Source organism: Dasypus novemcinctus, chromosome 10 (genome assembly GCF_030445035.2).
Source record: "Dasypus novemcinctus isolate mDasNov1 chromosome 10, mDasNov1.1.hap2, whole genome shotgun sequence".
NCBI lineage: Eukaryota > Metazoa > Chordata > Mammalia > Cingulata > Dasypodidae > Dasypus > Dasypus novemcinctus.
This window is the reverse complement of record NC_080682.1, coordinates 116,980,826-117,052,914: the sequence shown is the minus strand read 5'-3', so window position 1 is coordinate 117,052,914 and position 72,089 is coordinate 116,980,826.

Below are 72,089 nucleotides of genomic sequence, written 5' to 3'. Positions count from 1 at the left end.
CCCATATCCCTATGTTTTATGCAGAAGCCCCCACTACCCACCAGAGGAGTTAAAAAACAGTAAAGAGCTCAAGTTCTAGTCCAGCTCCCCCACTCACTGGCTTAGGCAAGTTCGTTCACTCTCTGAGTCTCAACCTCTTCAGCAATTAAATGAGGCTATATTAGTGCCTATCCATTATTATAACTCTTAGTAATTTTAATTTTGTTATGCTATCATTACTCGCTGATTTTTAAAATCTTTAACTGAAGTTCTGTCATTCATACTGCCACAAGCTAACCAGTGTTACCACCGTGACCTAAAATAAGTCTTGCCAAAAGCCAAGAAAATTTATGCATCAGCTCATCTGAGTGAACTTATGTAGGTAAATGACCAATTTTGGCTGGCTTTTGGGGATCCTGGAAATTCCTTGAGCTCTGCTATCTTCACTGACCCAGAGGACACATCTTCTAGCTTTGATGTTCTGAAATTCCATAGATATCCAGCTTCTAAGGGGTTACCGTGGGCTTCCGTGAGCTCTTTGGGCTGTATAACAAGCCCTCTCTCCAACCAGATGGCTCAAGGTCTTGATAGTGAAAGTGTGTACCCTGCAAGGAGGTGATTCAGTTCCCAGGTTCAAATGCATGGGATCCATCTGCCACTCTGACGCAGCCAGTCCTTTCTCTACTAGAGCTGATCTTTGAAGGGTACGTAAGAATCATCCAAGTAAATGAGTCTAGAAGAGAGGATCTCAGGAATACGGGGTGAGCAAAGTCTCTGTTTGCTAAGCGTCCAATTCAATATCAGGTTTAAAATTTCCCTGATGAATTATAACCTTTCAGAATAACCTTTTAAAATGAAAGTTCACCCATCAACATCTAAATGCCTATATTTCTTTAGGAAGTAACAAGATTTTTCCTTCCCTCGGGACCCAAATGCCAGAATAAAGTACTCTGACATTTGTGGTTTGGTGCTCGTTTTCAGGGTCTTTGTATTTCTTGTTTAAGAAATGTTCTACTGACTATGCTTGACAAGTCTCTTCTTTTTTCCTGTACTTTAAGTTAAACAAGAAACAAGTTGGTAACCTCCATAGCCTCAGTTCTTAACTTCCCATTGCTTTCATCCTAAACTCCATAGATAGGTGCAATCTACAGGGCCTACATCTCTGTGAAAATGCCCATCTCCCTGCCTTGGCCCATGCTGCTCCCCCCACCACCTCCATTTGCACAATTTCTACCAGCTGTGAACACCTGTCAACCACTTTCTTTTCTTTTTATTTAAAAATTTATATTTATTTTTCCTCCTTCCTCTCCTCCCACCCTGCTCTTTTTGCTGTCTGTGTTGTCTTCTCATTTTCTCTCCTCTAGGATTCACCGGGATTCAATCCTGGACACCTCTGATGGAGAAAGAGGTTCCCTGTCAATTCCTGGTCTCTGCTGCGCTTCACCTTGACTCTCCCCTTGTGTCTCTTTTGTTGTGTCATCAGTTGCCAGGCATATAGTAGGGCACTCAAGAGGCATTTGTAAACTGATGGGCCACCTGAAGTGAGTTCCAGTGCTTCCCACCCAGAGCACGACCACTCCAATTGTTCCAGCCCGCCCAGGGCCGTGTCGTAGAACCTTGGAGCTTGCCTCACTCAGTTTCTCCCGTTTCACAGAGGCCCACAGGGGCATGTACCAAGATCACCCATAAAAGAACAAGGAGGTGTTCTGACTGCTGGCCAAGACTCCTGGTGCACAGCCCTCTTTCCTTCACAGAGGTCGGACTTCACATCATGGTCTCATGGCTCTTCTCATCTTTTCTGGCGCCTTCCCCTTATTCCTTAATTTATTTCCCTAAGAAAGTTCCTTGCATGTCTATTGCCATCTTGACATCTGTTTCTCAGAAGACCCAGACTTAACACAGAGAAAAAGGCATGCCCAGCATCCTTCCCTGGTCATAAAGCACATCCCACATACATCCCAACTGCAGGCTCCGTTGAGCTCTCTCTGCAGAGGAAAATGCCCTCCAGAGAAGGTGAAACCATTGGTTCATGGTAGAAAGTAACACAATATGCCAAGCACTGTTCATTTAAGCTTCACAACAATCTGATGAAGTAAGTGCCCTATTATTCTCATTTACAGATGATAACAGGGAGGCACAGAGAGATTAAGTGATGTAGTTCTTCTGTGCTCTTACACACTGCAATCCACTACCCCTCATAGTGCAATATCAGTTTCACGTTGGTGCCAATTGTGTAATTCACCTGTGTAGGTAAATTCAATGAGTGGAAGTGTGTAGGTGTGGATGATTTTGTAACAGGGTTAATCTGATCAAGATGCAAGGTTTTATAGTATAGTTTTATATCACATTATTCTACTCAACAAAGAAAAATTCAGTGAAGACATAAATAAATGTGAATCACTTCTTAAATCTTCATTCTCCTTCTCAAGTAAACTCCCAAATTGGAGGTAGAGGTGGGAGGAGTCTTTCCTTGAAGAACTTCAGAGTCAGAAGCTGGCTAGAGAGAAAACAACACGGCTGCATTGGAAATGGGCTCTACCTCCACCAAGCAAGCAAGGATGCCTGCATGTTTCCCAGGACCAGAGAAAGAACCAGGGAAAAGAACAAGCATTGGTTCATCCGAAAGGGCTTGGACCCTGACCAGAAGACACACCTGGAGGACAGAGACCCCCACATATGGAGTTAGTTTAGGGTGGGCAATAGAAGCTAGTAGCTGAAGGGGAAGTGGTGGGTACCAGCCAAAGAGGCATCAGTTGCATTCGAGAAATGCAAATGATATTCCCAGTGAGGAACCCATGAAAGTGCTCCAAGAAACAACGACTGGACATCCAGCACAGGGCCCCAATACTTGGTTATGATTGCACTGTCCCTGTGAAAATGCCCTTTTCCCCTAAGACCCCCTGCACAAGGGGTCTGACCTGCAAGAAGGGGGGAAAAAGGGAGAGAGAAGAAACCCCCGTTCTTCTTCTTCTCTCTGGCTTCTGGGTTCGGATATAAGTTCTAAACTGAATAAGAGAATAAAGCTTTGAAAATCAGACTGGACTGGGCTTTTTTAAACCTGAGAGTAATGATATTAGTTGCTGAAAAAAATTAAGCCATCTTATTATTTTCCCCTCAGGGAGCCCAGCTTATCAATACCCTGGTTCTATGTTTACCCCTCTTTGTGCGAGGAGAGATCTGGGACCCGTAATAGAATATGGTAGTGTGAGAACAAGCTTCAGAGTCAGACCAAAATAGATACTCTCCCCAACCTAGCCATTGATTACGATGTGAACTTGAAAATACTGCATCTTTCTGCACCTATTTCCTTATCTGCATAGTTAATAATCTTTGCTGCTTAACAATGTTGTCAGAATAAAATCTGATAGTATATAAAAACCAGCTTTCTAAACTGTACTGTCTAAAATTCATAAGAAGATTTATCTATGATGTTCATGGTAACATTATATGAGTAGAAAACTGGAAACAACCAATGTTCAAAATAGGATTAAATCAATTAGAGCATATCTGTACAATCGAGCTGTCAGTTCTTTATATACACTTAGGCATACACACATCCCTTCTGGACGGCCACTGAGGTCGATATACATTGACCCCTGGACTTAATTAATGAACAGGACCTCCAGCCACTGGGGAGTCGTTTGGTTCCCAGCATGGAAAGAAGAAGGAGACTTGCTGAATAAAATCAAAGTACAATTACATTCGGACAGCTCAACTTACCACAGTTATCTAGAAGCCAGGTGAGTCATAAGGACTCACAAATATCCCAAATTCTAACTTTATGCCAACTATTTCTCTTCTTGACACCATCAAACCAAACCCTAGGCTGACACCGACAATATCTGATATTTCATTAGGCCTGTTCCCAAGTGTTTCTAGAAAGCCATATGTCAGCTTAGTCCAGAGGGATTTAAATTCATTTTCTGATCACAACATCAAGAATGTTTTCTGCCTCCTCAATCATCACACCCCAAACTTAAAAGTAAAATTCTATCTTCTTCATCCTCAGAGAGAAAATATTTTTTTAAAAAGGAGATTATTAGGTTCCCTGCTGCAGGGAGAGAGGGAGGCAGCAGAGGCTGAGGGCAGGCCAGGGGCGGCCAGCAAAGCAAAGCAGGATGATGACTTTGGTGATAACTTGCACTCAGCATGTTGTGTCCATTGCATTAAGCTTAATACTTTTTTTTATGTTCCTTCTGAGGACAAAGAAGTTGGAATTTTACTTTTAATTTCAAAAACCAAAATGGGGGACTAACGTGTAGGCAGGGATGGGAGAACAAGTCTTGAATAGAGGCCCTCCAAATGGCCAGCAGATTGGCACAAACTTGCATATACAGCCACTTAAACTTTATTTTTAACTTTTTTTAAAAATTTTTATTGAAGTATATCATTGATAAATGAACACACATAAAACAAGTGTACCACACTAATGAAAGAGGTTGTTAATGTGGGAAGATTTATCTTTGTTTTTAAAGACAACAGAGAAGTTTCATTGAAAATATAGGGGATTCCCATATACCCCTCCCTTCTCCCCTCCCACCCTTTTCCCACATTAACAACATCTTTCATTAGTGTGGTACATTTGCTACACTTGACAAACACATATTGAAGCATTGCTACTAACCATGGACTAAGTTTATTTTAGAGTTTTCACTTTGCACCACACAATTTTATAGGTTTGACAAAATGTATAATGACGCATCTGTCATTGCAATAGCACGTGGAACAATTCCAACGCCCTAAAAATGCCCCATGTGCCGTCTATTCTTCCCTTCCCTTCCCCGCAGAACCTCTGGTAGCCACTATCTTTATATCAATTTACAAGATCTTCTGTTACTACAATAACAACGTGTCTACTTTGGTCCATAGTTGTATTCCCCTCTTATGTTTGTTCATTCCTCAATCTGGAAGATTTGGGGATGGCGATGCCTGCTCTGCTTCAGATCGAGAGGGGGCTTAGCTCTTATGGGGCAGATATGAGGAATTGTTTTGCTTACAGTTTAGATACTCTTTTCTTTTTTAGGGATGGGGTTTGTCCATCATCCTTTTGTTAGCTGTCCTGGGTGAGCCCAGTGAACTGGAGAGGAGGTGTTGGCTGCACCTCTGCTGAGATTCAAGGCTCAACGGCATGTGAACAGAGCAAAGATTTGATGGGTATGGTGCTTATAGGTTCAAATAAAAGGGGTAGAAGAATGATGAAAACAGTATTTTTGAAGAATATTGAATGGCATGGGGGAAATGTTCACGATCTAATAAGCAGCGTACAAATGACATAGACTATTACTGTATACAATCCTGCTTATTTAGAGAGAAAGAGCACGTACTTGAAAAAAAAATTAGCCCTGTGTATCTCTAGGGTGGATGATTCTTTTGCTTTTATTGTTCTTTTTCATATTTTAAAATATTGTTTTAACTAAAAGGTAAAAAAATTTAAGGAAACTTGGCAAAACCTACCCAACGAGCAAGCACTCAAGGGCATCACGGGGCAGACTTGGTGCCCCGAGCTGCCCCCGGCTCCCCGGCGCTCACCAGGGGCCTTCGCCTGGCTCACCCCATCGCGCCCGTCCTCCTGTCGGGTTCCCACTGCCCTGACTCTGCCTATACGGAAGACGTAGAAATGGGGTGGGTGGGATGAACAGCCGCCATGCCAAGGGCAAGGGACAGGAAAGGAGGAAAAGTGAGTGGCCACACTCATATTATGTAGAAAATGACAGCAAGTGTTCCAGGTCACAGCTGCTGCTGTGTGAGGAGGTAACGCATCTGGAGAACTTCACCCGTAAACTCAAGGGCATCTCTGTGCAAGGCTAAATTTAGTTGCTGTGCCTTCACGGGAACCAAAATTGCCCTTATCTTAAAGCCACTTTTAAATGAAGGGCAACCTGTAGGCAACATGATCATCTATTAAAATGACGACTGTGGAAGTTTGCATGAAACAGGGCTGGTGGACGAGAGTCCAGGATCTGGGACTCCAGTCTTTCAGGTTTACAGCCTGATTTTGTCAGTTTACCAGATGGTTACATCTCTCTGGTATGGAGTCATACAAATAAGCTCCTAAGAGATTGACAGGTAAGTGATAATCCAAATTCACCGATTTAAAATTAAAACAATGTTAAGCCTACAGTTACCACATGGCCCAGCTATTCTACTTGTAAGGATACTCTTTAGAGAATTGAAAATGTCTGTCTGCACAAAAACCCGTACATGAATATTCACAGCGCCATTATTAACAATAGCCAAAAAGTGGAAACAACCCAAATGTCTATCAATGTTGAATGGATGAGTAAAATGTGATAAGTCCAAACAGTGGAATAGGATACACCCATAAAAAGGAATGAAGCACTGATGCCTACTATAACATGGATGAACTTTGAAAACATTATGCGATGGGAAAGAAGCCAGCCACAAAAGCCCACATATCCTATGTTTCCATTTTTAGGAATGCCCAGAATAAGCAAATTGTTAACTACAGTAAGTAGAGGGAAGGTTGCCAGGGTCTGGAGGAAGGAGGAAATGGAAGGTGACAATGAATAGGTATAAGCCTCCTTTTTGGGGCGATGGGAATGTTCTGGAATTCAGTAGTGATGACTGTACTGCCTTTGAGTATACTAAAAACCACTTGAATCGAACACCTTAAAATGATGAATTTTAGGTTATGTGAAGTTTTATGTTACATGCATTGTATCTCACTTGTAAAAATAAAATGATGGCTACTTAGAAGACAAGATCATCCCATTGGTTTGACCCTCCAGGCCCCCAGATGGGAACTGAATCATAACCAGGATATTTGACTAGCAGGAATGCTAAGCAGTCGCATGGTTTAAGTGCTTCGTGGTAACTGACCTGCACCCTTGGTGCTGCCCTGACCACCACGCGGCCCTTCTCGGTGGATATAAATGCCCAAGGCTCACCCCAGCCACCCAGACAGCTACCAGCTTGAACTTCAGGACCAGTTACAGACCTTCCTGCTTCGATTAGGCAAGGCTTTTAGTGAACTGCGAGCTGGGCTGGGATTTTCAGGCTTCACCTCGATGGGACCCACAGATAAAGACGTTCTTTGTGTCTGGTCAGGGATGGAGAGAGCAGGACCAACAGAAAGGAGGTGGTGAATTATGGCAATTCTGAGTTCCACCCAGTGGGAAACCTTCTGGCCTGACCTCCCAATTCAATCTTGTGACTGTAGATACCTATGATCTATCTGTAATCATTCTGAATTCTTGGAATCTCAGAATGAACAGCCAAAACGTGTGGGCCATGGGCAGTTCCCTGGAGGGATGGGTGGAAAACAACCATCTTGTTGCTTGGTGCACTCTTTGCACAATTAGCCCCAAGGGACCACTTATTTATTGACCTTGGGCTAGTTGCTAAAGAATGATGGATAGAGAGGGATCAGCTGGAGTGGCTACAGAGGTTGCTTTTTCTCCTAAGTAATGGATCTGCCCTTTCAAAACAGCTGTGATTTCAAGTTTAGGACACTGACCCAAGCAGAGGCATCAGCAGTGAAAAATACATTAAGAAGCTAAACTAAGGTCGGATGGGCATGACTTATTCCCTATTAGATGTTCTTTCTTACTTTGTGAATACCATTTTCCCATTTTTCCTTCCTTTCAAAATTTTAATACTCACAGAAAGGAATCCATCAATTTAGTTTTCTCTTGCAAAGACCTTAGCATTATCTGCCCCCCATCTTGTCCACCTGGTTCCATCTTCTTGACCTCTTCTGTGCTTCTTTCAATGAAGTTTGCCTACAAAATTAACTACATCTGCATAGACTTTGAGGGATTTTTTTAAGTTTTCCTTTTTTCTTATCAATTAACAAAAAAATATTTACAAAAATCCTTCCCCTTTAAGTATTGAGGAAAACTTCCCCAGAAACTTACTTAGGATTGCAACCAAGGCCAATTGCAAGTAGAGCTGGGGAAAAAAGAAAAGTTTTTTATGTAACATTTATATAATCTAAATATCTTTAAAAATGAAAAAAAGTATATAAAAAAATAACTGCAAACTGGCCATATCATTTACAGAACGTGGTCACAGAGTACCTGTGGACTAACTGGCCAAAGCATAGTGTAGCAACTGCAGTAATTTTTTCCTAAACTTTTTTATTATAAAAATATTCATAATCCATAAATTTCCCCAAAAAGTACAATGAATATCTGTATACATATCTCAGTCAACAAAATGTTAACAATTGTTACCATTTTGCCAAACTGCTCTATATATCTATATAGAGATTGTTTTAAGTAGCTGTCGTGTTTAAGCAAAAGAGTCGTCATAGAGAGAACATCTAAAGCAAAGCCTGTACAAGGTCATCCCGTTGCCCACATGAAGGCCTTACAGAGGCTTTCAAGACTTTTGAGGTCTGGATCTTCTTCACTTCTTTTGGGGGATTGTCCCTTGCTGCTCGTCATGCCTTTCTCCAGCCTGAACTGCTTTAAGTTCTGTGGTCTTGACCAGCTTCCCTCTCCTGCTGCTCCTTCTGCTTGGTGCACTCCACCTCACCTCCCTTCACCTGCCTAATTCCTACTTTTCTTCTTAAACAGCTCCTTCTTCAGGAGGTGTTCCTGACACCGGCAGGCTGCTCAGGGGACTCCAGCACATGCTTCCCTCCACCCCAGCAGAGCTCTTGGCCCATGGCATTGTCTGTGCTTCTCTCCATCACTCGTCTCTGAAGACCTTACCTGGGTGATAAGGACCATATTTCATTTGTCCCTGCATCCTTTAGGCTTATCCAGGGCTTCCACATGCCAAGTGCTCAATAAATATTAACTGAAAGGATAAAATGCTGAAGAAGCACCAGCCTAGGTAATCGATGTGCAACCTGAGGAAATGGACATCCGTGGGCAAATGCTCTCTCCTTTCTGGGCCTTAGTTTCCCTATTTGTATTGGACAACCTCTAAGTTTCCTTCCAGTCTTCAAACTCCCTAGTTACCGGGGGCAGAAGAGAGTAGCTTCTAGAGCTGCTAAATGCCAAGCAGTTCCTATGGCTACCACGAGGTCCTGGAGTCTTCTTGGCCCAAATCTGCAGAATTTCAACCTAAACACACCAGACACTAGGAAATCCCAGAGATCCTCCTTCTCCCAGAGGCGACGTGGTGGCAGATTGTATGATCTGTCTTCTCCTTTTCTTAGCCTCCTCCTCTGAGGCTGCCAGAGTGAACAAATGGTTGCTATAGAAACAGCATCCCTCCCAGAAGCCTTTTTCCTCTAAGTGTCAGCTACTCCTGAGCAGGCAGGTTAACTCCTGGTGAACCTGCAACAGGGTCCTAGTGAAAGGCCCAGGGGTAAAACCAGGAAACAATATTAAGCGTAACACATGGCATTTGTACTGAGCTTTCACTTATACCAGCTCATCTGGCTTTCACATAAATCAGGGTAAGTGGTCATTATTATTTTTATTTTATACAAGAGAAAATAAAGCATCTCAGACAATTGAATAGGCTATCCCAGGGCCCCAAAGTTAGAAAGGGAAGCAGCAGTGATTCAAAGCCTGTGTTCTCAACCACGAGCAAAGAAGGCCCCATGGGTTCCAGTAAGACCTTAGTGCCATATGCTTAGAGGAAGTGGGACTCTCAGAATCGACCAGGCATCAGGGCCTTATCAGCAACCCAACCTCCCATATCGAAGCAAGAATTTAGGATGGACCGGACCTCATAGCAATGTCCAACCTGGTGGGTAAGGCACAGTCACAGGAGACAACTTCTAGAGGCAGAATTCAAGGTCACATGGACACCAGTGTCCTGGTTCCCACTTACAAGAATAGATGAATGGGAAGCCAGTGGGGCTCAAGTGTTTGAGTTCCTGCCTACCACATGGGAAGTCCCAGGTTCGGTTCCTGGTGCCTCCTAAAGAAGACATGCAAGACACACAACAAGATGATGCAACAAAAGAGACACAAGGAGAAAAACACAGTGAGAGACACAACAAAGCAGGGAACAGAGGTGGCACAAGCAATAAGGCACCTCCCTCCCACATGTGCGGTCCTGGCTTCAGTTCCTGGTGCCTCCAAAAAGAAGATGAGCACACAGAGAACAGACACAGAAAGCACAAATGAGGGGGAGGATAAAAAAAAAAAAATAGATGAATGGACAGATTCTAGCTTCTGGGGACAGGAGCCAGGCAGAACTTCAGGGCATCAGACAAGGGCACAGGCTTTCAGGGCAAGGGACCTGCATGACAAATCAGGAGCCCAACCTAGCAGCTGAGGCCATTTGGCTAATCTTGGGGCCCTCCTCCAAGGGCCCTGGTTTCAGACAATAAGAACTGAATCACTAGTATCTAAAATTTAGGTAAGTAATTTGCCCAAGCCAGGAAGAGGTAGAGCTGGGACAGCACACTCAGTCTGGCTCTGGAATCGACACCCAAACAGGGCCCCATTTGACCCCTCCTGGATGCACATCCCAGCCTGGAGCTCGTGTTCCCCACCCGCTCTGTCAGGATGGACCAGTGCCCAGAGCTGCTGCCTCTGCAGGGGCAAGGTCTCAGCCCAAGGCTGACCTGTCATTATCTCCAACATCGGCCTCAAAACATTTACTGGACAGCTAACATGTCCCAGGTGCTGTCCAACACATAGTACCCATTGTCTTACCTTTTTTTGTGCCTTTTCCCTGCCACATCTCTCCTGCCTGCAAGATCCAGTCTCTGGAAGCTGGATCACCTAATAAGTTTCATGTGAATATGTACAAAGAAAGTTGGACTCTGGAATCAGATAGACGTGGGTTTAAGTCTCTGCTCTACAGTTTACTTTGCTATGTGCCTTTTGCTATGTTATTAAATTCCTCTTGTGCCTCAGTTTTCCTATCTGCAAGCTTACTTCAAAGGGATGCTGTAAGGATTATATCCGGTGATGTAGGTAGAGCATTTAGCACCTAATAGGTATTCAATAAATGTTTGCTTAATGGGGAAACAGTGTTTTGCAGACAACTTGGCACTCAGTATGTACTCAATGATCTTTGAACCTTAGCTGGAGCATATGCTTTCCCACCATAAGTAACAAGTTTTCTTTTTTTTTTTTAAGGATTTATTTTCTTTATTTATTACCCCCTCCCTTGCCACTTGCACTCGCTGTCTGTTTTCTGTGTCCATTCGCTGTGTGTTCTTCTGTATCTGCTTGCTTTCCTCTTCTCATTTTCTCTTTAGGAGGCACCAGGAACCGATCCTGGGACCTTCTGACATGGGAGAGAGGCACTCAATTACTGGAGCTGCCTTAGCTCCCTGGTTTGTTGTATCTCTCTTTGTCTTTTCCTCTTTGTCTCTTTTTTGGTTGCGTCATCTCACCACGCAGGCCAGCTCACCTTTACCAAGAGGCTATGGAAACTGAACCCGGGACCTTCCATATGGTAGACGGGAGCCCAATCACTTGAGCCACATTCGCTTCCCTGTTTCATTTGAATAGGATCCCTGTAAAGGTCTTTAGCCTAATAGGGGAATGTTCAGCCCCTGAGGATTCCACCTACCCCCACCCCAAAAAATATACAGGTGCAATGGATAGAAGAACCTCTTCACTAGCTAGGTGTGCCAAAAATGCATTCAGAATTCCCTTGTCTACTTCATGCCTCCTACTCGGCCCCATGGTTCTACCTCACCCAAGTCAGCTAGCTCACAAAGGCACACCAGCACCTCTCAGCAACTTCTACTCGGGCCACACCCTCCGAAAGCCTTACCTTCTGTAGTAGTTTGATATTCCTGATGAATTCCAAATAGAAATATTGGATTATGTTTGTAAACTGGTCTTTTCCTCTGGGCATATGAGATTATATTCTTGTGCCAGTAGGGCATCGAGTCCCTACCCTTGGTGGGTGGGGACTCACAGATAAAAGGCATGGCAAAGGACAGAGTGGGAGGGTTTTTGATGTTGGAGTTTTGATGTTGGAGTTTGATGCTGTAGCCTTAAGCTGGAGCCCCAGAAAGTAAGCTCACAGAGGAAAGAAAGGCCAGCCCCAGGAAGAGAGGAGCCCTGAACCCAGAGAGAAGCAAGACCCTGGAAGGGAGGAACCCAGGAAGCCTAACCCTGGCAGACGTCAGCAGCCATCTTGCCCCAACACGTGGCAACAGACTTTGGTGAGGGAAGTAACTCTAGCTTTATGGTCTGGTACCTGTAAGCTTCTACCCCAAATAAATACCCTTTATAAAAACCAACCGATTTCTGGTATTTCGCATCAGCACCCCTTTGGCTGGCTAATGCACCTTCTTACCCTTAGTTCATTCAATTATCATAAAAGACCCTTTAGAGGAAGGGCAGGAGTCACCATGCCCATTTTACAGATGGGGATCTTGAAGCTTGTGATGGGGACTTGCCCAAACCTGAGTAGCATGTAAGCAGTTGAAAGGGGGTTATTCTAGATCTTCTGATTGTAATTCCAATGCCCAAGCACCAAAATTTTCATCATCTCTGGTCGTATAAGGCATGGCAAGCATAGATGCTGATGATCATGGCCACCATTTAGTAAGACCGACACAGCTGAGAGTCTGCAAACTTTCCCAAGTTTAAATATTCTGTCCCATTCCCAACACCCTGTGAAGTAGCGGTCATTCTCCTTAGTTTACAGATTTGGAAACTCAAGTCAAACAGCTGAAGAGACTCACCAAAGATCACATAGCACATAGTAACTGGTAGAATCTGAATTTCCATTCAGATATGTTTGATTCCAATGCTCAAGTGTCATTTTAGCCAATGGTTATAATCTCCTCTGCAAGAAAACCACAAGTTTAAGGAATTAGCAAAACACTAGGTTCTCTCTACTTATCTCTGCTCTGCTCACAGCCTAATAGTTTGTTCAGTTTAGTATGCCCTCTCTTATCAAATCCTAGCCCTCATATCTTGTGGCTGCATGTGACTCCACTCCCCACCTCCCCCCACTTCTCCCACATCAACAACCTCTTTCATCATGTGGCACATTCATTGCATTTGGTGAATACATTTTGGAGCACTGCTACACAGCATGGATTATAGTTTACATTGTATTTTACACTCTCTCCCTGTCCATTCAGTGGGTTATGGCAGGATATATAATGTCCTGCATCTGTTCCTGCAATATCATTCAGGACAAATCCAAGTCCCCAAAATGCCCCCATATCACATCTCTTCTGCGGCGGCTTGCTCGGTCGGTAGAGGTGGGGTCTGGCTGCGGACGAGGGGTTGGTCCAGCTCTGGACGAGGGGTCGGTCCCGCTTGGGACGAGGGGTCGGTCCCACTTGGGACGAGGGGTCGGTCCGGCAGCAGACGAGGGATCGGTCTCACAAGGGGTTGCGTGGTTCGGCTGACGGGGTCGCCCGGCGAAGCCGGCGACGAGGGGGTCACCCGGAGAAGCAGGCGATGAACTGGGGACAAGGGAGGCCAGGCCCTTGTCGGGGGCTCTCAGGACTGGAGGGCGCACGGCAGAAGAACTACCGCAGAGACAAGGTAAACACGCAAGTCCACTTTATTGAGGGAGAGGCAACAGTTTTATAGGGGCTGGGGAAGGCTGATTGGTCGAAGCCATGCCCTGTTCTGATTGGTTGCCGGTGAAAGGTCAGTGGGCGGTACTGGACGGGGGAGGGGTGGTGGTTAGGGATTGGCTGTCGCTGTTGCTGGGGGAAGGGGCAGGGTTTAGGGATTGGTGGCTGCTGTTGCTGGGGTGGAGGGCAGACTTGAGTTTCCCGCCCACGCCTGGCTGTTGCTGCTGTCGGGGGAGGGGAAAAGGGCAGACTGGATTTTTCCGCCCACGCCTGGCTGTTGCTGCTGTCGGGGGAGGGGAAAAGGGCAGACTGGAATTTTCCGCCCTGCGCCTGCGCAGGGAGAAGGAAGAAGGGTGCCACCCCACAGGCATCGTGTGGCGCCATCCAGGAGGAGGGGCGGCTGCGGAAGCATGGCTGCCGAGAATGGGAGACCCGAGGGCACTCTGCGCCCATGCCGAGCTTCCTTCAGGGGTGGCGGTGAGTCCGACCAGCCACCCTATTATGGGGGCAGCGGCTTGGCCTACCGCGGCCGCTCCCCCTCCAGGCCAGCAAACCACACTTCAACCCAAGGGGTGACCGCACTCTTCTTCCCTCTCCCTGCCCTCAGCAACTCCCATGGCCACTGTCTCCACATCAATGATATACTTTCTTCTATTGCTAGAGTCACAAGAATTCTATAGTAGAATACCAGTAAGTCCACTCTAATCCATATTTTATTCCTCCATCCTGAGGACCCTGGGGTAGCAATGTCCATTCCATCTCTAAATTGAGAGGGGGCTTAGATCCCACACAGCTAATGGATGTGATTTTCCTGCTTGCAGTTGTAGACTCTCATGGTTCCCTGATGTAATGGTTGACCATCCTCACCTCCCTGTTAGCTGACCTGGGTAAGTCTAACGAACTGGAGATTAGGTGTTACAACTCTGCTGAGGCTCAGGGTTCAGTTGGCACATGGACAGTCCAGAGAGTCAAGTCTCCTGAGCATACACCAACCCCAGTGCCAACCACAGGTTCAGTAAAAGTGACAGAAGAGGTATGTGTAGAGAGGTCATATCTGAGTCCAACTTCATCACACTCAGGAGCACAAATTCCAAAGTAGGGCCCACTGGCAAGGCACTGAACTCCAGAGCCAACTGCCATGACTGTAGAACCTGTGTGTCTCCATAGCCCTCAGGAGAACCACTACCTGGGATTATATCTATTTTGGGAGTCTCTGAGATCCCGCTGAGATATGCACAAGTACGACACTTCTGATGACCTCCCGACTCATTTTGAAGTCTATTAGCCATATAAACTCATTTGTCTTTACCATTTCCCCCTTTTACTCAAGGTCTTTTTCTAGTTGCATTGCCAACTGGTGCTTGGTAGTAATCCCTTGGCACCAGGGAGCCTCATCCCCGGGAGTCATGTCCCACGCTGGGGGGAAGGTGATGCATTTACATGCTGAGTTTGCCTTAGAGAGTGGCCACGTTTGAGCAACATGGAGGCTCTCAGGAGGTAACTCTTAGGCACCCTGCAGCTCTAGGTCTAGTTGAAATTTCAAGCACACGGGATCATAAGCATAGACATCAGTATCAAAGGCCCATCATTGGACCATCCTTCTTCACTGGCCTTTGCACTTGCACTTGGGGGATTGTTGCTGCTCCATTGGGAAATGCGGCAGAATTCCCTGGAATGGGAACTCAGCACTCCCTCAGTTGTTGTGTGAAACTCTACCCACTATGTCAATAGCCAATGAACATCTGAACATATCTATATGCCCTTATATGCATGCCCTGGAGCACTCCTTCCCACCCATGCACCCCCCATCAATGACACCCCACACCAGTGCTCCTCCACTGTCAAAGTTGAACCCCTCTGTGATCCAAAACTTCTCCAAAGTGAAGTCCAATATATTGCCAAATTCAATTAATAGGAAATTGAAACAGTAATGATAGGTTTAAAGATTAGGAATAGAATACATAATGATTTAGAAAACTAAAATAAATTGGGGTATTAATAATGAAAAATATCAAAAAAAATTTTTTGACATTCTGTCTTTCATCACTGTAATAGGTGTTGCCCTGTACGTACAGCAGCAAGATAAGCTTTTCCATTTTTACCTCAGTGTCTACATCCTTTTTGTTTTATTAGGTCTTCATAAAAGTTTTAGGTAACAGTGAAGTCACAAATAGAATATAGGGGACTCCTGTATACCCAATATCAAACCCTTTCCCCCTTCCTGAACAATGATCTTTTTATGTGTGGATGTTACATTTGCTGCAACTGATGTACGGATATTAAAACATAGCTTCTAACCATGGTTCTATTATGGTTTACATTATGGTTTACATTTTAGACTGTACACTTTTATAATTTTTGGTTATATTATGGTTTACATTTTAGGCTGTACACTTCTATAAATTTTGAATGAAATTTAACATGACCTCTATCTATCTTTGCAGGATCACGCAGAACACTTCCACTGCCCCCCAGTTACCTCCTCTTCTATCTATTCCTTCCCCCTCCCCTTGGGGTCCACAGTGACAACCAAGCTTCACTGCTTGAAGGACAACATAGATACTTGCCACAATGCTGAGGGTTTGACACATTAGTCTGTCCTCCCCCGTTGGGAGCCACCCATGTTCTCGAGAGACAACCTCCCTCTGTTTGAGAACATCAGGCCTCCCCAGGGTGGGGGCATAACACCTTCTCGCTCATGGTATGGGTCTCCACCCACTGATACAACACACTATGACAAGATGAGCACTCACTCACACACTCCCAAGAAGCCTGCCCCAGGTGATCCCTGTGCAGGGTGCCCTCTGTCAAACACCTTAAACCAGTAACCCTTCCTTATTGTATTTTCTAAAGAGTTTTCTCAACATTATAGTTTCAGCCACATACCCGACAATCTCCTGTGTTTCCCTGCTCCCCCCCAGCCCTCCCCACAATTCCTTGGACTGTCTGATTCATCCTCCCAACCCTAGCCCCCCTCAAGCCTGCAAAGCCCCACCCAATAGTATCCCTATGCCCGTCTTATCTCCTCACTGCACAACTACTTACCGCCACTTTATCATAGATTTCACCCATTTAGACATCAGCTCACAACCTTCCTCTCCCCCTCTGTTTTTTGTAAGCCTATTGTCCAGTCTCTAGCTCTCTGAGACAACTTGATTTACTTAATTCATATCAGAGAGGTCATGTAGTATTTGTCCTTCAATGCCTGGCTTGCTTCACTTAACATAAGGTCCTCAAGATTCATCCATGTTATCCCACGTGTTTGTACTGTATTCCTTCTTACAGCTGAGTAGTGTTCCATTGTATGTGTATACCACATTTTGTTGATCCATTTATCTGTTGATGGGCATCCCATGTTACAATTTTTAGCTTTCCTTTTTGTAATTTACATGACCTTACATTTTCCTTTTTAACCACTGCCATACCCATGTAATAGCACTACCCGTTACAAGTATTATGTTTTGCTTTCACTGTGCTTATTCATTTCCAAAATTTAACACACATCTTTTTTACCAATTCTGCACAAGTTAACCCTCAGCTTTCCATTTTCTAACTTCATTCTATTTTCTTGTGACCCATATTCAACTCATTAATTCTATGAGATTACAAAACACATTTAATTCATAATAGTACAATCAAACCTTATTTGTCCTTTGTGTCTGGCTTTCTCCATAATGTCCTCCAGGTTCATCCATGTTGTCATATGCTTCACAACTTCATTTCTTCCTACAATTGCATAATATTTCATTGTGTGTATATGCCAGAGTTTGTTTATACATTCATTGCTTGATAGATGCCTGGGTTGTTTTTATCTTTTGACAATCGTGAGTAACACTGCTATGAATATCAGTGCGCAGGTGTCTCTTCGTGTCACTGCTCTCGGTTCTCTTGGGGGCAAATCTATATTTTACACCTTTAGGAACTGCCAAACAGTCCTCCACAGTGGCTGTACCAGTCTACATTCCCATTAAAAGTGATTGTGTTCCTATCTCTCCACATAGTCTCCAACACTTGTATTTCTCTGTCTTTTTTTTTTTGTCTTTACTTATTTTTTTAATATTATATTCAAAAAATATGAGGTCCCCATATACCCCCCACCCCCCTTACTCCACTCCTCCCCCCATAGCAACAATCTCCTCCATCATCATGAGACATTCATTGCATTTGCTGAATACATCTCTGAGCACCGCTGTACCTCATGGTCAATGGTCCACATCATAGCCCACACTCTCCCATGTTCCATCCAGTGGGCCATGGGAGGACCTACAATGTTCGGTAATTGTCCCTGCAGCACCACCAAGAACAACTCCAAGTCCCGAAAACGCCTCCACATCTCATCTCTTCTCCCATTCCCCACACCCAGCAGCCACCATGGCCACTTTCTCCATACCAATGCCACATTTTCTTCAATTACTAATCACAGTAGTTCATGAATAGAATATCAGTAAGTCCACTCTAATCCATATTCTATTCCTCCATCCTGTGGACCTTAGAATGGTTGTGTCCACTCCACATCTACATCAAGAGGGGGCTTAGATTCCACATGAATGCTGGATGCAGTCCTCCTGCTTTCAGTTGTAGGCACTCTTGGCTCCACGGTGTGGTGGCTGACCTTCTCACCTCCATGTTAGCTGAGTGGGGTAAGTCCAATAAACCAGAGGGTAGGAGCTGAAGTCTGTTGAGGCTCAGGGCTTGGCTATCATATGGTCAGTCCAGAGATTCAGATCCTATGGGTATATATTAAACCCCAGCACCAACTACAGTTCTGGTAAAAGTAACAGGAAAGGCTTGCGAAAAAAGATCACATCTGAGTCCAGCTAGTAACCATTCTGATAGGTATGAAATGATATCTCATTGTAGTTTTGATTTGCATTACCCTAATTGCTAGTGATGTCGAACTTTTTTTCATGGGTTTCTTCACCATTTGTATTTCTTCTTGGACAAATATCTATTCAAGTTTTGAGTACATTTTTTAATCAGATCATTTGCCTTTTTATTGCTGAGTTGTACCATCTCTTTATATAACATGGATATTAAACTCTTATCAGATATGTGATTTCCAAATATTTTCCAATATTTTCTCCCATTAGGTTTACTGCCTTTGACAAAGTCCTATGAGGTGCAAAAGTGTTTAATTTTGAGGAGGTCTCATTTATCTATTTATTCTTTTTTTACTCATACTTTGAGTGTAAGGCTTAAAAAAACACCACCTATCACAAGATTTTAAAGATATTTCCGTACATTTTCTTGTAGTAGTTTTATGTTCCTGGCTTTTATATTTAGGTCTTTGATCCATTTTGACTTGATTCTTGTATAGGGAGTGAGATAGAGTCCTCTATTCATTCTTTGGGTTATGGATATCCAGTTCTCCCAGCACCATTTGTTGAAGAGACTGTTTTGTCCTATTAACATGGTCTTGGTAAATTTGTCAAAAACCACCTGGCCATAGAGGTGTGGGTTTATTTCTGGACTCTGAATTCTATTCCACTGATCAATGTGTCTATCTTTATGCCCATACCATGCTGTTTTGACCACTGTAGCTTTGTAACATGTTTCAAGATCTGGCAGTGAAATTCTTCCCTGTAACAATTTGATATTTTTTATGAATTCCAAAAATAGATATTGGATAATGTTTGTGAACTGGTCTGATCATTTGGGCATATTGGCTTGTATTGGATTCAGAGGTTTCACTTTTACTTGATTGAGTTGTGATTAGGGCTTCGATTGGCCCACATCTATGGGACATCAAATCCCCACCCAGGGCTGGGGACTCACAGAGAAAACTGCATGGCAGAGGAGGGAAGTTTCAGTTTTAATGCTGGAGCCCCAGGAGAGAGACAAGGCCTAGAGAACTCAATAGTCTACAGATGACCTCGTGAGGACAAAAGAGCAGCTGAGCCTGGGAGCATCAAGCCCCAGGAGAGAGACAAGACTTGTCCTAGCCGACTGCTGATATTGGAAGAAGCTGGGCCCAATGGATAGATCATCCGCCTACCACATGGGAGGTCCGTGGTTCAAACCCTGGGCCTCCTTGACCAATGTAGAGCTGGCCCACACGCAGTGCTGATGCGCGCAAGAAGTGCCGTGCCACACAGGGGTGTCCCCACGTAGGGAAGCCCCACCCCGTAAGGAGAGCCGCCCAGCACGAAAGAAAGTGCAGCCTACCCAGGAATGGCGCCCACACACATGGGGAGCTGACACAAGATGACGCAACAAAAAGAAACACAGATTCCCAGAGCCGCTAATAAGGATAGAGGTGGTCCCAGAAGAACACGCAGCGAATGGACGCAGAGAGCAGACAACTGGGGGGAGGTGAAGGGGAGAGAAATAAATAAAAAATAAATCTTAAAAAAAAAAAAAGGAAGAAGCTGGGATCACAGAGCCTTAAGAGGAAGAAGGCTGAGCCCTCCAAGACATCTGCAGCCATCTGGCTCCAACATGTGTCAACAGACCTTGGAGTGGGAACAATCAGGCTTTATGGCTTGGTAACTGCAAGCTTCTATCCCAAATAAATACCCTTTTAAAAACCAACTGATTTCTGGCATTTTACATCAGCACCCCTTTGGCTGACTAATGCACTCCCACACTGCTCTTCTTTTTTCAGAATGTGTTTGGCTATTTGGGTACAATTTCCTTATTAAATAAGTTTGGTAATTGCCTTTTCTATTTCTGTAAAGGAGGTTGTTGGAATTTTTATTGGTACTGCATTGAATCTGTAGATCAGTTTGGGAAGGATTGACATATTCATAATATTTAGTCTTCCAATCAATCAACACAGAATGTCTTTCCATTTGTTTAGGTCTTCATTGATTTCTTTAAGCAGTGTTCCTTGTAGTTTTCTGCATATATGTCCCATACTTCTTTAGTTAAATTGATTCCTAGGTATTTGAGTCTTTTTTGTTGCTGTTGTAAATGGAATTTTCCCCTGATTTCCCTCCTCAGAGTGTTCAATACTAGTGTACAGGAGCATTATTGATTTTTGCATGTTAATTTCATATCCTGCCACTTTGCTGAACTTATTCATTAGCTCAAGTAGCTTTGTCATAGACATTTCAGAATTTTCTAGATATAGGATCATGACATCCATGAATCATGAGAGTTTTACTTCCTCTTTTCCTATTTGGATGGAACTTTTATTATTTTTTTACTTGTCTAACTGCTCTGGATAGAATTTATAGCACAATTTTGAATAACAGTGGTGACAGTGGGCATCCTTGTCTCGTTCCCCATCTTAGAGGGAAAGCTTTCAGCCTTTCCCCACTGAATACAGTGTTGGCTGTGAGTTTTTCATATTTGCCCTTTATCATATTGAGGAATTGTCCTTCTATTCCTATCTCTCAAAGTGTTTTTATCAAGAAAGGATGATGGATTTTGTCAAATGCCTTTTCTGCATCAATTGAAATGGTCATGTGGTTTTTTCCCTTCCATGTGTTGATGTAGTGTATTACATTAATTGATTTTTCTTAAGTTTAACCACCCATGCAGACCAAGAATAAATCCCACTTGGTCATGCTGTATAATTTTTTGATACTATTTGCAAGTATTTGGATTCTATTTACAAGTATATTTTTGACAAATTTTGCTTCTATGTTCATTAGAGAGATTAGTCTGTAATTTTCTTTTCTTATAGTATCTTTATCTGGCTCTTGTCTTCTGGTGATATTGGCTTCATAAAATTTGTTGGGTAATTTTCCTTCCTCTTGAGAATGTAAACTACAATGTAAACTATAATCCATGCTGTGGCGCAGTGCTTCAAAATGTGTTCATCAATTGCAATGAATGTACCACACTAATGAAAGAAGTTGATGTGGGAAAAGTGGGAGGTGTAGGGAGTGGGGCCATATGGGAATCTCCTATATATTTTTTAATATATTTTTTTACTCAAGTATATCATTCATACATGAACATGCATAAACAATAAGTATATAGTGAAAATGGTGAGCTTACAAAATAAATATACATAACACCATACAGGGGTCTCATACATCACCCCTCCACCAATACTTTGCACTGTTTTGAAACATTTGTTACAAACGGTGCAAGAGCATCATCAAAATATTACTACCAACTATAGTCCCTATCTTATATTTGGTATATTTTTACCCCAACCCACACTATTTTTTAAAAAATATGTTTTTATTACAGAGGTTGTGAACTGGCAAAACAATCATACACATGTGTAGATTTCCCATACGACACCTCTTCACCAACACACCATACTGTGATGGAACATTTGTTACAGATTATGAGATAATATCATCAGATTATTACCATTAACTATGGTTCCTGGCATACATTTGGCATGTTTCTTCTATTCTCTCCTATTTTAACACTGCACATCTATAGGTCATACCAAGTGCAGTTTTCCCATGCTTCTCCATACTCCCACCACCTGCAATAGTGACGTACATCTGCTCTAGCTCACAGAAAGACTCTTGCATTTGTACCCTCAACCACAATCCTCATCCACCTCTGGGTTCACTGTGTCATTCAGTCCCTAGATTATTCTTTAGCTTTCTTTCTGACGACACTTACTTCCCAAGACTCCCCTTTTCAGCCACAATCCCATTTATAAACCAGTTGCTACTCAATATGCTGTGTTACCATCAACTCTATCCATTTCCACATTTTTACAGTCGAGTTCATTAAAACCTCTACATACATTAAGAATCAGTAGTTCTTCTCAAACCTCCTCTTATCTCCTAATAACCTATATGCTAGGTTTTAACTACATGTGTTTATTCTTCATATTTAGTTTATATTAATGAGACCATTGCAATATTTGTCCTTTGTGTCTGGCTTACTTCGCTTAATATAATGTCTTCAAGATTAATCCATGTTTTCACATGTGTCCCAATTCCATTTCTTCTTAATGCAGCATAGTATTCCATTGTATGCACATACCACAGTTTCTTTATCCATTCATTGGCGGATGGACACTTGGGTTGTTTCCATCTTTTGGCAATTGTAAATAATGCTGCTATGAACATTGATGTCCTAATGTTTGTTCATATCACAGTTTTCAGTTCTTCTGGATATATTCCTAGTAGAGGAATTGCTGGATCATATGGCAGTTCTATATTTATCTTCCTGAAGAACTGCCAAACTGTCTTCTACAGAAGCTGCACCATTTTACACTACCACCAATAGTGAAGGAATGTTCCTGTTTCTCCACATCCTCTCCAGCACTTATTTTTGTCTGTTTTTTTAAATAATGGCCATTCTATGTGGTGTTAGATGGTATCTCACTGTTGTTTCAATTTGCATTTCCCTAAAAGTTAGTGATATGGAACATTTTTTCATGTGCTTTTTGGCCATTTGTATTTCCTCTTTGGAGAAATGTCCATTTAAAACTTTTGCCCATGTTTTAATTGGATTGCTTGCTCTCTTATTACTGGGCTGTATGATCTCTTAGTATAGAATGGAAATCAAACACTTATCAGATAAGTGGTTTCCAAATATTTTCTCCCATTGAGTGGGCTGCCTTTTCACTTTCTTGATGAAGTCCTTTGAATCACAGAAGAGTTTAAGTTTAAAGAAGTCCCATTTATCAATGTTCTTTCATTGCTCATGCTTTTAGAGTAAGGTTTAAGAATCCACCACCTACCACAATGTCCTGAAGATGTTTCCCTACATTTTCTTCCAGGAGCTTTATTATACTTGCTTTCATATTTAGGACTTTGATCCATTTTTATTTAATTTTTGTGTAAGATGTGAGATAGGGGTCTTCTTTCTTTCTTTTGGCTATGGATATCCTATTCTTTCAACACCATTTGTTGAATAAACTGTTCAGCCCCAACTGGGTGAGTTTGACAGGCTAGTCAAAAATCACTTGGTCATAGATGTGAGGGTCTGTTTCTGAACCATCAATTTGATTCCATTGTTTTATGTGTCTATCTTTATGCCAACACCAGTTTTTATCACTGTAGCTAGGTAATATGATTTAAAGTCTGGAAGTGAGAGTCCTCCAACTTCATTTTTCTTTTTTAAGATGTTTTTGGCTATTTGGGGCCTCTTACCCTTCCAGATAAATTTGAAAACTGTGTTTTCCATTTGCTTAAAAAATGTTCCTGGAATTTTTATTGGGATTGCATTGAATCTGTATATCAATTTGGGTAGAATTGACGCCTTAATGATATTTAGTCTTCCAGTCCATGACATGGAATGTTCTTCCAATTATTTAGGTCTTTTTTCAATTTTCTTTTAAATACATTATAGTTTTCTGAATACAAGTTCTTTACATCCTTAGTTAAGTTTATTCCTAAATATTTTATTATTTTAGTTGCTATTGTAAATGGAATTTTTTTCCTGACTTCCTCCTTAGATTGTGCATTACCAGTGTATAGAAACATCACTGACTTTTGCATATTGATCTTGTATCCTGACACTCTACTGAAATCATTTATTAGCTCTAGCAGCTTTATCGTAGATTTTTCAGGACTTTCTAGATATACAATCATATCATCTGTGAATAGTGAAAGTTTTAATTCTTCCTTTCCAATTTGGATGCCTTTTATTTCTTTTTCTTGCCTGACTGCTCTAGCTAGAACCTCTGGCACTATATTGAACAACAGTGGTGACAGTGGGCATCCTTATCTCATCCCTGATCTCAACAGGAAAGCTTTCAATCTTTCACCATTGAGTACAATGTTAGCTGTGGGTTTTTCATACATGACCTTTATCATGTTGAGAAAGTTTCCTTCAATTCCTATTTTTTTAAGTATTTTTACCAAGAAATGATGCTGTATTTTGTCAAATGCCTTTTCTGTGTCAATTGACAAGATTTTTCTCCTTTGATTTATTAATGTGGTGTATTATACTGATTGACTTTCTTGTGTTGAACCAGTCTCACGTGCCTGGTATAAAACACACTTGATCATGATGAGTAATTCTTTTAATGTGTTGTTGGATTCAGTTAGCAAGTATTTTATTGAGGATTTTTACATCTGAATTCATTAGAGAAATGGGTCTGTAATTTTCTTTAAAAAAAAATATCTTTATCTGGCTTTGGCATTAGGGTGATATTGGCTTCATAGAATGAGTTTGGTAATGTTCCTTTTTGTTCAACTTTTTGGAAGAGCTTCAGTAAAATTGGTATTAAATCTTCTTTGAATGCTTGGTAGAATTCACCTGTGAAACTGTCTGGTCCTGGGCTTTTCATTTTGGGAAGCTGTTTGATGACTCTTTCAATCTCTTTACCTGTGAAGTGTTTGTTGAGGGCTTCTGTTTCTTCTAGGGTAAGCATAGGTTATGCATTCCTAGGAATTTTTCCATTTTCTTTGCACTCTCTAGTTTTTTGGCATAAAGTTGTTCATAGTATGCTCTTATGATCTCTTATTTCTGTGGGGTCAGTAGTAATGTTCCCCTTTTCATGTTTTATTTATTTTCATCTTCTCTCTTTTTTTCTTAGTCAGTCTAGCTAAGGGTTTTTTTATTTTGTTAATCATCTCTTAGAACAAACTTTTGGTTTTGTTAATTCTCTCTATTGTATTTTTGTTTTCTATTTCATTTATATCTGCTCTGATCTTTGTTATTTCATTTCTTCTACTTGCTTTGAGATTAGCTTGCTGTTCTTTTTCTAGTTTCTCCAGCTGTATAGTTAGGTCATTGATTTTAGCTCTTTCTTCTTTTTTAATGTAAGCATTAAAGCCTATAAATTTTCCTCTCAACACTGCCCTTGCAGCATCCCATAGGTTCTGATATGTTGTATTCTCATTGTCTTTCGTCTCAAGATGTTTACTGATTTCTCTTGAAATTTCTTCTTTGACCCATTGATTATTTAAGACTGCATTGTTTACTCTCCATATGTATGTGAATTTTCCCTTTTTCTGCCACTTTATTCCATTATGATCCAACTTTATTCCATTATGATCAGAGAAAGTTTTGTATAATTTTGATATTTTTGAAATCATTGAGATCTGCTTTGTGACCTAATATATGGTCTATTCTGGAGAAAGATCCATGGGCCCTTGAAAAGAATGTTCACCCTGCTGTTTTGGGGTGCAATATCCTGTATATGTCTATCCATTTATCATATTATTCAGGCTCTCTGTTTCTTTATTGATCCTCTGCCCAGATGTTCCTTCAAATGCTGAAAGTGGTGTATTGAAGTCTCCAACTATTATTGTAGAGATGACTATTTCTCCCTTCTGTTTTGCCAGTGTTTGCAAATGTATCTTGGGGCACCCTGGTTAGAGGCATATATATTTATGATTGTTATTTCTTCCTGGTGAATCATCCCTTTTATTAATATATAATGCCCTTCCTTGTCTCTAATAACAGTTTTGCTTTTAAAGTCTATATCATCTGATATAAGTATAGATAGCCCAGTTGTTTTTGTTTTTGTTTTTGTTTTTTTTGGTTACTGCATGCGTGAAATATCTTTTTCCAACCTTTTGCTTTCCATCTATTGGCATCCTTAGGTCTAAAGTGAGTCTCTTGCAGACAGAAATATAGTGGGTTTATATTTTCTTATCTATTCTACCAGTCTGTGTCCTTTGATTGGAGAGTTTAATCCAGTAACTTTCAATATTATTACTGTAAAGGCAGTTCTTATTTCATCCATTTTGATCTTTGCATTTTATCTGTTATTTTATTTTTGACACTTTTAGTTATTGTTACTGATACTCTCATTTCTAGACTCTCTTCCAAGCCTCTCTCTACTATGTATTCTTTTCAGTTTGTAATGCTCTCTATTATTTCCTGTAAAGCTGGTCTTTTTGTTATAAACTCCCTCAGTTTCTGTTTATCTGTGAATATTCTAATCTCACCTTCATTTTTGAAAGATAATCTTGCTCAGTATAAAATCCTGGCTGGCAGTTTTTTCTTGCAGTATCTTAAATATATAATACCACTACCTTCTTGTCTCCATGGTTTCTGATGAGAAATCAGCACTTAATCTTATTTGGTATCCCTTATACATTATGCATTGCTTTTCTGTTGCTGCTCCCAGAATTTTCTCTTTGTCTTCGGCATTTGATATTCTGATTACTATGTGTCTCAGAGTTGGTCTATTCATGTTTATTCAGATGGGAATACATTGTGCTTCTTGGACATGGATATCTATATCCTTCAATAGGATTGAGAAATTTTCTACCATTATTTTTTCAAATATTCTTTCTGCCCTTTATCCCTTCTATTCTCTTTGGACACCCATGGCATGTAAGAACAAGAGTCTTTTGCTGTCATTTATTTCCATGAGACCCTGTTCAATTTTTTCCATTCTTTTCTTCGTCTGTTCTTTTGTATGTTTGCATTCAGAGCCCATATCTTCAAGCTCACAAATCCTTTCTTCTGCTTCCTCAAATCTGCTGTTATATGCCCCCGGTGATTTTTCATTTCATTTTAGTGCATCTTTCATTTCCATAAGGCCTGCTATTTTTCTATGTATGCTTTCAAATTCTTCTTTGTGTTCTTCCATTGTCTTCTTAATATCCTTAAATCTTTTTAGCCACCTCATTGAATTTATTAAGGAGATTTGTTTGACCATCTAAGATTAGTTGTCTCAGTTCTTTTATGTCATCTGCAGGCTTATCTTCTTCCTCTAACTGAGCCATATCTTCCTGTTTCTTGGTATGGGTTGTAATTTTTTGTTGGTGCTTTCACATCTGGCTTGTTAGGTGTATTTATTTTGAGTGAAGTTTCTCTCTTTAGTTTAGGGCTTTTCTGTCTTTTCTCCCTTGCTGGTTGTGTAGTAGGAGCCAAGGATGTAGGTGGTGTTGTAAGCTATGGAGGCTCAAGCTGCCCACATTGCCCTAGGAACTAACGAAGCTTCTCCCACATTTCTCCTCTGTCAGGGGTAAGGACAGAGCTGCAGCCATGTATAATAATCCAAGTTGGGCAGAACAATACTGTCTGTAGTTGCCCAGGGAGACTGATGAAACTTCACGCCCCTTCCTCCCCTACCTTGGGTGGCTATAATTGTGGGCTGCAATCTATACCATGTGGGTTCAAAATGACCACAGTTGCTCAGGTAAACTGACATAGCTCCAGACCCTCTCCCTGCTGGGGTGGAAATGGACCCTCTGAAGTGCTCAACAATCTAATCTGTGTGGGCCAAATACACCTGCAGTTGCCCTGAGAGGCTGAGGGGTTACTGTCCTTTCTGCCCTTTAGGAGCGGAAATGGAACCACCAATGCCCAATAGTTCAGTCCCTTTAGGCTGAGAATACCTGCTATTGCCTGAAGAGGCTGTGGAGACCCCAGACCCCTTCTATCCTATTAGGGATGGGGGTGGATTCATAGGCATCCAAAAGTCCAGTCCATGTAGGCTGAGGGTCTGCCATTGCCCGGGAAGGCTGTGGAAACTCCAGCTCACTCCTTTCCTATTAGGAGATGAGGGTGGATCCACAAGTCCCCACCAGTCCAGGCTGTGTGGACCATGCTTTTGGTTACCCAGAGAGGATGGATTGGAGCCACAGGTGCCCAACAGTCACCTGGCTTATGCAGGCCAAAAGTGCCTGAAGTTGCCCTGAGAGACTGAGGGAACACCAGCCCCCTCCTATCCTATGGAGGGGCAGAGGTAGAGATGGGCAAAGGCACTCAGCAAACCAGTTCATGTGGCTGAAAACTCCTACCATTGCCCAGAGAGGCCAAGGATACCCAGCACCTCTCCTATCCTATTGGGGTGCAGGTATGCAGCCCAGGTGACCGATTATTCAGTCTATTCTAGCAGAGAGCACCTACATTTGCCTGGAGAGCTTGGTGCAGGTCCCACTAGCTTCCTCCTTGCTGGAGGTGGGGCTGGAGCCTAGGCTAGATCTCGGCGGAAAGAAGCCCATCCCTAACGTCACTGGATTTCAGTCAACTCCGCTTCCCCTCATGCCAGGGGCAGAGTTAAATGGTGGCCACCGGACTCTTTCCCACTTGGATAGGCTCAGACCCTAGCTATTTCTAGGATTATACTTTAGCCAGCTGAGTCCACTGATCAGTAGCTGAGGTCAGTGGACAACTGTCTCTTTCTCCACCATTTATGGGAAGTGGAGCTTTTAACTCCAGCCATGCAATAGAGGAGGCCTGCGCCCCAAGAGTAGGATGGGCTCCAGCTCTGCAGCGTGGCTTGCAGCTTCCCAGAGAGATGGCACAGGTCCCCCCAGCTTCCTCCCTGCTTAAGGTGGCTTGAGGCTAGAGCTGCCATCTGATCTGGATGGAAAGAAGCTGGTCCCCACCAGCACTGGGATCTTCAGTCTGCCCCGCTTCCCCTCGTGCCAGGCGCAGAGTTAAGATGGCGGCTCCAGGCCTCCCTCTAACTTGGACAGTCTCAAAGTTTAAATGTTCCTAGGATTCTACTTCAGCCCGTCAAACCCACTAATCAGTAGCTAAAGTCAGTGCCACACCGTGTCTTCCTCCCCCACTTTTGGGAAATGGAGCTTCCAACTCCAGCCACGGGATAGCTCCCAAGCTGGCTTGCGCCATGGGCACTGACCTCCGTGGTGTGGAGGGCTCTACTCACAATTCCTCCCCTATATTTCTTTAATGTAACACTTTGTGCAATCTGTGTATCTTTTAAAAATAAAAAATATGTTTAAAAATAAATAAATGAATAGGATTGTGTTGTTGTTTTTTTTTTTTTAAAGGATGCTTAGATTGCATAAATATTACATCAAAAATATAGTGGATTCCATATATCCCCCTGAAGCAGTTTGATATGGTTCTGAATTCCAAAAATAGATATTGGATTATGTTTGTAATCTGATCTGTACCTGGGCATGATTGAGTTATGATTAGGGCGTTGAGTCGTGGGGACTTACAGATAAAAGCATGGCAAAGAACAGAGTTGACGGTTGCTGATGTTGAAGTTTTGATGTTAGAGTTTGATGCTGAAGACTTAAGCCAGAGCCCTGGGAAGTAAACTCACAGAGGAAAGAGAAGCCACCCCAGGAAGAAAGGAACCTTGAACCCAGAGAGAAGCAAGACCCTGGAACATAGGAACCCAGGAAGCCTGAACCCTCACTGCTGTCGGTAGCCATCTTGCACCAACAAGTGAAAATAGACTTTGGTGAAAATAAACTTATGTTTTGTAGTTTGGTATCTGTAGGCTCCTACCCCAAATAAATATCCTTTATAAAAACCAACCAATTTTTGATATTTTGCACCAGCACCCCTTTGGCTGACTAACACACACACACATACACCCATCCCCCACCCACACTTTCCCCCCATTGACAACATCTTTCTGAAATTCTTAATAAAGTTCACCTGTGAAGCCATCTGGTCCTGCACTTTTCTTTGTTGGGAGATTTTTCATGACTGATTCAATCTCTTTAAATGTGATTGGTTTGTTAACTTCTTTATTATTTCTTGCAGTGCCAGTATAAGTTGTTTGTGACTTTCGAGGAACTTGTACATTTCATCTACATTGCCTTGTTGGTTGGCATATAGTTTCTCATAATATCCTCTTATGATCCTTTTTATTCCAATAGGGTCAGTCATAACTTCCCCCCTTTCATTTCTAATTTTACTGTTTGCATTGTCTCTCTTTTTTTTCTTCATTAATGTAAGGGTTTGTCAGGGACCAGCTTTTGGTTTTGTTGATTTTCTCTATTTTTTGTTGTTGTCAATTTCATTTATTTCTACTCTAATCTTTATTATTTCATTCCTTTTGCTTTCTTTGGGAATGGTTTGATGTTCTTTTTCTAGTTTCTCCAGTTGCTGAGGTAGATCTTTGATTTTAGCTCTTTTATTTCTTTTTTAATACAGACATTTAGAGCTATAAATTTCCCTCTCAGCAATGCCTTCACTATATCCCATGAGTTCTGATAAGTTGTGGTCTGATCCTCATTTGTCTCAATATACTTACTAATTTCACTAACAATTTCTCCTCTTTGACCCACTGATGGTTTAGGAGTGTGTGGTTCAGCCTTCACACATTTGTAAAATTTCCCCTTTCCCATCTATTATTGATTCCCAGTTTCATTCCATTACAACCTGAGAAGGTGTTTTGAATTATTTTAGCCTCTTATATTTATTGAGACCTGCCTTGTGACCTCACATGTGGCCTATCCTGGGGAAAGATCTATGGGATAAGCACTTGAGAAGAATGTATAACCTGCTAATTTGGGATCCAATGTTCTGTTAATGTTAGGTCTACCTCCTTTAGCATATTGTTCAAGTTCTCTGTTTCTTTGTTGATCTTCTGTCTTGTTGGTCTATAATGATATGAGTGATGTGTTGAAGTCTCCAAATATTATCGTTGCGATGTCTACTTCCCCCTCAGTTTTGCCAGAATTTGCCTCATCTATTTTGAGACATGCTGGTTAGGGGAATAGATTTTTATAACTGTTATTTCTTCCTGGTGGATTGTTCCTTTTATTAATACATAATGGCCTTCTGTAATTCACATTTTTGGAGGTAAGTCTGTTTCGTCCAATATTAATATAGCTACCCCTGCTGTTTTTTGCTTACTGTTTGCACGGACTTTTTCCAACCTTTCACTTTCAGCCAGTTTTAATCTCTGGGTCTACAGTATGAGTCTCTTGTAAGCAGTATATGGATAGTTCATGTTTTTTTTTAACCCATTCTGTCAGCCTATATCTTTGATTGGAGAGATTAATCTATTCACATTCATTTTTATTACTATAAATGCATTATTCACTTCCACCATTTTATTCTTTGTTTTCATATGTCAGATCTTATTTTCATCAGTCTTTTTATTCATTTGGTTATCCTTTCTGCTAGTCTTGCCTTCTACGTTCTCTTCCACACCTCTTTCTCCTGTCTTTTTCTTTCAGGCTGTAAGTCTCCCAGTAATATTTCCTGCAAAGACAGTCTTTTTTTTTTTTTTTTTTAATGAACTCTCTTAGTTTCTATTTATTTGTGAATATTTTAAGCTTACCTTCATATTTGAAGGACAATTTTTCTGGACAAAGAATTCTCAGCTGACAATTTTTCTCTTTCAGTGTCCTAATTGTATCATACCACCATCTTCTTGCCTCCTTGGTTTCTGAAGAGAAAACCGTGATAAATCTTACTGGACATCCTTTCTATGTGAAGGTTTGCTTCTCCCTTACTACTCTCAGAATTTTCTCTTTATCTTTGATACTTGGCATCTGAGTAGTATGTGTCTTGGTGAGATCTATTCAGATTTATTTCTTTATTTGAAATTCCCCTCTTGGACATTTCAAGTCAGCTGTTGTATGCCTCTAATGTGTTTTTAATCTTACCTATCGTGTTTCATTCCCATGAGCTCTGTTACTTTTCGATTCAGTTTTCAAACTCTTTGCACTTGCTCAGTGTCTTCTTTTCTTTTTAAAGATTTTTTTTCCTCCCCTTCCCCCCCACCCCACCCCCACCCCCGTTGTCTGCTCTCTGTGTCCATTCACTGTGTGTTCTTCTGTGACCGCTTCTATCCTTGTCAGCTGCACCAGGAATCTGTGTTTCTTTTTGTTGCGTCATCTTGCTGTGTCAGCTCTCCATGTGTGTGGTGCCATTCTTGGGCAGGCTGCACTTTCTTTTGTACTAGGGAGCTCTCCTTACAGAGCGCACTCCTTGTACATGGGACTCCCCTGCGTGGGGGGCACCCCTGCATGGCAGGGCACTCCTTGTGCATATCAACACTGTGCGTGGGCCAGCTGCACACAGGTCAAGGAGGCCCGGGGTTTGAACCGTGGACCTCCCATGTGGTAGGCAGACGCCCGATCCATTGGACCAAGTCCACTTCCCGGCTCAGTGTCTTCTTGATGTCCTTTATCTCTTTAGCCATATTGTCTTTCAACTCATTAATTTGATTTTGGAGATTTATATGAATCTCTTTGATTGGTGCCTGAAATCCTGTGTCTCATCTGGGGCCTTAATATTCCTTTCCTTTGGCCATTTCTTCTATTGTCTTAGCATGACTCATAATTGTTCACTGATGTCTAGGCATCTGATTAGGAAGGTGAGTTTACTCAAATGCTCAATTTCTCTTTTATAGGGACTTAGTGGCAGGAGGCTATGTGTTACTGCTGTTCTTTGATTCTTGCTTCAACCTGTTCTAGATCTTTAGGATTGTCCCTGTTAGTTGCTCAAACCTGGGCCCTGGCCCCAGAGATGGGTTGCAGACTCACTTCTAAGGGCTTTGGGGAGGGAGGCCGGAAAGGCTGGAAAAAGCCTCTCTTACACATTTGCTTTGAGTTTCCTCACATGCACTTCCTTGGCTGGCTAGAAAATGGCCCTCTTCAGCAGCCCTCTCAGTTCAAATCCTGGTCAGAGTGTGTTTACTGCAACACGACCGATGAGTGTGACAGAGGATCCTGTCTGCAGGCTAAGAGCGTCATAATTCAAATGTTCTCAGAGGCTCTTCTCCAAGGCTGGCAGCCCCAACCCTTTTCCCAGACAGGAAATAATTCCACCTCCCTCTGTCCTCAACAACCAGTCCCAGTTGGTACAGAAGGTGGCTGATCTCTTCAGCCCCAGGCTGGCTCCCAGGACGAACAATGGTGTGGCCAGGCTCAGGCGACCCAGCACACCAGATCCATGGGTCAGAGGCTGAGACCGCCGAAGGCTGTGTCCTTCTCTCTCCCATTTCCTGAGGAGATGGATCCCTGGAGCCCCCTTTGTCTTTAGCCACTAGCCCTGGAGCCTAAGAATTCAAAATCGTCTATAGGGTGGGGGAGCTGCAACCCAAGACACAGTTTTCCCATCGAGATTCTATTTCTTTGTCCTTCCCTTTTCTGGGCAATGTCCAGCCTTCCCCCGGTGTCCTTGATGTGGGCGATGGGTGGGAGGCTCTTTGTCTCTTCGGAGATAACCTTAACCTAAGCTGTCTGTCCTGACTTGTGGGTGTGGGATGGTGAGAGGCTGCAATCCTGCCCTTGGTAACCATAGCAACGACTCCAGTCCCAGGAAACACTTTATCAATGCAAACTCTATAAACTTTAAATATTCAGGGAAAATGCAGACCAAATGTGCTAAAAGCTTATCTAGAATGTATGAAGTCCATGCTGAAAGCTTACCTAGGATGAGGAAGATATATGCTAATTCAAGCCTATTGAGAACTGAAACAAAAGGACCATTTGGCCTTTCCTCTCTGAATAAAAAGAACTCAAAAATCTTGTTTGGGGCTCGGGTTTGAAACAGAAAGCTCCCGAGTCTGGTCGGCCGTCAATAAATCATTTTTCCTTCTCAAAATCATTCCTGAGTCCTGGCCTCTCTATACACAAATGATTGAACCTCTCTCAACTTCTGCAACATCCTAAACCTGACAGCATTTTTTTCCAGGACATTTCTGTCTGTCCTTCAGATATTTTTCTGGGAGAGGAGAGAGTCCTGTGTCTTTCTAATCTGCCATCTTCCCAGAAGTCTATTATCCTCCTTTTTAAAAAGAGGAAACTGAGGCTCAGAGAAGTTAAAGGACTTGCCTAAGATAACTAGACTAGTGGTGGTACCACTGAGGCACAGACCCAAGCCTGACCTCAGCTCCTCAGCTCTGAGCTCAAGGGCCCTGTCTTTTGTTTCTTTGCTTTCCCTCCCTGTTAAGCAGCAGCCTTCCTATTACTGTCTGCTGTAACAAACACAAATGAATCAGCTGCTTTTCTGCCTCGTGAGCCTTCATCTCCCCTGCACATTGAAGTACAGGGGGAAAATATTTTTAATTTTCAGGATAGATAAGGATCATTTCCATATGAAATCCATATAGAGTAGAAAATCTGATATAGAAAGGTTTTATTAGAAAGAAATTGGCTCAAGGCAGGCTTTTGACTAGCAGAAGAATTATGAGGAAAATCAGGTGCATCTATATTCACCACAGAGCTGCTCTCCCTTGGAGATGAAATTCAGCTTCCCAAGCTGCATATTTCATTTACTTCAGGCCTAAAACAATTTAAATCTCTTTCTTACTAAGAGTGAAGATATTTTCAGAAACAAACTCGATTTTGAGATAATTGTCTTTGAGATAGAAGGATTAGGTAACACCTCCGTACATTCCTAAAAATTGAGAAATATGCTTAGTCCATCATAACTGACTGATGCACAGAGTATATGCTAAGCTGTGGTAGAGAATAGATCAGATTCCCTTTGCAGGCTTCCTAAATTGGGTCCTGTTAGGTGGTTCAACATGAAGATCCTTGTTTTCAAAGTCGGAACTTATGAAGCCTACTTCCATGCTTTGCTATGTGATGCACAGCACATGCAGCTACTTTCTCTTTCCACTTCAGTTTCAGTTTCAACAAAATGAGGGAGTTGGACAATTTTACGGCTTAGGTCTCTTCTTGTATTTTATAAATCCAAGATAATTTCTGGGCATTTGCAAAGAACTAAGCATACCAAATGTCTGTTACAAGTTACATTCTGATTTGTTTTGGCTTCTGAATTGTGTTCTTTTATTAGGACATCTTTTCCTCTTTATTTTTTTTCTCCTTTCATATGGTGATCTTACATAGGAGCTGCACTCTGTACAGAATATTGCATATTGTTGGCATGCTGATTTTTGAAAATCTAACATCTATACAGCATTTTGTATACTCCAAAGCAATTTCACAATCGTTCTCTCACTCAGTTTTTACAACTAACCCCCAAGACTGAGATAATATTACTAATGCTGTGGGGGGAGAAAGCATAGATTTGGGAGTCCAAATGCTTGAGGCAAAATTCCAACTCAGTTCTTCATAAATTGGGAGAACTTGGAAAAGTAACTTAACTTCGCTGAACTCTTGTTTTCCTTATCGGCAAAACTGGGAAGATGGCAACAGTAAAATGAGGTTTTTATGCAAAGCCCCTAGCAGCCTAATAGCTGGTCTTCCCCTTTATGGGGACGAAGGGGAAACTGGAAGGTTCAGGAACGCTCCTAAGCTAAGAGCTGCCCCAGGACAACATCAAGCAATAGGGGGGAAGGGGAGGTGTGGACCAAATTCAAGACACTTGCAACAACTGTACAATGCTTTTCTCATACTTACATCTTAATGAATATTGGAAAATGAACCGTCGCTGCTGCAGGTTGTGGTATGTACCCCCGCAAATCCATGTTCTTAATCTTAATCAGCACCCCATGGGTGTGAATCCATAGTACCTAGGACCTATTGAAATTGTTATTTTTTTCAGATGTATTTATTTCTCGCCCCCCCTTCGATTGTTTACACTTGCTGTCTGCTCTCTATCTGTTAGTTATGTGCTCTCTTGCTACTTATGTTCTTTTTAGGAGGCACCAGGACCTGAACTCAGAACTTGGAACCTCCCATGTAGGAGGGAGCTGCCCAATCACTTGAGGCAACCCAGCTCCCTGCTTGTTGTGTCTCTCATTGTGTTTCCTTGTTGTGTCATCTCATTGCATCAGCTCTCTGTCTTGCTCATCTTCTTTAAGAGACACGGGGAACTGAGCCCGGGACCTCCCATGTGGTAGGTGGGGGCCCAACTGCTTGAGCCACATCTGCTTCCCCGAAGCTGTTATTTTTCGTTAAGGTGCTGGCCAACTGAAGCAGGGTGGGTCTTAATTCATGTTACTGGAGGCCTTTTAAAGAGACAAAACCAGAAACCAAAAGCTGAGAAAGCCACCCAGGAAGAAGCAGAAGTCAGCAGAAACTAGAAGAGCCGACAAAAGGAGAAGTCATCATCACGGATGGGAGGCAGAAATACAACCCAAATAAGCCCCAAGGATTGCCAGCAGCCATCACCAGGCTGCTACAGCCCAAGAGAAAGCACGCCTTGCCGAGAGTCTTCATTTTTTATTTCTAGCCTCAAAACTGTAAGCCAATAAATTCCCATTGTTGAAGCCAGTCTGCGGGGTGGTATTTTGTCAGAGAAGTCTGGCCAGCTAAGACTGGTGCATTTCATAAAGGGAAAGTAGATGAGTGAGTGTACTGTGCATCGGGAACTCAGGCGTTCTAGAACATCCAGGCAGCCGCATCATTCATTCTTGCATCCGAGGGAGGTTGACTGAGCAAGTACTCTTTGCAAAAAGATCCACTGGACCTTCAGATATAGAGCAAAGCCCTGGAGACACCAACAGGAAGCCTCATTAGAAAGTCCTAGTCATCTCAAAGTGCAAAAAAAATTTTTAAGATATTCTTCATAAAAATGTAGGGGGAAGTTATTTGCCTCTCAAAAACATTTCCATTTTGAGGCAGTTATGGTTTAGGAAGCTGAACTTGAAACCAGTTTAAGTTCTGTCTTTATCACCTATCACTGTATGACGATGGGCAAATTTCTTAACCTCCTTGGCTCGGTTTCCTCATCTGTAGAAGGGCATTTCCTATCTTGCAGGGATTGTTATGAGATTGGGATAATTTATACAACAAACCTGATGTTCAGTGGTTAAATCGATAAATATCTTATACAAATGTTTTTATTTTAATTTGCCTAAGAGGGCAGCTCCCTGAGTATATTTAAATGACTTAAGGGCTTTTAATTTATAAAAATTCAATTTATATGCAATTCTCCAGGAATACGTCTGGTCCTTAAAGCAAAGCTTGCCAGCATCTCCTTTGTAGGTCTCTATCAGTCCCTGAAAAACAGATTCCTAAAATGTGGGTGGGAGAATGGAGAAAGAAAATAGTCAGGAAACCATTAAATCACTAAATTATATGTTTTATCAAAATCATTCTAATCCTATGGTGACACCTAAACTTTCTCAGTTTCCTTTGGTTTTTTTCTCTTTAAAGCACTAGTCACCTCAGACAAACCAATTAAACTTCAGAACCCCTTGAGGATTACGTGTTCGCAGCTCAGTCTCACATAGAATTTCAAATGAGAAGCTATCTTCTCACGGAACACTCAACTGTTTCTTCGTATCAGTTATTCAGTCAGCCTTTATTAGGTGATTTCTATTCTTGGTGGGTAGTACAAAAAGGAGAAAAAGACGTATCATTTAGATGCAGAACTAACAGAGGAGGCTGTTTGCAGAGAATCCTGCAAACAGAACTTTGTGTACCTTACAATTAAATGGCACCTCATGGTTTGCAAATCACTTTACAGATTTTAAGGTGTCTTCACAGGCACTATAGCTTTTAATCCTCCCAGATACTTTCTGATGCATTATAATCATCATTTTGCAAATGAGGAACTGTAGCTCCAAAGATAAAGAACTAGTGAAAGGCAGAACTGGACTTCGTATCGGTCTTCTGACTCCAGATCCCCATCTGCTAAAAACACAGTGCCAGGCGGCGGCTGTGGCTCGATCAACTGGGCTCCGGTTTACCATATGGGAGGCCCTGGGTTCACATCCCAGGACCTCTTTGTGAAGGCAGGCTGGCCCACGCCCCTGGAGAGCTGACGGCCCGCACCTGCGGAGAGCTGGTGTAGCAAGATGGTGCAACAAAGGGAGACAAGCAGACATGGAAGAACGCACAGTGAATGGACACAGAGAGCAGACAGCAAGCAAGCCACAAGGGGGGGAGATAAATAAATACAAACAAACAAACAAACAAGTAAGTAACAAGATCTAGTAAAAAATAAATAAATAAAAACGCAGCGCCCCAAAAAACCGAGCCTGAGAAATTGCAATGAGAAGGCAAATTATCTCAAAGTCAAAGACCATTTACAGCGGATGCAGATGTGTGAGCTGCATCTTCTCGAGAGGAAAAGACTTCTTTAGTTACAGTGAAATGTGCGTACAGTTTGGAAATACACCTCTTGTCCATATAACAACTATGAATACGTTTTAAAGACTCGAAAAGTGCCTTCACTCAACACAGCATTATCGCGTGCCCGCTAAGTGGCTTGCACTGTTAGCAGCATGGAAATGAACAGAAGAGGTAGTGCCTGCACTCCCAAGAAGCGTATATTCCAGAGGGGGAGAAGAGCAGTAAGCAAAGAGACATATATAGGATAGAGATCAACGCTATTGAGGAAAATAATGCCGCCTAAGGAGATTATAGGGCGCTGGGATGCTAATGGGGAATAGAGAACAACTTCCAAAAAAGAGAACCTTAGAGCTGACATGGGTTCAAATCCAGGCTCCCATTTAGGAACTGTAAGTTATAAGGAAGTTATTTAATTTCCATAAGCCTCTGAAAGGCCTCACAAACTTTTGTTGTTGTTGTTGCATGATCTTGTTGCACCAGCTCTCCGCACTGCGTGGGCCAGCTCACTTTTCACTAGGAGGCCCCAGGAACCAAACCTGCAGCATGGGAGACGGGAGCCCAATCACTTGAGCCACATCCGCTTCCCTCACAGAGGTACTGAGAGAATTCAGTGAGGTAATAAATACAATGTCCCTGGCTTGGCAAACATTAGCGCCCTCCCCTTTCTCCTCCTCAGCACCCACCATCCTGCTGCCCACAGATGCCGGCATCGTTTGAGCTCCCCCAGCCAGCCTGCCCTTCTCCCATTCCCCAGAAATATCAAGCTCCAAACTTAGCTTATCTTCTTTCCCCATTCCTTTTTTATAAGTGGAAAAACACAGAAAAGAAAATTTGAAAAATAAAACAAACATGCACGTATTTGTCACTCAGAATTAACAAAAGTCTTAATAATTATTAATAAGAGACACCAAATATACAGGTAAACAAAGTCACTTTTGCCCCCTCCCATGCCCATCTCCCCTCTCCCCAAAAGAAACCATTATTATGAATGTGGCATTAATCATTATTAATGCTTTTACTAATAGGAAAAACCATCTGAAATTGTTAATAGTCAACCATTTCTGACTGACCAAAATTAGCAAATCCATAAACTCAACCTGTTGCCTATAGGTAAGTCCACAAACATACGGTAAGCCCGTGCAGTTTTGTGTGTTTTAAGGACATCATATTACATCATCAGTCTGCAACTTAGTCACTCAGCATTTTTTGAGAACCATCCATGTTGTTTCACATAGATTTAGTTCTTTTAAACTGTTGATCAGTGTTTAGCCATTTTCTTTTTAATATGTATTTAGGTTACTTTCAGTTTTTCACTATCACAATTATTTCTCCTGTATACATAAGGACCTACATGGAATAGCTGAGTTGTAAGTTATAAACAATTTACATGTTTCCAGCTCATCCCAATCTGCATCCACAGCAAGAGTTAAGTAGGAGATGAAATTTTCCTACAACTTTCTCAAAATCATTCTGTCAGAGTTTTTGTTTTTATTTAATTGGTTTCAGTATGATGGGTATGAAATTATCCTATTCATTTCTCTGATTAGTAGTGAGGATGATCGCAATTTTATATGTTCATTCTGTGTATTGCCTATAACTAACCTTGTAAAAAAAAACTGTTACTAATGTGGAGGAGTTATTTTTGACAAAATTGTTAAATGACTTTTATTATTTTTCCAGATTGTAAATTGCAAATTTCTTTTCTTCTTCTCCAGCTTGTCTTTAAACTTCTCAATGTTATCCTTTTTTCACACACAAGGTTTTCATTTTGATAGAGTTTCTCTTTACAGTTATAAGTTATGCTTTATGTAGTAAAAGCAAAGAGAGATCTGGCCTTTGCCCTGGCTCCTGGCAGGGAATCTCTAGAGCTCTGGAATTTCCTGAAATACAGGAATGTCTTTGTTTTTCATTGTGGACCCCCCAGAGCACATCTGAGAGTTTATACTGAGATGACTCATGGTGGGATGGCTACACCTGGAGTCTAAGGGTGGGGGCTGATAGTCTAAGGGTGGGGGCTGGCCATAATTGCGAGTCTAAGGGTGGGGGCTGGCCACACCTGGGAGTCTAAGGGTGAGGCTGGCCACTCCAGAAAGACCAGCCATGTGATTTAGGGGAGGGGCTTTGGCCACGTGATAATAGCCCAACCTCCTAGAAAGGGGGCCTGGTGATCAAGCTCCACCACATGGGCAATCCACGTCAATCTTGCCTATGTAAGACGCGCCAACCACAGCTCTGGACACTACAGCTCAGGTGAGCTTCTCAGGTTGGTGATACTCCAAGGGTACTGTCACACATCATTTCCAGGAGGGTAACATGTCCCTGAGGTGACAGGAGCTTTGGATTGGAACCCTCTGGGACTCTGCCCTCTGCATTTCTTCTTTTACTGGTTCTAAATTGCATCTACTCCCTATACAAACATAACCACGGCTAAATAGCTTTCAGTGAGTTCTGCCGGTCTTTCTAGCGAGTTATCAAACCTGAGGGTGGTCTGGGGAACCTCCAAGCTTGCAGTTTGGTGTCAGAAGTGAGTGTCGTCTTGTGTGGACTCTTTAGCTCTGTGTTTGGACCCAACTCCTTGTGGTTGGTGTAAGAAGTCTTAGCCAGACTTGCAAGTCTGGAGAACTGTGCCCTTAACCTCGCAGTTTGGCTAACTCCAGGTGTGCTTCAGGTACCTGGTCTAAGAAAGTCTTCCCTTTGAAGTCTTAAAGACAAGTTACAGCAGAGATGCAAAAATAGTAGCAGGCCCTAGTTCTGTCTAATGTTAACATCTTATATAACATAGCACAGTTATCAAAACTAACAAATTAACATCAGTACCAGGCTGTTATTAAAGCTTACACTCTATTTGGATTGCACCCATTTTTCCACTAATGTCCTTTTTCTTTTCCAGGATCCAGTACAGTTTTCCACATTTCACTTAGTTGTCTTTTTTTTTTTTTCTCTCTGTTCTTTCTAATCTGCGACAGTTCTCCAGTGTTTCATTGTCTTTCATGACTTAGAAACATCAAAATACTGGTCAATTATTTTGAAAGACGTCCCTCAACTTGGAATTAGCTGATCATATTTTCTCACGATTGTATTCCAGTTATGCATTGTGGGAAAAATACCAAACAGTGCATTATGTCAGTGGGTACATGGTGTCGAAATATCGCTACTGCTGAGGTTGACGGTGACTGCTCAGTTGAGGTGGTGTCTGATGGTTTCTCCTCTGCAACGTTACTATTTTCCCCTATGAAATTAATAAATAACTGGGGGGGGGATTACTTTGAGACTATGCTAATATCCTGTTTCTCCTTAAACTTCCAGTTTAGCAGCTATCCGTGAATATTGCCTACAGCAATTATTATTGTAGTGCTTTAATCATAATTTTCCCTCTCTTATTGATTCTACTTTTAATTACTGGAGTTATTCTGTAAAAAAGAGTTGTCCCTTCTCTCCCATCCTATATTTTTTAAGTTTTCTTTTTCACATTAGGGCTTTAATCTATTTTAGTTTATGTCGATATATGGTGTGAGATGGAGATTAGATTATTTTTCTATATGAAAGGCTAATTTTCTCATTTTCTAAGTAGTTCCTATATTCACCACCTATTTTTAATGCCACTCTATTATATGCCAACTTCCTATATATGTTTACAGTTGTTTCTGTAGCCCCTTTTCTGTTTCATTGACCTATCAGGAATCTGCTCAATACACTTCTAAGGAGCCCCATTGTCTCTCACTTCTGCTTCCCACTCTAAGCCTGATCCCTCTCTCATCACCTCTCTCCTCTGGCTTAATCTGCATTCTCTTCTTGCACATCCCCTAATTGACCACCAGCCACCTCAGCCTCAGGGTTCACCATCAAGTGGAAAGACTGTCCGTGTCTCGATTCCCATGAGAGAGAGAGATTCTGATAGACACAGTTCATAAATTCCTTAATTTTTATTAATTTAAAAATTGTTGCCATGCTTTTCCATTAGTGGTTAGCATTTATATATTTGTCTATATTCTGATTTTTTAAAAGTATCATATGTTTCTCAAAGCAATATGAAAAATCATTTTATGTATTCTCAAATGTAGCTTTGAGAGAGAATATGGTGGATAAAAGTAGCCTGTTTTATTTACCCTCACCAACAGCAGGTATCATCAAACTAAAATTTTTGCCCATCTCATAATTGAAAACCACAAAGAATTTTTACTGGAAGTGACTCAAAAGGTTTTGGTTGGCTTCTGAACAGAACTCTTTACTTTCAGTGATTTTTCTCTGAGGATTTGTACTTGTCAACACATATCTTAAGATAGTTTACCTTTAGATTTTTCATGAAGCTAATTCTAATAATTTTCACCCCCTAGTCAGCACATGGTCCATGACACACAGATACTTCTCCACCACCACATTCACAGGCCTAATCTGAGGCATCAGGTTAGCCCAGCCTAGACCAGGGCCACTCTCCAGCTGCCAGGAAACTGAGTTTCTGCCCACTTCAGCTTCCAGCCTAGGGGTTAAACAGAGAAGGAGTGCTTGGGTGGGGGAACACATAAGATCCACTGCAGGGACTTGACCGACACATTCTTTAGCAGTGGTCAACAGACCATAAACCAACATGTTCTATCGGTACTCCACAAAGAAAGAGGAGCCTCAAGCTGGATCTTAAATAATGACACCTAGTGATGTAGGCTATGGGTGAGGGCTGTTGTCTCTTCATAGATAACCTGAGCTGTGCGTTTCGCGAGGTGAGAGCTGCAGCCCTGTCCTTGGTAACCATGGCAACAACTCCAGTCCTGGAAGAACAATTAAGCAATGTAAACTCTATAAACTTCAAATATTCAGGGAAAATGTAAACCAAATGTGTTAAAAGCTTACATGGAATGTATGAAGTTCATGCTAAAGCTTACCTAGAATGTATGAAGTTCATGCTAAAAGCTTACCTAGAATGTGAGGGATACGTGTTAATTCAAACTTACTGAGCACTGAAACAAAGGACCATTTAACTCTTCCTCTGTAAAAAAGGAACTCAAAAATCTTATTCCGGGCTTGGGTTTTGAACAGAAAGCTCCCGAGCCTGGTTGGTCATAAATAAATTCCTTTTTTTCCTTCCCAAAATTATTACTAAGTCCTGGCTTTCCATACACAAACAATTGAACCTCTCCTGACATCTACAACACTAGCACATTGCCAAAAATGGACTACAGCCCTGAAGGAGAAAGGTATGCAGAGGCCAGCATGCCTTTTTTTTTTTTTTTACTTTATTTTGTGCATTTCCTAATGGAAAATATAAACAATTAAGAACTAAAAAGAAAACACAATTGAATAAAAACATATTTCTCAATTAAATGCACTGGATAGATATAAACTTTTTTTGAATCATATAATATTTTACACAATATATTTGGTTCATAGTAATGCAATCGTATAGCATTTGTCCTTTTGTGTCTGACTTGCTTCGCTCAATGTAATGTCCTCCAGTTTCCTCCGTGTTGTCATATGCTTTACAACTTCATTTCTTCTTACAGTTGCATAATCCATTGTGTGAATAGACCACAGTTTGTTTATCCATTCATTGGTTGATGGACACCTGGGTTGTTTCAAACTTTTACCAGTTGTGAATAATGTCACTATGAACATCAGTGCATATCACTGCTCTCAGTTCTTCTGGGTATATACCCAGTAGTAGAATTGCAGGGTCACATGGCAACTTTATATTAAACTTCTCTGGGAACTGTCAAACAGTCCTCCACGGCGGCTGCACCATTCTGCATTCCCAACAGTGAATAAGTGTTGCTATCTCTCCACATCCTCTCCAAGACTTAGAGTTCTGTCTTTTTAATAGTGGCCTTTCTGATAGGTGTGAAATGACATCTCATTGTAGTTTTGATTTGCAAATCCCTAATCATTAGTGATGCTGAGCATTTCTCCCTTTTTTTTTTTTTTGTCATTTGTATTTCTTCTCTGGACAATGTCTATTCAAGTCTTTTGTCCATTTTTTAGATGGGTTGTTTGTCTTTTCATTGTTGAGTTGTAACATCTCTTTATATATATCCTGGATATTAAACTCTTATTGGATATATGATTTCCAAATATTTTCTCCCATTGAGTTGGCGGCATTTTCACCCTTTTGACAAATTCCTGTGAGGTGCAAAAGTGTTTAATTTTGAGAAGGCCCCATTTATCTATTTCTGCTTTTGTTGCATGTGCTTTGGGTGTAAGGTCCAAGAAACCACCACCTATCACAAGGTCTTGAAGATGTTTCCCTACATTTTCTTCTAGTAGTTTTTTTGACCCTGGCTTTTACATTTAGGTCTTTGATCCATTTTGAGTTGATTCTCATACAGGTAGTGAGATAGAGGTCCTCTTTCATTCTTTTGGTTATAGATATCCAGTTGTCCCAGCACCATTTGTTGAAGAGACTGTTTTGTCACATTAACATTAATGTGGTAAGTTTGTCAAAAAACAGCTGACTGTATAGATGAGGGTTTATTTCTGGGTTCTTAATTCTATTCCACTGATTGATATGTCTATCCTTATGCCAGTACCATACTGTTTTGACCACGGTACCTTAGTAATATATTTCATGGTCAGGCATGAAATTTCTCCCACATCACTATTTTTTTTTAGAATGCTTTTGGCTGTTTGGGTGCACCTTCCTTCCAAATGAATTTGGTGATTGCCTTTTCTAATTCTGTAAAGTAAGCTTTTGGGATTTTGTTTGCTATTTCATTGGATCTATAAATCAGTTTGGGTAAGATTGACATCATCACAATAGTTATTCTTCCAATCCATGAACACAGAATGTCTTTCCATTTGTTTAGGTCTTTTAAAATTTCATTTAGTATTGTTTTGTAGTTTTCTGCATATAGATCCTGTACTTATTTGGTTAAATTAATTCTTAATTATAAAAATCTTTTTGTTACTATTGAAAATGGATTTTCCCCCTAGTTTCCTCCTCAGATTGTTCAGTACTAGTGTAAAAACATTACTGATTTTTGCATGTTGATCTTGTATCCTGCTGGTTTGCTGAACTCATTTATTAGCTTTGTCATGAATACTTCAGGATTTTCAAAGTACAGATTTATGTGATCCACAAACAGTGAGAGTTTTACTTCCTCTTATCCTATTTGGATGCCTTTAATTTTTTTTCTTGTCTAATTGCCCTAGCTAGAACTTCTAGGACAACACTGAATAACAGTGGTGACAGTAGGCATCCTTGTCTTGTTCCCAGTCTTAGAGGGAAAGCTTTCCACCTTTCCCCCATTGAGTTCAATGTTGCCTATGGGTTTTTCATATGTGATTTTATCGGATTGAGGAATTCTTTCTATTCCTATTGTTTGAAGTGCTTTTTATCAAAAAAGGATGTTGTATTTTGTCAGATGCCTTTTCTGCGTCAATTGAGATTATCATGGTTTTTTTCCTTTCAATTTGTTAATGTGGTGTATTATGTTGGTTGATTTTCTTATATTGAACCAGGCTTGCACATCAGGAATAAATGCCACTTGGTCGTGATGTATGAATCTTTTGCTATGCTGTTGGATTCCATTTGCAAGTATTTTGTTGAGAATTTTTGCATTTACGTTCATTAGAAAGATTAGTCTGTAATTTTATTTTCTTGTAGTATCTTTATCTGGCATTGGTATTAAGGCAATGTTGGCTTCATAAAATGTGTTGGGTAATTTTCCCTCCTCTTCAATTTTTTGGGAGAGTTTAAACAGGATTGGTGTTACTTCTCTTTGAAATGCTTAGTAGAATTCCCCAGTGAAGCCATCTGTCCTGGACTTTTCTTTGCTGGGAGATTTTTGATGACCGATTCAGTCTCAAGTGTGATGAGTTTGTTAAGTTCTTTTATTTCTTGTAGTGTCAGTGTAGGTTGGTTTTGCTTTTCTAGGAATTTGTCCATTTCATCTAGGTTGTCTAGTTTGTTGGCAGACAGTTTCTCATAATATCCTCTTAATGATTCTTTTTATTTCTATGGGGTCAGTTGTAACTTCCTCCCTTTCATTTCTGATTGTATTTATTTGAATCTTCTCTCTTTTTTTTCTTTGTTAGTCTAGCTAGGGGTTTGTCAATTTTATTGATCTTTTCAAAGAACCAGCTTTTGGTTTTGTTGATTTTCTCTAGTTTTTTTTGCTCTCGATTTCATTTATTCCTGCTCTAATCTTTATTATTTCTTTCCTTCTGCTTGCTTTGGGATGGGTTTGCTGTTCTTTTTCTAGTTTCTCCAGTTCAGTTAAATCTTTGGGTTTAGCTCTTTTTTCTTTTTTAATTTAGGACTATAAATTTCCCTCAGAATTCTAAATTGTCTTTAGTGTGGATGTTCCAACTCACAGTTCTGTGATTGCTATTTCTGTCCTTTGTCTCTCCTCTGGGCAGTGTCCAGCCTTCTCCTGGTGTCCTAAACCCTAGAAGATCTTTTTCTAGGCTGTTTCAGCCTGTCCTCCAGCTATTTTTCTGGAAGAGAAGAGAGTCCCATGTCTTCCTAGTCTGCCATCTTCTGCCTATACTTTTAAAAAGTATATTGAATTTATATTCTCAAGTCTCTATTTCTGATCTAGCATTCCAGAAATATGCATTTTGGGAGCCAGATATATTATGAAAAGTACAATCAATCTTAAAAGAAACAGAAACTCATTGATCAATTGGCAAGCATTGATCAACACATGAGCCAGGAATAAAAATATCAGCATGACACAGCCTTTGTTGAGGACAAGGTCCCAGCCTAATGAGGAAGGACTGTCTTATAAAGTAGAGAGTTCAAGCCTTACAGAGGACATCCAGGCTGAAGCCGTGGGAATCACACTAGGGGCAAGGACTTGAGGAGGGAAGGCCGTTAAAGAGCTGGTTCTTTCACTCCAACATACACTTCGGAGCTATGGGAAGATGCCCTGAAAATGGCCAAAATACCTTCCTTTATGCTTTTCTGATATCTTGGACAGTGAACCATAGACTGTCACTTCTCTGAAAGCTGGAAACACGTCTAACCCAAACGACTCGCATGGAATCGGTCACATAATAGGTGTTTAGAAAACATTTTCCCAACGAAACTCAACTAGATACACGTTGTATGCCTCCACCCAGTTTTGGAGCCCAGTCTGGAGTTTGAAACCTAAGGTTTAAGCTAGACCAGGTGATTTCTGAGGTCCCTACATTCCACGAAGCCACCTTCTTTCTTTCTTTCTTTTGGAACGTTCAGTTTCTCCATTCCATTTCAGCCATTCAGATTCTTCCAGATTAATTCACTGTGGGCCCACAGGTCCCGGCTGTGGAGGTTCTGGTAGCCGGAGGACTTCCTTCTGCCTGGAGTGGCTGAGGGTCTCCGCAGACCATAAGAACCACCGCTGAGCTCTCTCAGGCAGCCCCTCGGCACAGACAGGAGAGGGGGCAGCCAGGTCCCGCCTCCACCCGGACGACCTCCCTCGGGCGAGGCAGGTCTCACTGACTGGTCTTCAGTGGCCACAGTCACAGACCTACACTCCCTCTCATCATAAGAAAAGGAAACTGTGGCAGGCCTGTGTGCCCTGGCGTCATTTATGTGAAAGCGCTTTGTCACGATAACGTGCCGTGAGAATGTGACTTACTGTATTGCTAATAGTGATGATGCCATAGAAAAAAATCTGGGAGAATACAGAGCAAACTCTTAAATGTTTATATCCAAAAGGTGGACTTGAGAGACACAGTCTCAAATTTACATTTCAAAAAAAAATTATATTTCTATCGGTTAGAATTTCAAACAATGAATTCATATTAAAGTTGTACAGAAAACAATAAAAAGAAATAGTAACGTGGCCTTTTGTAATAATTTGAACAATCCTTATCACTGAGCAGTGACGCTGCCTTGTACTCACGGCGATGAGCCCCCAGCCACCTAACATCTCATCACTTTTGCCTTTGTGTGTGAAATGGAGATAAAACTGTCCACCTCCCACAGCCAGTGAGAGAGGATTTAGGAGAAGGCATGTGAAAACACAGCAGCCTAACCAAAATCAAGGAAGTATTACTATCTTCCTGGATCCTTCCAGGAACTGTGTTGCTTTGGGCTGGATTTCTCATTTCCCAATTTATGGATGACACAACAAAAGGCCAGAAAACCTCAGGAAATCATTTCAGACAACAAGGCTGTTAGCCCAGAGCTTTATATTCTATTTGCACATTTTATGCATAAATGTTATCGTTTGCTCAGGCTCAGGGTATATCACTTGCATATCATTTCCCTACACAATCCAACGAGAACAGAGGTCTAGGGAGCCGATGCGGCTCAAGCGGTTGAGCGCCTGCTTCCACAGGGGAGGTCCCAGGTTCTGTCCCCCGTGACTCCTTAAAAACAAAAAAACAACAACAACAAGCAAACGAAACAACTCAGGGGAACTGATGTGGCTCAGTGGCTGAGTACCAGAGTCCCACATACAAGGTTCCACTTTCAATCCCTGGCCCCAGTACCTTAAAAAAAAAAAATACAGGTATAGAAGAAGAAAATCTCAGTTAACAAATCTAGCATTAACAAAACAGTTGTCATCATGTGAAGAAAGAACCATGAATCCAATCCCTAGTGAAGGCTAGGCTTCCCCAGCCTTCCGATTTTCCCCAGTTTTATTTATCTCTATGAAACAACTAAACAGGAGGCAGAAAGACAAAAGAGAATAACTGATTTCAAAACCTACAGCAAGCTTTATATTTTTCTCCACCGTCTTTTCCCTTCCCCCAAACCCCACTTCAGCTGCAACCTCGAGACATGCCTGTGAATTCTTGACATATTGAGACTCTGTCTCATCTTTCACAGTTCCTGAAACTACAGATCGTGCACAGGTTGTCACTTAAATGGCAGCTCCAGAGCCTGGGGGCTCGGCTGCCTCTGCTTTTCAGAAGGGAATTGCTGGAAATGATTTCCTGACCCTTCCAGCCAGGTCTGGCTGGCTCCACCACCAAGAGCTGTTTGGCCTTGGGCACGGCATTGAACTTGTTTGAATCTCTATTTTCTGATCTGCAAATAGCTGTACTGATATCACTTCATAGAGTTGTAAGAATTAAATGAGATAACATGCATAAGGATTAAATGAAATTAACAGTAAAGTACCCAGCACAGGGTTTGGCATACGGCACATGCTCAAGTACTGCTTGCCGCACAAGGGGTCAGCAGAGGGCCCTAGCCAGGCAGCCTGGCTTGGAATCCCGCCTCTGCCACTCGACCAAGTCCTTCCTCCCTTAGAGAGTGGGGATAGTAACAGCGTCAGTAATAGAAGGATGGTCAAGGGCACTAGAGCAATGCCTAGGAGTGTTTGCGAGATAAACGGCAAGGCGCGCCGACATGACCCAGCCTGCGGTGTGGGACGTAAAGGAAGCCTAAGAAGGCATCCCAGCCGGGTTCCCCCCGCCGAGCCGAGGATCCAGCAGCATCCTTGCTCCTTCTCGATCTCTTCCTGCTGCTCCTGCACCTTCTTGCTCCCCCACGCTCTCGTTCCGCCGGCGTCAGGGCTGTCGCGACTTCTCTATGCCCGTCCCTGAGCTAGTCGTCCTTATTCTGTGACTTGCGTTCGAATTCCCCAGCAGGAAGGGTAGAGATCCCCGTTACCCAGGAAGCTAGGAAAATGCGGGCTGTTGGGTGAGTTTCTACTGTCAAAGCCAAGGGCCCACGGATGAATGCGGGGACAGGCTCAGCGGGGATTAGCACCACCGCCTGGAGTGACCCGGGCTGGAGAGCGGCTCCTGTCTGGTAGCTGACATTCCCAAACCGGTCTCACTGCCCATCCCCACCACCGTGCCCTTTCCCACAAGCTCCTCAGGGGGCATTTCCTTGGAGCACCTGCTGGCTTGCTTCCTGCCCTGTGGTAGGAGGCGGTGGTGGCACGGGACGGGGCCAGGGCAGAGCGCCATCTGTGCCTGGCGTGTACATAAGAGGGTCTGGGATTTCATGGGGCAGGGGGAGCGTTGAGATCTTTGGGCCCCTCTTCCATGGCATGCCGTGACTTTAGAAATAACACACACGCCAAGAAGTGGCAGCCCCGTCCCTGCGGTCGTGAGCTCACAGGACAGCATGCACTGCCTGGGAGGCGGGCCCTGCTCCTTCTGTTTGCCCGAGAAAGGGCGCCAGGTGTTATCTGTCCTCGTGGTCTGGAAAGGATGGCATGCCCCCAACAAACACGTCTAGCGACAGGTCACAGAAGAGAAAAATCAGCAACTTAAGAGTCAGGGAGATTCGTACCTCAACCAGAAGAGAGAAACTAGTATACTGAACAGGAATTCTGTGAATGCTTGCCGACTGGATAAATGCATCACTCTTCTGTTAGGTCCTTTGCCCCTTGGAAGCCACCAAGTCTTCTGAGCTTCCATAGACTGGTTCCCTGCAGTTCCCCTATGACAGCACAGGTCACAGTGTTTCCTTATCTATATCCTACGTAACACTGAAAGCCCCGTGGCAGCAGGTGCTACATCTTATCTTTATGTTCTCAGGAACCAACACATCAATAAGTACTTATTAATCATTTGATGAATGAGTGAATGAATGATTGAAAAGCTATATGGTTTATAGAGCATTTTAACAACCATGATCTCACTTGATCTTCCCAGAAAAACCCAGTGAGTTAGGAAGAGCAGGCTTTATAATGCCCCTTTTACAGATGAGAAAATGACTCAGAGAGGCCAAAGTGACAGCTCGACGACGTGACAAAGCCTTCCTTCGTGGGCCTGATGGGATTCCACGTGTCTAAAGTGGAACTTCACTCTTGGAATGGCTTCCCAGGAAAAACCCCGAGCTCCTGCCTGGAAGAGGAGAGGAAGGGCCCCTGGCCACAGTCCCTGGCTCTGTGGGTGAGGACACCGAGGCGTGGGGAGGGGGGAAGTGGGGCATGAGCCCAGGCACCCACCGCCGGCCTGAAGCTCTGTCCTGCTCAGCACACGCAGCCTCTGAGCCTCCCTGGGCACAGATCCAGCTCCTGGATGCTGATACGACAGACTGGCAGGGAGGAAACGATGATGAGAGACGGGAGAGCAGCCGGCAGTGGCACCTGGGTTGCTGTCACCTGTGCCAAGAGCAGGGAAGCCAAGCTCTCGCCAGCCCACTGCGCCGGTCCCTTTCATGGTGCCGCTGACAGCTGAGGGATGCGCCAAACCCAAAGGACCTGGGTCCTGCCGTGCATCTCTCTCATCTGGGGGGTCCCGGCAGCCTTTTCTTCCCATAAAGAGAGAGAGGGGATTAAGCTTATCCTCCCCCGTGCCGCCCAAATCACCTGAGCAGGTATTTTTCTCAACAATAGGAAAGCCGCGTCCATCATCATTGCTTGCCCGGGAGCGGACCTCTGATTGCCAACTTTCTATTGGGCTTCACCAGGACCGTCTGTCTGTCAGGACGGACACAATCACTTGACATGAAGTCAACATCAACAAAGAGCTCGTCTTGGCTAACAAGCACCTGCAGCCTCAAGTGCCCTGCTGACACCTGGGAAGGGCGGGTGAGCTCACTTGTACCCAGAACTGCTCACCGGCCTCAAAGAGCAGGCAGGTGCTGGGCATGGGGGAGGGGAGGAGAGCTGCCACCTCTCCTGGTCCCAGAGACACCATCCGGAATCCGGGGAGTCCTGTCCCATTCCCACAGATCCATCCCAGTGCCTGGGGTGGCACGGAGGGCTACGTATGTACCCCAGAGCCCACCGGGGCAACCCACCCCTCACAGATCCACTCCCACCCACAAGGGGAACTATATGAAATTCTGCCCAGACTCTTGCCAATCCCTGAGCCCTGTGCTCTCTCCATTCAGCTCCTGGGTCTGCACAATTGCTTCTATTTCGTTCCACATCATCCCAGATGCCCACACCTTCACCGGTTTCCCAAGGAAAGCTACTCAGGCCAAGCATTTTGTGAGCTTAAGAGAGGTTAGAGGGAAGCGGACTTGGCCCAATGGATAGGGCGTCCGCCTACCACATGGGAGGTCAAACCCCGGGCCTCCTTGACCCGTGTGGAACTGGCCCATGCGCAGTGCTGATGCGCACAAGGAGTGCCGTGCCATGCAGGGGTGTCCCCCGCACAGGGGAGCCCCACACACAAGGAGTGCACCCCGTAAGGAGAGCCACCCTGTGCGAAAAAAGCGCAGCCTGCCCAGGAGTGTCACCGTACACAGGGAGTGCTGACACAGCAAGATGACACAACAAAAAGAAATACAGATTCCCAGTGCTGCTGACAAGAATGCAAGCAGACAAAGAAGAACACACAGCGAATGGACACAGAGAGCAGACAATGCAGGGGGGGGGGGGGTGAAGCGGAGAGAAATTTAAAAAAAATAAAAAGCAAAAAAAGAGAGGTTAGAGGAGGTACCACATCACAGAGCAGGCAGGCTTCTACCATCGCCCAGCTCCAGTCTCTCTCCCCTCTCCTGGAACTGAGTGAGAGGCCCTGTTCTAAGGCACCCTATTCACCCGGTTGGTGAAGGAGGGAGCTCCCGGCCGAAATAGTATGAGATGCCCAAACACACAGCCCCCGACCCTGGGCAGATGAGGTCGGCAGCACGTTGGTGGTCATCTGTACTCAGGGCCTGAGCGGGGACAGCACGGCCTGCCATGCAGGGCACAGGGTGCCTTCTGGAGCAGAGCGAGCCAGCAGAGGCTGTGGGAGGCTTTGTAGACCCACCACCTCTCAATCTCTCTATGCTTCTCCTGCTCTCCGCAGCTGCTATTCTGTTGCCTTCTCTCTAGTGTATTTGTATTTATATTTTGTAAAAACAGTCATATATTCAATATCGCTCAAATGCGTATTTTACATGAGGTTTCACTATGTTATACAGTCCCATGTTACATTTTTTAGCTTTCCTTCCAGTAATATACATAGCCTTAGAATTTTCCTTTTCAACCACTCTCATACCCATATAATAGTTCTGCTAGTCACAAACACAAGATGTACTCTCACCATTTCTATTCATTTCCAAAGATTCACAAACAACCTTTCAACTAATTCTGCGCAGATTAACCTTCAACTTGCCCTTCTCTACCCTCCTTCTGTTTTCTGGTGACCTATATTCTAATTATTAACTCCATGAGTTTGCACAATATATTTAGTTTATAATAGCGTGATCATACAGTATTTGTCCTTTTGAATCTGGTTTGCTTCACTCAATGTCTTCCAGTTTCATCCATGCAGTCATATGCTTCATGACTTCATTTCTTCTTACCACTGCATAATATCCCATCGTTGTGTACATACCACAATTTGTTTATCCATTCATCAGTTGATGGACACCTGGGTTGTTTCCAACTTTCGGCTCTAGTGAATAACACTGCTATGAACATGGGTGTGCAGATGTCTATTTGTGTCACTGCTCTCAGTTCTTCTGGGTATATAATTAGCTGTGGTATTGCAGGTCCCACTTCCTTATATTCCTTATATTCAACTTCCTTAGGAACTGCCCAACAGTCCTCCACAGAGGCTGTACCATTCTACATACATTCCCACCAACAGTAAATATGCATTCCTATCTTTCCACATCCTCTCAACATTTACAGTTTTCTGACTTTTTAATAGCAGTCAAATAGGTGTGAAATGATATTTCATTGTAGTTTTGATTTGTATTTCCTAATCACCAGTATATTGAACATTTTTTCATGTGTTTCTTTGCCATTTGTATTTCATCTTTGGACAATTGTCTTTTCAAGTCTCTTGCCCATGTTTTAATTGGGTCGTTTGTCTTTTTATTGTTGAGTTATAACATCTCTTTATATATCATGGATAGTAAACCCTTATCGGCTATGTGATTGCCAAATATTTTCTCCCATTGAGTTAGTTCCTTTTCACCTTTTTGACAAAGTCCTGTGACTTTGAGGAGGTCGCATTTATCTATTTTTTCTTTGGTTGTTCATGCTTTGGGTATAAGGTTTAAGAAACTACTGCCTACCACAAGATCTTGAAGATGTTTTCCTACAGTTCATTCTAGGAGTTTTATGGTTGTCACTTTTATATTTAGGTTCTTGATCCATTTTGAGTTAATTTTTTTAAGAAGGTGTGAGATAAGGGTCCTCTTTCTTTCTTTTGGATACGACTATCCAGTTCTCCCAGCACCATTTGTTGGATAGACTGTTCTGGTCCAGCTGAGAGGCTTGACCACCTGGCAAAAATCACTTGACTATAGAATGAGGGTCCTTCAGAGTTCTTGGTTCAGTTCCATTGGTCAGTCTGTCTTTATGCCAGTACCATGCCATTTTCACCACTGTAGCTAGAGAATATGCTTTGAAGTCTGGAAGTGAGAGTCCTCCAACATTGTTCTTTTTTAAAAACATCTGTGGCTATTCGGAGTTCCACCCTTCCAAATGAATGTGAATATTTGCTTTTTGATTTCTGCAAAAGAGGCTATTGGGATTTTTATTGGGATTGCATTGAATCTGTAAATCAGTTTGGGTAGAATTGACATCTTTTTATTTATTTATTTTTTATTTCTCTCCCCTTCCTCCCCCCACCCCCTATTGTCTCCTCTCTGTGTCCATTCACTGTGTGTTCTTCCGCGTCCGCTTGCATTATCTGGCAGCACTGGGAAACTGCATCTCTTTTTTGTTGCATCATCTTCCTGAGTCAGCTCTCCGTGTGTGTGGCGCCACTCCTGGGCAGGCTGCAGTTTTTTCACACGGGGTGACTCTCCTTGCAGGGCACACTCCTTGCACGTGGGGCACCCCTACACAGGGGGGCCCCTGCATAACACGGCACTCCTTGTGTGCAGTAGCACTGCGCATGGGCCAGCTTACCACATGGGTCAGGAGGCCCTGGGGATAGAACCCTGGACCCTCCATATGGTAGATGGATGCTCTATCAGGTGAGCCATGTCCGCTTCCCTAGAATTGGCATCTTAACAACATCTAGTCTTCCAAACCATGAACATGGAATGTTCTTCCGTTTACTTAAGTCTTCTTCAGTTTCTTTTACCAATACGTTGTAGTTTTCTGAATACATGTCCTTTACGTCCTTGGTTAAGCTTATTCTTAAATATTTGATTTTTTTTCATCACTATTATAAATGGAATTTTTTTCTGATTCCCTCCTCAGATTGCATATCAATCTGTACAGATTGTAGTGTATAGAAATGCTATTGCATATTAATGTTGTATTTTGCCACTTTGCAGAATCTGACTATTAGTTCAAGTGGCTTTTTTGTGGATTTTTCAGGATTTTCTCGATATAGGACCGTATCAGTGAATAGGGAAAGTCTTATTTCCTCCTTTCCTATTTGGGTACCTTTTACTTCTTTATCTAGCCTAATTGCTCTACCTAGAACTTCTAGCACAATATTGAATAACAGTGGTGTCTTGTTCCTGATCTCAGCGGGAAAATTTGCAGTCTTTCACCATTGAGTGCAATGCTAGCTATAGGTTTTCATATGGGCACTTTACCATATTGAGAAAGTTTCCTTCTATTCCTATCTTTTGGAGTGTTTATATCAAGAAAGGGTGCTGTATTTTGTCAAATGCCTTTTTAGTATCAATTGAGAGAATCATGTGATTTTTCTTCTCCAATTTATCAATGAGCTTTATTGCACTAATTGATTTTCTTGTTGAGCCACCCTTGCATACCTGGAATAAAACCCACTTCATCATGGTGTATAATTCTTTTCATTGTTTTTTGGATTTGGTTTGCAATTAGTTTCTTGAGAATTTCTGCAACTATATTCATTAGAAATATTGGTCTGTAATTTTCTTTTTTCATCGTATCTTTATCTGGTTTTGGTAATAAGGTGATGTTGGCTTCATAGAAGACTTTGGTAGGGTTTTTCCTATTCAGTCTTTTGAAAGAGCTTGATTAAGATTGATATTAGATTGTCTTTGAAAGATTGGTAGAATTCACCTATGAAGCTTTTCATCTTTGGAAGGTTTGTTTTTTTTTTAACAAATCAATTCTATTGATACAAACTAATCAAGCATACAATTTATCCAGAGTGTACAGTAGTATTCAGTAAATCACATAGTTGTGCATTTATCACTTCAGTCATTCTTAGAGCACTTTCATTATTCTGATAACAATAATAATAAACAAAAACCAAACAAACAAAACTCATCACCTCTCAATCTCTCTATGCTTTCCCTGCTATACATAACTGCTATTCTTTTTCTTTTCTCTAGTATATTTGTATTTGTATTTTGTAAAAACAGTCTTATATATGCAATATCACCCATACCCATGTTACACATGAGGTTTTGCTCTCTTATACAGCCCCCTGTTACAGTTTTTAGCTTTCCTTCTAGGAATATATATGGCCTTGGTCTTCCCCTTTCAACCATTGTCATAGCCACATAGTAGCTCTGCTAGTTACAAACACCATGATGTGCTTTCACCATTTCTATTCATTTCCAAAGATTACAAACAAATTTTATACCAAGTCTGCACAGATTAACTATATTCTGTACCCTCCTTCTATTTTCTGGTGACCTATCTTGTAAATATTAATTCTATGAGTTTACAAAATATATTTAGTTCTTATTAGCACAATCATACAGTATTTGTCATTTAGTGACTGGCTTGCTTCATGCAACATAATATCTTCCAGGTTCATCCATGTTGTCATATGCTTCACAACCTCATTTCTTTTTACAACTGTGTATTCCATCATGTGTATACACCACAGTTTATCCATTCATCAGTTGATGGCTATCTGGGTTGTTTCCAACTTTGTTTATCATGAATAACACTGCTATGAACATGTGTGTGCAGATGTCTGTTTGTGTCACAGCTCTCAGTTCTTCTGGGTATATACCTAGAAATGGTATTGCCAGATCACATAGTAAGTCTATATTCAACCTCCTTAGGAACTGCTAAACAGTTCTTCACAGTGGCTGTACCATTCTACATTCCCACCAACAATGAATAAGCATTCCTATCTCTCCATATCCTCTCAATGTTTACAGTTTTCTGACTTTTTAATAGCAGCTAGTTAAATAGGAATGAAATTATATCTCAATGTAGTTTTGATTTGCATTTCCCAAATTGCTGGGGATGTTGAACATTTTTTCATGTGTTTCTTTGCCATTTGTATTTCATCTTTGGACAATTGTCTTTTCAAGTCTTTTGCCTAGTTTTTAAATGGGTAGTTTGTCTTTTGTTTGTTGAGTTGTGTGGTCTCTTTATATATCATAGATATTAAACCCTTATCAGCTATGTGATTGTCAAATATTCCTACATTTTCTTCTAGTTATGGTTGTCACTTTTATATTTAAGCCCTTGATCCATTTTGAGTTAATTTTTTAATAAGATATAAGATAGGGGTTTGGGGAGGTTTTTGATGACTGTTTCAATCTCTTCACTTGTGATGGGTTTGTTGAGGTCTTCTATTTCTTCTGTCAGTGTAGGTGGTTCATGTGTTTCTAGAAATTTGTCCACCTCATCTACATTGTCTAGTTTTTTGGCATACAGCTGTTCATAGTATCCTTTTATGATCTCTTTTATTTCTGAAATGTCCATGGCAATGTCCCCCCTCTCATATTTGATTTTATTTATTTGTGTCCTCTTATTTTCTTTGTCATTCTACCTAAGGGTTTGTTGATTTTGTTGATCATCTCAAAGAACCTACTTTTGCTTTTTTTTATTCTATTGGTTTTTTGTTCTTGATTTCATTGATTTCTGCTCTTCTCTTTACTATTTCTTTCTTGAGGTTTGGTTTGCAATTAATTTGCAGTTCTTTTACTCGTTCATCCAGTTAGATGCAGTTAGATCTTCAACTTTAGCTTTTTCTTCTTTTTTAGTGTAAGCATTGAGGGCTATAAATTTCCCTCTCAGCACTGCCTTTGCAGTGTCCCAAAGATTTTGATATGTTGTGTACTCATTTTCATTCATCTCAAGATATTTGCTGAATTCTCTTGCAATTTCTTCTTTGACTCACTAAGAGTGTGTTATTTAATCTCCATATATTTATGAATTTTCCCTTTTTCCATCCTTTATTGATTTTCAGCTTCATTCTGTTATGAACAGAGGAAGTGTTCTGTATAATTTCAATCTTTTTAAATTTATTGAGACTTGTTTTGTGACACAACATATGGTCTATCTTAAAGAAGAATCTATGAATGCTTGCAAAGAATGTTTACCCTGCTATTTGGGGGCAACACTTGAAGTTTTAAGCTTTACAATATAGGCCCCTGCCCACATCTGCTTGACCCTATTCTAAGTCCCTTGGCATCTACAATAGATAGTTTCCCGCAAACTGCAGTTCTCCACCTGAAGCACCTGTGACTGTCTCCAGGGCCACGAAGCTTGCTCAACCCAAGCAGGGAAGCCCAGAAGAACCAGACAAGGACAATCCTCAATGAGGGGTTGGTATCAGTGGACAAATACTTCAGCTTCCCTGACTCCAGATGGTCCAACTCTGAGGTACATCACTTTGGGACTGACCCACGGTTGCCCAGTGAAACCTCCTCACTGAAGGTCTTTCAATGGCTGTATTAGATTCCTAAGGTTACCATGACAAAGTACCATATATTGGGTGGCATACAACAACAGACAGTTACAAGATTCTCTCACAGTTCTGGAGACTAAAAGTCCAAAATCAATGTCAGCAAAGCCATGCTCTCTCCAAAGACTCCAGGGAAGGAGCCATCCTTGCCTCTTCCTTCCTTCCTGTGGTTACCAGCAATCCTTGGACTTGCCTAGCTTCCATCTCCCCATGGCCTTCTTCCCTGTGTGCTGTCTTTTTGTCTAAATATCCCTTGTCAGACCCAGGTCATGTTGGATCTCTGCCCATCCTAATCCAGCATGCCTTCATCCTGACTCGATGACATCTGCAAAGACCCCATTTCCTAATAAGGTCACATTCACAGATTCCAGGTGGACGTGAATTTTAGGGGGACATTACTAAACCCAGAACATGTGGATTTCCCCCCTCCCTGTCACTTCCCCTCTCACTCACTTGTGCTTCCTGGGACCACCTCCCAAATGAACTATCTGTAATCAAGCCTTAGTCTCGGGTCAGCTTTTGGAGAAACCCAAACTAAGACACCCTCCAGGCATCCCTCTTGGAATGCCAGCATTTCCCTTCTCTATGATTCAGATGTTTCTCTTCCCTTCTCCAGCACCAGCTGATTCTTATACCCCACAGGGTTTCAACTCTCCTGGAGGGCTATTAAGAAAATAAATCCTCTCTCTTTCTCTCCCCCACCCTCTTTCTTGCATGGGTATCATATGGCTCTGTGAGGACCATGTGCTTTCTCTTAACAATGTAATAGCAGGGGAAAGCTGAAAAAGCCCGACCTAATAGAAGTTAACAGAAGTTGGGAGCTGGAAGGCCTGGCTTCTGTCCAGTTGTGCTGCCCACTGGTTGGCCTTGGCAAGTCACATGCATTTCTGAGACCTGTCTTGTTATCTATTTTAGAAAAGAGTTGGAGGAAGTGAGCTGAGAAATGCATAGGTAGTAGCAAGAGAGCCAGGAGAGGATGCTTACTGGATGAGCAGTCATGCCTCCTCCAGTTCCTCAGTTTCCCCATTTTTCCTTTCCTTGTAAAACAAGAGAATTGGTCCAAATGGCCTCTCACTTCCTCCAGCCCTAGAAGTCAACAAATCTAGATCCTTCCCACTGGTAAGATTTGAGGATAATCACCAAACTCCTGAAAAGAAAAAAGAAATGAGTGCTCTGGTTTAGTTAATGTTTTCAAGGGAGGGCAACCTGCCCGAAGACATGTGGATAACTGCAAGGTAAAACCATGCGCTGTCCGTGGCACTTCCAGGGTGCCTCCTGGTCAGGTAGCCCACGATGGTTCTTGATGCCACTGGAAACTCTGCTACTGGGTTCTCCTCACAGCACAATTCACGAGTATTAAATTGTTAAAATGAAGAAAACGAAAAAGCACTTTGCTCCCCCAAATGACGTGATCACAAAGTGCCCTGGTGCTGTCTCTAGATACAGGCGGCCCTTACAGCGGAGGGCTACAGAAAGCATAGAAAAGGAAACGCGTGCTCTCGGCTGTAATCCGTGTTCTGTGATTATGTAAGAAATGTTAAAAGCACAGCTCAAAGGAGGTTCTGAGCCTGGATGCTGTGGAGGGCTCCCAGCGGGGCTCTGGGTCACTAACCTGCAGGCAAACCCCCTTCTGTCCCCACGTCGGGGATGCTTCCTTCATGCTGTGGTGGCAATAGCCGCTGTGAGGATCAGATGGGGAAATGCACGTGGATGTGGTTTACGCCCCGCAGCCCCTTCCTAGCACCCAGGAAGCAGTGTGCCTACTGGCCAAGCACACAGATGCTGCAGCCAAACGCACGGGGTCAGAGTCCAGCTGTCCCCTGCCTGAGCAAGTGTCTTTGCCTTGTGTCTCTCAGTTTTCTCACCTGAAAATCGAGCCTGGTAATAATAGCTGCCTCCTAGCATTTTTTGTTTTGTTTTGTTTTGCTTTGTTTTGTTTTTTAATTCTTTTTTTTTGTCTTTATTTTTTTAATGTTACGTTAAAAAAATATGAGGTCCCCATATACCTCCCACCCCCCTCACACCACTCCTCCCCCCATAACAACAACCTCCTCCATCATCAACAGACATCATTGCATTTGGTGAATACATCTCTGAGCACCGCTGCACCTCATGGTCAATGGTCCACACCATAGCCCTCACTCTCCCACAGTCCACCCAGTGGGCCATGGGAGGACATACAATGTCCGGTAACTGTCCCTGCAGCACCACCCAGGACAACTCCAAGTCCCAAAAACACCCCCACATCTCATCTCTTCTTCCCGCTCCCCATCCTCAGTAGCTACCATGGCCACGTTCTCCAAATCAACGCCACATTTTCTTCGATTACTAATCACAATAGTTCATGAATAGAATATGAGTAAGTCCACTCTAATCCATTCTCTATTCCTCCATCCTGTGGATCCTGGAATTCAGGTAAGTCACTTAGAAGAGTATCCGGCCAAGATAGACCCTCAAAAAACATTCGTCATTACGATTACTATTTAGCATGAGGGCACTAGTTCCAATCCTTAGTACAGTGTCTGGCACATAATGAATGTTAAATCAATATTTATTTTTGTTCCTCCTCCCTCACCCACCCGTATGTCCTCTTCTCCAGGAAACCTTCCCAGCCCCTTCTGCTGCATCTCAGCAGCATGGAGTCTAGATGGGTCACCACTCTGCACTGGCTTCTGTTCATTTGTGCCTCTTTTGCTCACTAAGCTCTCAAGTGTGCCCCTTTAAGTTGCCTCCCATTTGGGGCACCTGGGTGTCTGGGGGCGTCACAGCCCACGTGAGGACCGCAGCAGGGGCCTGTACCTGCTCCCTCCCAGGCAGTGTGAAGGGCCCCGCGTCCCTGCTGCCTCTCTCCCAGAGGGCCTGGGAAGGCTCTAGAATGAACTCTAACTGGGGGGCTCTGCTGTACCTGAGGCTCTGCTGATGAGCAAATTTCTTTATAAACGTTTGTAACTGATGAAGGGCGTTTCAAATGTTCAGGACAGAACGTAAAACCAGGCAGTGTGACCATTCTCCTGGCTTTTATTTTTTTTCAAATGATTCAACTTTTTAATTACCATAATCCACATCTGCTTTCTTTCCCAAAGGGGGGGGGGGGTGGGGGGATACTAGAGTACGTGTTGCACAACGTTTCTCTAAGAAGCAACGTGCTTGCGTTCTGTGTCGCTCATTATAGCTCCTTAAGAATGCACCAGTTCCATTTACCCAGGCCGTGTGCTGTCGTTCCAGTTGAAAAACATCTACACTGAAGAGCTTCCGCAGCAGGGAGGAGCAGATGGGGAAACGGCAAATAACAAAGGCACTCCTTTGGGTAAAGGAACCCAGGTGCCAAACATCAAATTCCTTCCTCGCCTGTCACAGGAGAGAGGCCGGTGATGGCAAAATCAAACAAGCGAGCTCAAACAGGACGGGAACTTATCTAAATAACTGCACGGGCATCTTTCGGCAAGACCTGTACAAGCCCTGATGCTTGGAACTACGTGAGGCACTTGACCCTGAAGCTCAAGCAGAGTGTAACATAACGAAAAACTTGGTGCACCTGCGGTTTGGGGGGACGGGGGTGGCCACACCAAAGAGGCCAACCAGGTGACCTCAGGGTTGGGCCTTTGAGGGCATCTTATTGGCTCCGCATGCCCCGCCTCGGGGAGGGCAGGGGGCCTGCGGATGGAGCTTACCCAGGGGGCCCTGATTCCACCTGCCGTGCCGACCTAATTGAACCCTGTGCAGACTCAGGACACGCGAAGTCCAGGGAGTTCCCATGATTGACAAGACGCATCTCTGCTGGGAGGATGACGCTTTCTGACGTGGTGAGGACACGGAAGCTAGCATCTGAGGTCCTCCCAGACCCCGCTCTTTGCCTCTCTTCTTCTGGCCTCTTGTCTATCCCCTTTTATTGTGATAACGCTAGAATCATAAAGCTTTCAGTGAGTTCCGTGAGTCGCTCCGGTGAATTATGGAACCCGAGGGCGTAGTGGCAACTCCTCAATTTTGTAGCCAGTGTGTCAGAAGTGCAGGGGGCTGCGTGGCTGAAACTGTGGTCGGTGCCTGAAGGAACATCTTGTCGGGGATGCCCTGACCCTGTGGGGTCTGCCTGAACTTGAGAGAGAGCCAGAATTGGACTGATCGAGTCGCCGCCGTATTTATAGTTGGTGTCAGAAGGGGCTGGAAGCTGATAGAAGTTTTGTAACCCTGACCCAGAGCCGGAGAGTTGGGGGTTTGTAATCACAGTCATGGTTTCTGTACGTGCCAGGTGTTCTGCGTTTCTCATCTCTAAATCTCACAACAGCCCTGTAATAAATGTATTATTATTTCCCGTGTTACAGATATGAAAGCTAAGGCTTGGGGATATAACTGTAGATCAACTTGCCCAAGGCTGGTCAGTGGTAAAGTTAGAACACAGACCTGGTCTGCCTGACTTTGAAGGCTGACTTCTTTCCATCCAGCAATCTCTTGCCCTGGTTGTGATCTTTCCCACCAACATCCCAGAGGAAAAGGCAGGTTCAAGTGGAGCAGGGAACCCAGCTTCAAGAGCCTGACCAGCAGTGCCGAAGGGCCTTGCCTCACTGAGGCTCAGAGACTACAAGAGAACACCTCCGCTTGGGCTTGCAACTGTGAAACGCCTCTACAAAGACGAGTTGCTGGTAAACCCTGAAACCTCTATTTCCAGCTGGAAGTGACTCACTGTTCTTTTCTCCCCTCCTGCCCCTGAACCCCATTCTCAATGAAAAGAAGAACCAAAGTATCCTGATGAACTTTCTGGAGAAAGGCACGGGGCCCCTCTGTTTCCTTAGGTGTAGGTGAGGATAAACCCCGTGGAGGGGGGAGCAACAGGTAATCCGGGCTAGACCCAGGATTGGCTTTAGAAATATTAGCTTATGAATTTCTTACAAAAATCCTATAAGAGAAGTACCATAGTCTCCTTTACAAAGGAGGAAAATGGAGGTGTGAAGAGGTTAAATGACGTGTCTGAGCTGGTACGGGGCGGAGCGGAAATTCCAGCCCAGGCAGTTGGGGTCCAGGGTCCAGAGTTCAGATCTTCACCACCACCCTTAGAGCAGGACTTAAAATGCCTCCCAGCTAACACACTGTCTCATCCCTCCTGGATCTGAAGGGCCTAACCAGACAAGAATTCTACTAAATAGAATGCAAAGAGAAAAGAAAGAGCCTGTAGCGGTTTGGCATTGTTAATGAATTCCAAAAATAGATACTGGATGATTTTTGTAAACTGGTCTGTTCCTGTGGGCATGTTCCCCTTTGAGTGTGTTAAATTCAGACATTTCACTTTTACTTGATTAAATTAAAATTAAAGCTTTGATTCAGCCACGTCAGTAGGGCGTTGAGTCTTCGCCCCCTTGGTGGGTGAGGACTCACAGAGAAAACAACACGGCAGAAAGAGTTTGCGTTTTGATGCTGGAACCCCAGGAAGTCAACACACAGGAGAAGAACACAGAGGAATAGAGATGGCTCCATAGACACAGCAGAGGCCCCGGGAAGGAAGAGAGCCTGAGAGTCTACGACTGACCTCGTGGAGACACCAGAGCAGCTGAGCCCAGAGAGAAACGAGTCCCCAGGAGAGAGACCAGACTTGTCCCAGCCTACAGCTGAGATTGGAAGAAGTTGGGACCATGGAGCCTTAAGAGAAAGAGGAAGCCTGAACCCTTGCCAACGTCACCCACCGTCTCGCTCAACATGTGGCAAATGACTTTGGGTAAGAAAGTACCTCTTGTGGTACCTTGGTTGGACTCTTCAGGGCCTGGTAAGCTACTCCAAATAAATAACCTTTATAAAAGCCAACAGATTCCTGGTATTTGCATCAGCAACCCTTTGGCTAACACAGAGCCCAAACTCCAGCCGTGGACTTTGAGATAAATGGAGAAATGGGAAATTAGCAAGGTACAGAGCACAAATTCTCAGGAACAATAGGTATTCAGCCAAGGGGGTGAGGGTGTTAATCAAAGAAGTTGAAGAAAGTTTCTGTTAAATAGAATGGCAGCTGTTCTCCGAGGCTTTAACATGCAAAGGCATATTATGAAATCAGGAAGTTCTTTGCTGTCTGTCACAGAGCATCTCAAGGGAATCTTAGGTATAGAGTGAAATGCAACAGATGGAAAAAAAATTGGCATTCTGACAAAGTCTCAGTCCAGGGAAGGTAAATTGCTACCAGACTCCAGGTTTCAGATTTCCCATCCTTAAAAAGAGAGAGACCAGATGATCTTTGAGGACCATCTCTGAGTTTGTTCTGTAGCCTTAAAAGAGCTAACCTGGTGAGGGCTTGTTGATGGTCCCATTAAATAAAAAGAGGTTGGTGTGGACATTTCCAACAGAGAGACACACGTTCCAGGTGTTGTGCCTCCAAGCCGAGGGAGCGGAACACACTTTGGCCTGATCTATAATCTTGGGTAAAGGGAAACCTTAAGAGGAAAGTGAGCCAGGGACAGGACCGAGGTGCTGGGGCTGCGTGCGGCCCCTGGAGCGCTGCGGGATGTTGCGGGTCCCCGGAGAGGAGAGCCGTCTCCTGAGCCCGCGGGGAAGGAATCTGCAGCCCTTGAGAACTGGGTGTGCAAGGCTTGGACACCGTCTCCCAAGGAGCCTTCAGGCCCCTCTGGTCTGAGCCACGTGCCCACTCTGTGTGCTCCCATAATACCCCCATCTTATCACTGTCACAGGGTGGACTCTGACTTTTCTAACTCTTTATAACAAGTTCAAACACCTAAAAATATAAACACGGTAGTGTAACCAATTCCTACGTACCCATTACCCAGACTCAACAAGCACCAATTCGTTGCCAGTCGTGTTTCATTTTCACCCTCTCCTTTCCCCCGACCCTATGTTATTTTTAAGCAAATCCAAATATCGTTCTATTTCATATTCTTTCATGTATAAATATCCTTATGCATGTATAAATATCCTTATACAATATCCAAAGAGAATTCTAATCACGTCTTTAAAATTAGCCATAATTTCTCAGTCATCAAATATCCTGCCAGCATGCAAATTTCCCTCATAAATCTTACTCACTTTACTTTCTTACACTTTGAATCAGGAATCCAAATAAGGTTTACACATTCTCATTGGTTGATATGGTTGGTATGACTTGTAAATATCATTTCATCTACAGATTCCATCTCCATCTAATTTTTTTTCCCTTGAAATTGTTTGAAGAAACTGGGTTATTCATTGCATAACCTCTCTATAGCCTAGATTTTGCCAGTGGAATCCCTGAGGTATACATTAACATGCTCTTGCATCCTCTGGCTTTCCTGAACCTTGGTAGTTGGAACTAGAAGCTTGGCTGTATTGTATAATATTTTGGGGCAAGCAATTTCTGTTTTCGCTTGTAGTCCCCTCTGCTGGAGAGTGGGCCCTTTCGGGCAGGACCACTTCCTGCTCCCTAGTGCTAGTGCTGTCATGTGCCGGACCTAAACCCTGGGACACAGTAGATAATTCGATGCAGCTGTAACGTTAACTAACATTAACATTCATTAACAAATGAATATTAGCAATCAGCCTCACAGACCATCAGGTGTTCAAAATAGTATTTGGTGACCAAACCTCCTCAGAAACACGGACACTTAATTCGCTTTTAAAATTCCGGGCAAGCCCACTCTGCCTGATTTGCTCTATAGCCGGTTTAGGCATTGATTCGCTCTGTCTGGAACCCCCCAGGAGAGGGCTGGTTCCCGGGGGGGTGAAGGGCCCTCTGGATTGCGTGGCGACTGACAAAGCAGGGGCGGTTGCCTCGACCCTCCCCTGCTGCAGTTACGGCAGTCGTGGCGATCAGTTTGCCATTCCCCAAACCTGCCAAGATTTTTTCACACCTCTTTGCTTCCACTCACTTCTTCTTCTGCCTAAAAAGGTTATCGTTCATTCGTTCGTTCAAAGAGAGGTATTACATAGCTAATCAAAGCCAGGTACTGGGGGAACAGCAGTGAAGCCGAGTTATAGCCCTAGCCTCGTGCGGTATATGGTAAGAGAGACTTTCCATAAATTGTTACCTATGTGAATGCCAAACCCTCATAAATATTATTTACTTTCTTATCCCTTGAATCAGGAATCCAAATAAGTGTTACACATTTTCATTGGTTCATATTTATCACAATAAGTATGTGATAAATATGACAAGAAAATGTAAAAGGACCTGAAGTCAACCCGAGGCTCAGTTTGCTTTATCTACCTGGTGAATACCTGCTTACCCGTCAGGACTCAGCCCAAGCGCCACCTCCTCCAGGAAGTCTTTTCTGATGTGCCCACCCACTTCAAGAGGAAACAAGCCCTCCTCCTTTATACCTCTCCAATTTCTGCCATAGCTCCCTTCACTCTCGAAGACACTTGTGTACATGACACCTCTCCCAGCAGACTGTAAATTTAACAAGGATGGAGGCAGTGGCCGACTCTCCTCTGAATTCTCAAAGCCCAGCTCAGCACCTCAGTTACAGTAAGTTCTCAGTTAATTGCTCATTACTTCATTCACCAAATATGTGGTATAGCTGAAGAGGTGGGTTCCTACCATGTGCTAAGCATGATGCTATGCCCTGGGAACACAACAGTGAGCAAGACAGCATGGTGCAAGAGACAAAGGGATAAAAAGAAGGCAAGAGAAGTTAAGAAGATAAAATAATTTCTCATATCTATAAGCAAGACTCCAGAAAGAGAAGAGAAAGAATGTTTGTGGGAACGAGGGAGAATAGTCAAAGAATGAAACAAACAAGATTGGCTCCATGGGCTCATGAAATTCATGCGTTGATGCCCCAAATAGCAATGGTAGATAAGATGAAATAAAAAAGGACTAGATTGAAATCTATGCATACATCTCAGTAACCACAGTGAGAATTGGCAGAACGTGTGTGAGGCCAATGCCACCGCCCTTGAGGCTCCAGGCTGTGAAGCAGATAACAGTAGCTAGGAGTCTGGCTCCTGGGGAGAATTAGAACTAAAAATGTTCCATGTAAGAAACCAGAGCTAGGCTCACTCCTCAAAGCCAGGGGCATCACCCCTGCTTATGAAAGAAGAATAAATTTTTAAAAAAATTTTAAACCCTAGCGCCAGGGAAGCAGATGTGGCTCAAGCAACTGAGCTCCCGCGTACCACATGGGAGATCCCAGGTTCAGTTCCTGGTGCCTCCTAAAGAAGATGAGCAAGACAGCAAGCTGACGCAACAAGATGATGCGACAAACAAAAGGAGGAAAACATAATGAAAGACACAGCAAAGCGGGAAGCAGAGGTGATTCAAGTGATAAGGCTCCTCCCTCCCACATGGGAGGTCCCAGCTTCAGTTTCCAGTGCCTCCTAAAAAAAAAAGAAAACTAGATGAACAGACACAGCAAGTGCAAACAACAAAGGGGATGGGGGGGATAAATAAATAAATAATCTTTATATTGAAAAAAAAAAACCCTAGTGCCAATTCAGTGACCTGGAACTAAGGTTTTGTAGGAAATAGTGAGTTTAGAAAGGAGGAAGGACATAGACCATCCCAAATCCAGGAACTGAACAACTAAGGCTACATCTGTGATATTCCGAGACAGATTATGCATAGGGGCTTCAAAATCCCAGCAAAAGTCTTGCTTCTGTGCTAGAGGTATAGGGTGCCAGTTGGAAGAAAATGAAAAACTGCTAGACAGGGAAGGGAAAACAGAAGGGGAGAAAAAAACAAAAGCAAAATCATCCTCATTCAAAATAAGCCTTAAATCCAAATTTAAAATCTGCCAAAACAGCCAGCAAAATCAATAATTAAAACAGATTCCAGATGAAATATTACATATTTAAGACTTTATAATAAATTCATCAGAGAAGAATAAAATGATTTTCACTTTAAAAAGATAACATGAAATAACATTTTAAAAAAGAGATGAAGCAACAAAAGATGACTACAAAAAAATCAGAAATCTTGTGGGAAATAGATATACCTATATTTAATAAAAGTAAAGCACCATAAACTCATAAAAATAGAAATAAACTCCAGATTGAATAAGACCTAAATGTTAAAAAAAAAAAAAAGGTGTTAAAAATTTAAAAACAAAATATAGGAAAATACCTTTATGACCTCAGTGTAGGAAAGGATTTCTCATTTAAGACACTGAAAAAAGAAAATATTGTTATTTCAACAACAAAAATGTTAAATTAATACTTCTCAGAACGTCCCAATTTAAAAAAACAACATTAAGGCAAATCGCAGACTTGGGGAAGGTCCTTGCCACACATATAACCTCTTTAGAATGCATAGGTGTTTTCAGCTTGGGGGCTGAAGTTGAAATGGGTCAATAAGGAAAGTCCAATTTTTAACTTCCTCTTCCATTATATCCATAAACAATATCTATAAATGATATCAATATACCTCAAATATTTTTATAATATCATTCTGCAACTTGCTTTCTCTCTCATTATTTTGTTGTTCCATTTAAATTTATACCAATCATTTTACCTGCTGCATAGTAGTCCACTATATGACAATAACATGGCTTTCTTCTTTAAATCCATTCTTCTGTGCATGGGCACTACAGTTTTCCCAACTCTTTTTACTACAAATAATGCCATTACAAATAATAGCATGATAGTTTTGGTCAGGCATACATTTCAAAACATGTTTTATGCTCTTTTATTGTTGATTTCTAATTTATGCACATTTATTTACATTAATTACATTTAATTACATTGACAATGAGAAATGGCTCTTAGGTGTCTGAAATTTGAAGCGCTCTTTGCCCCTCTTATATGGCCAACCTTTTCATTTGCTGGGTGCAGGACTTTCTATCCATTAGGTCAGGGGCCGAGAAACGATGGCCATAGGATCAAAACGGACCGGCGGCCTATTTTTTTAAAGTTGAACTGGAACACAATCGTGCTCACTCATTTCCGTACTGTCTGCGGCAGCTTTTGTGCAGCAGCAGCAGAGTGGAGTCGTTGCAGTGCAGACCAGATGGCTCACAAAGACTAAAGTATTTACTCCCTGGCCCGTTACAGTAAATGCTTCTGCCTCTTCACTAGACAAAGCTTTTAAATCTGCAGTTCAACATTTCCAACCTGGAATAATTTTATATCTGTTAAGTCTATTAATCCCTGATGGTGCTGTGTTAAAATCTCCAACTATAATTGGGGGCATATCAATCTCATTATTCTGTCAAATTTTGGTTTATGACTTAGCTGCCCTGGAGGTCTAGACCCTTCACAATTCACTTCTCTGCATCCTGCTTCCCTCCTGACACTTTCTTGCATGGCATACTTTTCTCTTTTAGGCATACTTCCTGTGGCCCCCAATCTCCAGGAGACAATGTCCATCTTTTTTTTTTTTTTTAGGAGGTACCAGGGATTGAACCTGAGACCTTATATGCAGAGGCAGGTGCTCAACCACTGAGCTTCATGCGCTTCCCTTAATGTCCATCTTTCTAAATGTGCTCTTCATTTGGCTTGAGGAAGGTGCTCAATAAATGGTAGTTGTCAATGCAAGGCAAAGCAGCATAATTCCATGCCCCGAGAACAAGCAGTCCACTTCACTCAGCAAGACCTCTCTGTAGCTCCAAAGAAAAATCTCCCCATCCTTCTCTGTAAAGATCTAGCAGTGCTAGCTGGAAGCATGGTTATGGAGAGAGGCCCAGAGCAAGGAATTTCAGCCACGTGCTCTGCACTGAGTGGCACAAGCACGTTTAGAGAGGGACTGACGGGATTTCTTGGAGGGAAGGTAACTTGCCACCCAGAGAGCCGGAGGGTGCTCTGCACAGTCTTGACTTTCGACAGCTGCCGGAGACAGGCCAGGGATTAGAGACTCTGCAAATCCCACACCAACGTTGCGGCATTACTGAGGATGAGAGGGTGGGTGGCGTGGCACCTTGTCCAGCACCGCTCAGCTAAGAAAGTACCAATCTGAATGTGAGTTTTATTTTTCCCAATCAGGGCAGCAAGTGTGTATAGTCCAAAAACTCCGTGCCAGGCAATGAGCAGGGTCCTTAGATGCTGTATCTAATTTAAACCTCGCAGAAGTTCCCATTTCCAGATGAGTGACGGGAGGTTGCCTGCTGGTAGCTGAGGGCCATGACGCAAACCGGACTTGTCTGGCTCCAAGTCACGTGACCAGAGTGAGCCCACTGAGCCTGGAGCAAGAATCAGACAAGGTCACGGAGATCATTATGCAAAGCAGAGGGAGGGAGGGGGTAAGGTGTGGTGGTGCTGCAAAGGCCGGGGAGGAGAGGCACAGCCCCTACCGAACACTCGCCGAGTGTCACAGATCAGTCATCAGAAGAACCCTCTGCAAGTAAGCATCGGGGTCCTGATCCTACAGACAAGGAAACTGAGCCACGTAACTCCCCCAGGTGATGCAACCAATATGAGGTAGAATCAGGATTTGAACTCAGCTCCCATTTTCATACCTTTCCATTATGCCTTTTTTTGAGCGATCGCTTTCGGATTTGGGTATGCAGGAAGGGACTTTACTAAATCTTCAGGGAGAAAATTTTCTTTAAGAGGAGCCACAGAAAAATGGATGGGATTTCAAAAGGTGAGGATGGGATGGGGTCATTCCAGGCAGGGAGACAGCAGGATGTGTTTGTGGAGCAACGTGCCATAGAGGTGGCAAGAGCTGGAGACACAGGTAGCAGAGACGGGGGCTGATTCTACCAAGGGCAGCCGGACTTGGCAGGGTCCTGTCCTCCGCAGCACAACTGCAGCAGCCCTTCCCACCAGGGAGAACCAGCTACTGGGTTTGCAGGGAGCTTTCCAGATGCTAGGAAACTACAGTTAGTTTAGTTAAATTTGGTTTTGTAATCCATCTACTGACAGATGAATGGGGGAGGAGGGCAGGAAATCTGAGTTCAGGAGTGAACTGGAGATTCAGGTACCAAGAAACAAAGCTGTTGGTTGTCACAGATGATGTTTGAATACAGAAATCCTAAGAGAATCTACAATCAGATTATTAAAACTCGTTACTGGGAAACAGATTTGGCCCAACAGATAGAGCATCTGCCTACCACATGGGAGATCCAGGGTTCAAACCCAGGGCCTCCTGACCTGTGTGATGAACTGGCCCACACACAGTGCTGATGTGCGCAAGGAGTGCTGTGCCACGCAGGGGAGTCCCCCACGTAGGGGAGCCCCACGCGCCATGAGTGCAGCCTGTAAGGAGAGCCGCCCCATGCGAAAAAAAGTGCAGCCTGCCCAGGAGTGGCACTGCACACCAGAGTGTTGATGGAGCAAGATGACGCAACAAGAAGAGACACAGATTCCTGGTGCCATTGACAAGAATCCAAGCGGACACAGAAGAACATACACACAAAGAGCAGACAATGGGGGGTGGGGGGGAGAAATAAATAAAAAATAAATCTTTAAAAAATAAAACGCATTATAGCACCGTTGCTCGATACACAGTCAATATAGGGAAATCAATGGTATTTCTAAATAATTAGAACAAACTGCTGGGAAATGTTTGGTTTAAAAAGACATCAGTTATATAACGGCAATAAAAATATATGTGAGGTACCTAGAAATAAGTATAACAAAAGATCTACATGACCTTGATGGAGAAATTATAATGTTAAAAGGCATTCATGGAAAGCAGATGTAGCTCAAGTGGTTGAGCACCTGCTTCCCACATATGAGGTCCCAGGGTCAATCCTGGGACTACCTAAAAAAACAAAAACAAAATAAACAAGCAAAACAAACAAAAAACCTACTCAGGGGGGGCGGATGTAGCTCAGTGGTTGAGTGCCAGCTTCCCACACACAAGGTCCAGGGTTCAATCCCTGGTACCTCAGAAAGAAAAGGCGGGGGGAGGGGGGCATGCATTCAATCGACCTAAGTTAAAAGTGACATATTCCATGTTCACAGATAGG